Below are 72089 nucleotides of genomic sequence, written 5' to 3' on the forward strand. Positions count from 1 at the left end.
AACTGCTCTTCTTCTGTCAATCTATCTATCCAGACACCTTTTGTTTAACCATTGTTGGACGGGAAGAAAATAATGAGGTGGAGCAGCGTCCTGCTGGTAATGTAACAGATACTTCTGCACAAGTTCATTACCTTCTGCATCCATTTGAGTTTGTAGCTCGAGAGTTATAAAATGATCGATAGTCTCTTCAAGAATTTCAAGGTACAGACTGCCAGTCATGTTTTCTTCCGGAAATAATAGACCAATAATTGCATTTCTAAGATTACCAGCCCAAACATTAACTTTTTGTGAGTGTTGTGTATGCCCTTCCCGAAAAATATGTGGGTTTTCATCACTTCAATAGCGACATATTTGTCTATTAACATTGCTGTTGAAGAATCTGTGTTTTATAAGAATGAAATTAATGCATTTTTAATGCTTCATTTAGTACTCTCCCAACTAGCAATTTTTAATTTCATAATGGTTGTGAAAACGTTTTGGAGAAACATATTATAAAACTGTATTTCTCCCAAAAATGTTTTCGAAGTGTTTATAAAACAGCTATAAATAGGAAATTGGCACCGTTTTATAAAACATTATAGTCTTAAATAATATTTTTTAACGCCTTCTGCAAACGATACAAAACATTTCTGCAGTTACTATAAAAATTTTTTAACTCTCTTAAAAAGTAGTTTCGTAAAAAAACCTATAAAATAATTGAAATACAAGTTTATACATTTTTTTCAGTCATTTCAAGTAAGCATTATGAAATATAATGCAGCCTAAAGCGATAACGATAAAATAAAAAAGTGTTCAAAATGTTTTTTGAAGGCGCAAGAAGTAATTTTGTATTGGACACTAGGAAAATATAATAGATATGTCACCAACCAAAAACTAAGAAATAGAAAGGTTGGGGCCATTTTAAAAATTTCACTTTTATACGTATAAAATTGATAAGGACATTGTTTGTGCTTCAAATATTGATATTTCAACTGCAAATGAAATTTTGTTGATAAATATATAGCCTATTATCAGTAAAATTTAAGCACGTCACTCTTTTATTAAAATTTTTCGAAAAAATTATTAAATATACGAAAATTCACTCTGTCGACGTAATAATTTTCCAGTTGCAAATCAACTCAGTTTGTTCTAAGTAATATAATCTTATAATATCTATGTACCTTTCATCTGCAAATATTACTATATGTGCAGTATTTCATATTTTCAACTCATCTAATGTCAGTATTCTGAACTGCTATCATTTTAAAATAGTGTCATTCTATATCAATAGAGTTATAATGTATTTTAGCTTCTATGTTACCCCTATAAAACTGTTGAGAAACACTTAGTTCTAGGAGTGATGGTATTGCGGCATAGTCAAACTACTTTTAAAGCTTAAGATTTCTATAAAAATGAAGACACGATTTCTTACATATTGTTTAGATAAATATTATCTGCCGGGATGTTTTGGCTAAGGAGATTCTTCCATCGATTATAAAGGATGAATTTTGAAGTAGTTTCGAGCTAGTGATTTAAGTGTATATAAACATGGTGCTCCACTTAAATCGACGGATTTTATTCATTAATTATCCTTTTTTTAGCAAGAACAAAATTGAAGCACTAGGTTACGTGGGTCTTCGTCTAAAACGAACCACTTTTCTTAATGTTTTTCTAATGATCAATTTTACACGACTTTATTAGTCATATAGATATTGCGACGCTAGTCAAACAAAACTTGACAAATCATACTTCGTTACACGACTTCTAAAATCAATGTCAATTGGTTCTTCTTAAGTGATGCATTTTATTTTTGGCGTCAGCAAATATATATTAGCGGAAGCAATTTGATTTTATTACAGTTACTTTGTTATTTTGGAATTGTAGTAAATATAGTTGGGAAATAGTTGGGAAATTATCATTAAAGTGACAATATGGTAATGAAAACAAAATTGTGTTTGAAAGCATGCCAATAAAATAATTTCATTAGAGCTACAAAAAGCAGTTATAAAATAATGTTGAATTAGTTTTATAAAGGGCATACAAACCTCACAGAAAAGTGCTGTGAAACTTCTACAAAACAATTTACTTTTTTATAGGAAAATATATTTTATAAGTTAGTTGTAAAAAAGTTTGTGTGATAATTTCGTGACTATTTTATAACATATTCATAATTTTATTTTATAAACGTTCCTATGACAAATTTATAAAACACTTTTATTTTCTACAACTGTATTATGATCACGGCACCTCTAATATAAACAATTAGTATTTTGGAAGTAATCATAAAATACCAACAAAATAAAACTGTTGCAGGACCATGCAATTATAAACCAATTTTGCTGGTTGGGCTGGAGTTATTTCTTTTTTATTCGTCACTAAACCAGTTTTGTGAAACTCATTTACCAAATCAAGCACATACTGGTGACTTACATTACACTTTTGATGTCACTCATGAAAAAGACGTGCACACTTTCGAGCTCTCCATAAATTACAATCATTTCAATTCTGTCTTAAAGAATGTAAACTATTGTCACATTTTTATACACTTATTAAAGTAATCACTAGGCCCAACAGGTACAACTAACTGTATGCACATTACTACCCCATCGTTAAAATGTGCGAACCAATTTTTTGCCTGAAAACAGAAACTTTTTATAGCAGAAATAGCTAAAAAAGAATGCTATTCTGTACACTTTTTGTGATGAGAATTGAAAATTCAATATTTACGTAACAGAACTTTACTACCATCTATGTTTTACTATTAGCCTACTTGTCGATGTAAATTAATTGAAGCTAATGGCTAATGTTACCCCTAATAAAGGGTTGGAACTGTACCACCTAATATTTTTACCAGTTCTGGTGAAACCATGCATCTCAGTGTAAGCGTATTAATAATTACTTGTGTTATTTTAGAACGCTAATGTTCGGAAAATGCTCATATAAAGAAATGAGTCAGAATGAAAGCAGAATTGAACGTCAATCAAAATGATGTGCCACTTGACACCCCTTCCCATTTGAAATTCTAAGGTTAAAATCTACCCCTCTTTGGGAGTTGAACCACGAGGGCTACAAATACTCTTTGAAAGTGTCCCCCTTGACAATGAAATTGACCTGTTTTTTCGATTTCTCATATTATGTACTGGAAGGAAGATATTAAGGGTGGGAAGTTTTCAAATTGACACCCTGTATATTGATGGATGTAGCTGTTACTATGTGGTAGGAGATCATCATGAACAATTAGAGTTCCTATGTTTTTTTACCACTTGTATGGTGAAAGTTTCAAAGTAAATTGTTTTTTCAAGGAAAATCTCCTAGAAATATGTGTAGACGTTTCTAGCCGACGGAATTGTAGTCACGTGATACCATTATGTTACTTGAAAATTAATATGTGATCGAATCTTTCACGGGGTACCTGTAATTTCTCTGCTGATGCTAGAGATTGTTCGTAAGAAAGATATCGATTTCTTCAGACAATTAGAGAATGGAAATCCAGTATTTCTGAAGTTTCATTTATTATCGGTTTCAAACCACATGAAATGACTGATCTTTCTTTTTGATATCTCGCATACAATTGTCTTCTTTAAAAATTAAAAACAAGTTGAGTGGTGCATAATGAAACCTTATGACGAATTGATGTTGTTTTTTCTCCAGAAATTATATTCTATCAAATTTATTACACCAAAAGTTTTTTTTCGGTCACATAACTATATAAAACACATAACTATAAAAAACTATGCAATGAACTGAAATCGAATGAACGACAGAGCAATAATAATATCATACATTTTTTGAATTTGCATGGAAATTTGTCAACATTCTATTCACTAATAAAGGCCATAAAAACAAATTGCTCGCCGAAATTCGACCTATTCACGCAGAGCTGTATCGTCATCGAAGAATTTATTCTCTTTACGACCTTTTATGTCATCTATTTTACATTCTCAAATCTGCTAACAAGACCTTGTGAAGGTTTTACGACCGAAGTTTCCGATAGTATTTGATTCGATTAATAAACGATGTAATTTATTCAACGTATCGACGTAAACATATCTCATCCGGGCGTGTATGAGCACCACACATGTTTGAAGACAAACTGATCGTGTCCCTTTATAATTATTGACATTTTTTTTTATTTTTCTTTTCGAAAAATATGAAGACATCATTTAATTTGACACTTCAACTAACGATTTAAATCAACCTAATGAATTTGTATGGTCTTGTATGGTATTACTTGAATATTAAACATGCACTCGGTCAAAATAGTCGGCTTACCTACGTTTCACAGCATTTCGTGACAACTCTTTTCAGGGTTTCAAGTTTTAGTCTGGTTCACAAGATCCTTTTTTTTGGAACTTCTGTCAAAGGACACCGAAAATCATGATCCAGAGCTCATTCGATTTGGAGTGACCTCCAACAACTTTTTGAAAAATGTCAATAGGGGCTCGAAAAAATTGCAGAAGTTATAAACAATTTAGTAAAAAAAAAGAGGGGAGATATCCGAAATTTGAAAACAGATTCTTAAAGAGGTGGAAATTCACTAAAAAAGAAGTCCCTTCCCCGCTGGGACCCCAATATTTATAATTTTAATTTAGAGGCGAAAATAGCGCTGAACGCGGGAGATGCGCGTCCCGCACGCGCTGACCAATACGGAACTTTGTACAATAACAATTATTTCAACACATTAAATATCATTATGAAGGAAAAAAAATCACATACCTTCTAGACACTTGAACAAACCAGAATTTATGGTTTTTTTTCCCGTGATTATTTTATTAGATATACTTTAGTTAATCAACTAAATTTTACAAGTTTTAAATTTTCATAAAAACCGTGATAATTTTTAAACTGAAAACCTTAAATTATTTTCACTTCTTGGAGCTCTTCTTGAAAGACTTCAAAAAGTATGCCCGTTAGAAAAATTGAAAAATTTTGATTTTTCACTTTGTACCAAAGACGTTTAAAAGTGAAAAAGTCAATTGAAGCAATGAATTTTTGTTAATATTCAAATTCATTCGTATTCTTACTGCTTAAAGTTACATAAAAATTATTTTTCATAATTTGTAGCTCTATTTGTTTGAAAAGTTGTTATGAACAAATATATTGTTTATAAGATATTTGAAATTTTTTGTGTGGATTTTTATCAGTGATGAGTATTATGATTTAAAAAAACATTTTTGGTGTAAAAAAACTCCTCTATTTTTTATTTATTTTTTTCAATATTTTTCTATTTTTTCGTTTGGTGACACATGCATGTTTTTGTTAATTTTTTCAAAACAAATTGTCCATTAAATGAATAAATGGAAAAAAAGTATTTTTCAGAATATCAAAGAGAAATGAAAATTGTGATTAAAGAAAGTGTCCCTTAGTATCCATATTTAGTGACAAAAAAAATTATTAATCAACAAATGCGTTTTTGAGCAATAACATTTTTTTAGAAACGATTTTGTTTTTGAAAATCATAATAATAATCACTTATAAAAATCCCCTGAAATAAATTTCAAATTCCGTATAAACAATACATTTGTTTATAGCAATTTTTCAAACAAATAATTATGAAAAATCATTTTTATGTGATTTCAAATAATAAGAATACGAAGCAATTTGAATATTAAAGCAATGAAAAAAAATTTTTTTCATTGCTTCAATTGAATTTTTTCCTTTTATTATCAATAACAAAGTGGAAAACCAAAATTTTTTAAATTTTACCAACGGGAGTCTTATTCGAAAGCTTTCAAGAAAAGCTCCAAGGATTAAAAAAAATGAGGTTTTCTGTTCAAAAATTATCAGGGTTTTTTTGTAAATTTAAAACTTATAAAAATAAGTTAATTAACCGAAGTATGTATTTCTAATAAAATAATCATGGTGAAAATTTTTTTAACATGGATTTTCGTTTATTCGAGTGTTTAGAAGGTATGTGAATTTTTTTCCTGATGATATTTTTTCATGGGTTAAAATAATTTTTATTGTTCAAAGGTCCGTATCGGTCAGCGCGTGCGGGACGCGCATCGCCTGCTTTTAGCGCTATTTTCGCCTCCAAATTGAAATTATAAATATTGGTGATACAGTTCCCGGAGGTGGAATTCAATTTTTAGGAAATTTCCTCCTCTTTCATGATTTTTTTTCAAATTTCGGATATGTAATATTTTCAGAGATATTTGCAGAAACCAAACCTCCCTTTTTTTTAATAAATTGTTCATAACTTTTGTAATCGATTCGAGTTCCTCTTGAAATTTTTCAAAAAGTTGCTAGAGGTCATTCTGAATCGAATGAGCTCTGGATCATGATTTTTGGTGCCCTTGGACAGAAATTCCAAAAAAGAATCTTGTTACCTAGACTATTTTATTTGATGATTGATCTAACAAATCGGATAACTAAGAAATCATTGAACAAGATTCCATTCAATTGTTCATGAGGTGAGAAATTTGAAATTCGAAATTAGGATGAAGACCATCAAAGCTGATATTTTTAATGATGAAACACTTGAAAATCTATACAGGGTTTACTGGAAATGAACCCAAGTCAAAAATTTCAAATAGAACCCTCTATTTCCGACTATTACATTTATTTTTTAACGGAATAATATGTGGCTAGTTCCATTCAAAATGGCGATCATTATTCAATATGGCGGCACTATGACCACAGCTGGTTCAGGGACATATGGTATACTTGGAGTTGAGTATACGTGTTTAGCACACTTGTCGGCTTTTCCGTTACCATGTTATTAGGCTAGTTTCTATGTCACTTTTGGGTTCGTCAGTATCCCTAGTGCAGCCTTGCAGTTTGTGAACACATTTATTCTCGGTCTCGAATTAATATTTCTTGTGCATTGCATGACTGCATACATTTTAGCCTGGAAGATTGACCAAGCAGGTAACCGAAATGCAACATTTCTCTCCTCACAGTATATTTCAGCTACCGACCCATACTCGGTTTTCGACTCGTCTGTATACTGAGTGTTTCCGCCGAGCATGTTCCGGGATGACTGTTCATTCTCCATTCTTCGTGTTCTGAAACTTCAAGTATGCGTAGTTTATGTCGAACATATATTTCAACGACATGTGGTCCAAGAACATGTTAGATGAACGTTCTTCCACAGAATCGGGAATTTCTGTTTGTCCGATCCCATGTAGGCCGGTGAGTATTACAGTCTGAATTGGCCCACTCCAGCTTTTCAAATTATGAGAAGATGCAAAGAAAAAAGATTCAAGAGTGTCTCCAATGCAGCGGTTGGGGTGGTTTTCATTGCTCTCGTTATTCTCGAACATGTAAGTTTTTGCACGCTGCTAAGTTTGTTAATAGTGGTAGTTTCTTTGGCCACCAGACCAAGGGTGCATGAGCTATCATGGGTTTAACCACCGTAGTATAGAGACAATATATCATCTCTGGTTTCAGCCCCCAAGTCTTTCCATAGGTGCGTCTGGCCAGCTTCACTGCTACCTACACCTTTTTTGACTCTTTCTTATTAGTCAGTGGGCTATGCTGGAAGACAGGCAGTAAACAAATCTGAAGAAATGAACTTCAAATGTTCAGGCCAGTCTCGAATATATCTACACAGTAGGTTGAATTGCCTGACGCCTATCAGAAAACAACTACTCCACTGGCTAATACCACGAGCGGCATTGGATTATATCTGCCAGGCGTCAATGCAGGAATCTTCACAGAAAATTTCCTGCATATGCAATTGACAATACAACTGAAAGAGTCGACATTAAATTTTGGAACGGGCACACTTGCAGACCGGTTTCGGGCTCCTCAGCCACTCGGCAGTGCAAGATAGTGACCATCATCGATTTTCAAGTGTGTCTGTTCAAAAATTGAAGGTCGGCTCTTTCAGTTGTATTGCCAATTGCATATGCAGGAAAGTTTCTGTGAAGATTCCTGCACTGACGCCTGTCGGATATAATCCAACGCCGTTCGTGGTATCAGCCAGTGGAATAGTAGTTTTCTGATAGGCGTCAGTCATTTAACCTACTGTGTAAGTATATCCGAGACTGGCTTGAACATTTAAAGTTCATTTCTTTAGATTTGTTTTTTCACCCTTCCAGATGTTGGTTCCAGGTCAGTCTGGGATCTAGTATAATTCCCAATGAGAATAATGCATGAAACTATTCATAGTAAATTGAATAAAAGTATGCAGTTGTATCGATAACATTGTACATTTTTTGGTAATACAATACCTAAATCATTTGTTAATATTAAAGACGCAAAGGAGAGTCAAGAGAGACTTTATTTCCGCTTCGTGTTCAGTTTAAATGTTTTGTTTTTGGAGAATTCAGCAATAGACAAAAAATTTAGGTAAACAATTCATTTCTGATTGTTCAGTTTGATGTTGATAATAAAATTACTAATCTGTGGTATTAAAGTGGTTTTAAAACATAATATGTCTTATTTCTCATTTTTCATGATGACTTCCTTACCACGTAGTGACGACTTCATCCATCAATTTATTGAAATTACAGATCAAACACTCCAAATCTCATCATAATCAACCGAAATAATTCTGCTCCCTCTGAAGAAGGACATGTAGTAATGTTTAGATTGTTACTTCATATCTCAATAACCTCTTTTCACTCTTGCCCTCTGTTTTCCTAAGTATCTTGCATTACGCGATAACTTGACGAAATCAGAACCCAAAAACAAAGCATCAGTAATCGAACAGCTGAGAAAAAACTGAAACCATGAATATCCGTGATAAACAAGGATCTCAACGGCAATCTGCAAAGCCAAACTAATAGCGATTGTCGAATGACAAATCGCTTTTTGTCCCTCCCTGCAGCATTCATTGCAAAGCGCATCAACTAAACAGTATTTTTATAGTATAATTTTTCAACAAATATTTGACATGACTCTTTGAGTAGAGATAACTCTCCATTTGTGAACCGATTGAAATCAATCAAAGACTAGATGTTATCAAAATAAATTACTGAAAACCGCACCCAAATTGGTTGTGCGGTTTTTGAAATTAGCGAGTACGAACACACAATTGAACACACAAAAATTGTAAAAATCATTGTTGCGTTAATAAAGACCTTCCATAATGATTTTTCTCAACTGCGCCAACAGAGCGTTGAAAATATTCATTCGAACACGTTTTTGGTCTAACGTAAGCAAACGCGGCACCCAATGCGCGGACAGCTCTCTCATGTCTTGATTCAATATATGACCAACACGTTCTTTTGAAATATTCATAACGTCTGCTATCTCTCGCACGACGATCTTCTAGCACCATTTGGTGAAATTTGGCGATGTTTTCGTCGGTGGTTACAGTTTTTGGACGCCCCGAACGGTCATCGTCTCCCAAGTACTTAGGGCCACATTAAAATTCAGATGCCCAAAATTTCACGGTGGTAAATGATGGTGCAGAGTCCCCATACACAGAATTCAACTCATCTTCGATTTGCGCAGGCGTATTGCCTTTCAAAAACGAATATTTAATGACAGTTGGATACTTGATTTTGTCCATTTTCATGAAAACACTCACATCAACTCACTCAAACAACTGTTACGTAACAACTGCGCGTCCAAAATTGTTTAAACTTTGGTGAGAAAATGTCAACAGATGAACAACGAAATTCACTAGCTTCTATTTACGAGTGCTGCTATCTTCATCTTGAGGTCGAAACTTTTCAGAAAATCCTCGTATAGATTGAAAAATATATATGACCGAATAATTTTCCATATATTATAAAAACAATGAAACTCATGTTAAAAACAAGTTTCATTGTTTTTTATTGACAACTCATATGAATTTCTGTTCCATTTGTACGAACCTTTGATTTCCATATATCTTTTCATATATCATTAGAGTCGTATTCTTTTTCGCTCGACTGGAGTCCCAATATTCATTTCAATCATAAATTCCCATTCAATTTCGAGCATGAATGACGAATTTCGCATTGAAATGAATTTTGCCTCTAGCCTATTGATTTTGTGTGAACTTTATTTCTCTTTATTGTGGAGTCATTTATATTACCAGTTCCAATCCACAGTCGTTCTACAATAATATGCCCTTGATTTACTAAGGAAACGATTCTAGTACATGAATGTTGAGATGGCATTTCAAAAGTAGCGACAATTATCGACAGATATGAAACCCTACGGTTATTGGGTTCAGTTTACATTTATGTCTCTCCTTTTGAAAGGGTTGGTACATATTCGATAATTTGATAATAGTGACAGGGTTTGAATTTCATTATTGGCACCACTGAATTTGTACCAATTTTTTCAACTCAACTGTTAGATGGCACCAAATGGAATTCTTGCGGTTCAGTTGAAAAATTATTTTGATTAATATTCGTTAGTGATTAGGTAGTAGCCGAGTTTTATGTTTCAATTAAAAGCTATAACCAATGGAAATGATTTCAAATATCTTGGTCATTTTGTCTAATGACATTGACAGACGGCAATCGTGATTGCTAATAATGAAATATAAAAATTAACCACCACTTATTCCTCATTGAAAATGGATATTTTGAAGAGACTGAAAAACATTCAATGAACTTATCCAGCCATAACAAATACCACTGAGATATTGGATGTTTCTAATTGATTATTATTCAACGGTTCTATCGTCATACCACGATTTTGGTAGATTTTCTTTAAACTTTCAAAGGAAGAATTTTAAAATTTTATTATTGACAGTTTTTTTTTGTTTTTCATTGGTTAGTATTAGTTTCAATTAGTTCTGTTCAAATTTTACGTTATATCAAATTCTGATTACTTGACGTCACAATTCCCCTCATGATGCACACGTATCGGTATGATCTTGAGATTCAAGAATAGAGAGAGCATCAGTAGTAGATTACAGCCAGTTCTGGGCCTCCCACAACTACTATGACGTATTAATTGAATTTTTTGTTGTTGTTTAGTAACATCAAGGCGATGTGACCTTGAAGTGTCTTGTGCATGGATCGTTCAGAATTTTTTTTTTGTGTGTGTGTGACATAGTGACGTAATTACATTTGATTGGTGTGTGTGTGTGTGTGTGTGTGTGAGAATGCACGATACAGGGTTTCATCATATGCTTGTCTATGTACAAACATACGTCTGCATACTTCGAAGATCCTTCAAGTGATGAATGTTCCATCGGTGTGAGCTCACCAAGTTTGAAGTGGTGTGACGTCACCGCAGCAACCATTCAACGGTAAGAGAGCAAGATGTTCACTCCACGACGTTTGGCTGAGTAATACGTATTCATCGGTGTGATGATGTGACGTAACGCATCGCTCTAGCCTCGCTATCGATGGTGACACGCAGGCGGTCGAGGACTGTGCTAACGTCTGCCCTCTCCGAGAGCGCAACGACCACTGCCTGTTCGTATCGACATCTTGTTATCGCATCCAGTTGGGAGATGGGCTTGGCTGTGACGTCAGGCATCTCTAGTGGGTAGCAAAGTAGGGTGAACTGAAGAGAGTTAAATAACGTGCATTTGTATAGATAATATTGTAGAATCTCGTGAAGTATTAATCTGAAAATTATCAATTTGAGCTGTGCCAAGGTATGGTTTGGACGAATTGGATAAATATAACAATTAACAGAAATTCTCCCTATTACAGCAAAATTTGACCTCACATTTTCGCTTTGAAACCTCATTGAATTATCGAGGCCCGCGTCGGACTGCAAAGTTGAAGGTTATAAAATAATTGGAGATAAGTAATGAGATAAGTTCATTGCATGTATTCAAATGATTCAACATGAAACAAACCAATAAAGCACAAGGTGAGAAGAAATGAGAGTTCAGAGAATGAATTCTTGTTGCTTGTAACTATCCAACGGAATTTAAGATCTAAATCTTGTGCAATGTTATATTCATGATGACGAATAAAACAGTTATTATTTAGGTCTGGAGAGAGTGAAATTGAATAACAGAATACATATTCGGAAGAGAAATAAATATATTAGGATTTGGAAAAATCTTGAGGTTTGGTTAGAATTTAGAAATTGTCGAAAGTGACAACTGCTTTGATGAGCAGATTTTTTATAGATTGTGTCTGTATTTCTTGGTCCCGTATGACAAAAACTTGTCGATTTTAATATTGCACGTAGCTTTTGCATTCCGTTTCGATCTTCATAGCATATGACATCAGCATAACTATAACTGAAAAGTAGGATGTGCTATCACTTTGATCGAAAATAAATTCATTCACCTGTCATTGCCAGATTCACCCGTCGAATTTATTTAATATATTTTCCCAATGTGTTTATATTAAAAGTAGCTCATATCAGTTTGGCACGTAAGTAGGATCTCTTAGGACACGGTTTTTCCTCCAATTTGTTGTAAAAGGTTTCGATAGGAGGTAAACAATCTTCACTGAATTTTTTGAAAGAATCGATATAGTCATACGGCATTACACCCTTTTTTGTCAAAGTCTACTCTTCATCTTTCGAGAGGTTGGAGAACTGTCATATGAGATTTGGAAAATCTGATAGATATGATACTAACGTATCCAGCGAAAAACTAATGAATCTGAATGAGTTAAAAAATCTGAAGTGGATCTTGCTACCAGAAATATTTTTAGTGAAGGAGATATACTTTTCCTTCGTTGTCGGCCAAACGGCGACACTTCCATTGAGATTCAATGCAATATTTTCTATAACAAAATGTGCATCATACCCTGATAAGTTATGAAACACGATGAGAATTGTTCGATCATCTTGATAGTTTATCTGATATATCTACATCAAATGGACACTGGAACACAATTGCAACATCTTCAGCAAACTGACCTATTTCGTCGGCAAACCATTTCATACAATTTTAACCACGAAATGATCGATAAAATGATAGTGTATCATCATAAGAGCGTTTCACATAATATCCAATAGATGCCGGAATGTGTCGTTGATATTTATTGCCATCTTACATGAATACCTTACAACTTCAGAACTTTTGAATAGTCAGGATAAGATAGGATGTGATCTGAATGTTGTCCATGGGGAAGTGGATACAACGCCGAAACAATGGCCCAAGCGAAGCAGGCATTATCATGCTTTTTCGTTTGTTTGAGAAGGCAGTTCAATGCATGATGAACCTCTCTGCGGCACAAATTTGTTTACATTAACCCCCAAATTCACTACTGCTTTCAACGTCTAACCTCTGTCACGTTCCTGAAACTCTTTCAACTTTATCATGATTGGCTCCATAACATGTTCCTCAAACCACCTATTCATATTAGTGTTACTATGGATGGATGCGTTAGATATTGTGAAATTCTTATATTCGTTCGATCGCCTTTGACAACCTCAAATTCTCCACCGAATGTCATATTACCCTTTGAAAATGCATCCTTTTTCAATGCATTTTGAATTCGTCTCACAAAAGGGGTCTTACAGTCGATAAAAAATGAGGTAGGGTCCTTATGCTTGAGATTACTAATCACTTCAGTCCGGATACGCGAATTGAAAGCCGATTCTGAATCATCCCAATGTACTCGATTAAGGCTGTCTCTTTCCGGCTAATCAGGCCTGCTCCTTTCTTCATCTCAAATTTCATCTGATTACGGAGTGTTGTAATATTGACCAAGAATGCTAGTAGATGTTGTTTCCCACCCATAGTAGTAGTATTTTTCAGATCTTTTTTTTATTCGTTTAAAAGCCTTATAACATTCTTCAAGTCCATCCTTCACTGTTTTCTCCTTGTATTCATCTTTTATGAGGCTCAAGAAAGATGCGATATATTTATTCACATCAGCAAACATTTTTCAAAATTGCAGAAGCAGGTTCAACAATAACTGATTGACCGAAATGGAGCGCCAGAAAATATTCCTCGACCAGTAAATTAGAAACAGCACTACCTAGCGGGAAAAACTTTGCGTTATTAGTAATGTGACCAAATATGAATATGAATAAAATCTGCTATTGAGACACATGTCTTATGGAATCATAATATATCAGAAAAATGAATTTTCATGATGATATATTAGTCTGAAAAACTATATTTACAGGAACAACAGTAAAAATGTTGACAAAAATGTTTATCGCGCTATTACAGTACCCAAATTCGATAGCGACAAGTTGCATTACTGTATCTTCATCATGCAGCAAGTAAATGTTATACTGATTGAAAAATAGGGACACTAATATGCGAAAACTTCATATTGAATGAATTGAACTGAAATTTTTTTTGAGATACTTGTTTTCGCCTTCTTTAGCCTACACTGATCGTAAGTATCGATATTGGGTCGAATCCAACTCATGTATTGGAATAGAACGCTAGTTTGTATCTAACTCCTAGTATTGCACTTCTGATGGATACATCATACTGTTCTCTTTCTAATGTAGGGTGTTGAGATTGGCCTGAACGAATTGTTCTCTTAGATGATTTGATTTATAGCCAGTCTTCAAGTATGCCCACTGACTATACGTGAAAGATTTCTTTCCTTATACGAGGAATTGGGCAAATTTCGGATATGCAGTTGGTTACCTCGTTCACAGGCAGATGGGGCGACGACAAACCTGTTGTTTGTTGTACTCTTCAGCTTAGTTCGAGGAATGATATTCTGACGGAATTCGATTTTCAATTATCGGAAATCATCGACTTTATGTTGATGATATACACTACCTTGCACTGAAGAGTAGCCAAACAGCCCGAAACCGGTCTGCAAGTGTGTTCCAATAATTGAAAATATATTGCGGCAGTTGTATCGCCAACAGCATATGCAGGAATAACTTCTGTGAAGAATCCTGCACTGACACCTGTCGGATATAATCCAACGCCCTTCGTGGTATTAGCCAGGGGAGTAGTTGTTTTCTGATAGGTGTCAGTCCATTAACCTACTGTGTAGGGTGTTGAGATTGGCCTGAACGAATTGTTCTCTTAGATGATTTGATTTATAGCCAGTCTTCAAGTATGCCCACTGACTATACGTGAAATGTTCTGTTTCTGTTTAAAATCTGTTTTTCCGTTAATCAGCTGTCGCCCCCATACGAACGACAACTCTGTGCGAGCTAAATACTAACGAGGTCTTACCTTTTAACGTGTGCTTCCTGACACGTTTGCAGAATAAACCAGTATAGCAGGACAACGACAGAAAATGACTACGTAGTCAAGTTGAAGATCAAACTCAACTTCAAAGTAAGATCATGAAATGGTGGAGGGAAGGAATCAGTTTTCAGGTTGAAGTGTGAAAATACCTCCTTTTCAGTTGAATACACGCTTACGTCATATGGTATTTCGACTTGAATCTTGGATAATATTGAGTTTTAAGAACAAGATAGTAATACATTTCACATTGAAACATGTGTATTGCGACATGTAAAATTTCATGTCGAGAATACATTTAGGTGTGAAAAATATATCGCTGTAAAATGGTGTGTTGTAACTGTATGCATTGTTTTGGAGAACTTCCAAACCCCGTTTAGCATGATGTTCGCGAAGAATGAACTTTATATTCATTTTCACAGTCAAATCACACTCCACCGTCAGATATTGCAATATAGTGTTGCATTTAAAATGATTAGATTGTATTGCAATACGTGAAAGTTCTTGTTAGGCGAGCATATGCATGTGTGAGAAATATCAATCTACTCTACTGCAAAATGGCATGACCCTACACATCTCTTTTGGAAACTCCGCAAATCTCCGTCTAGCATAACCTGGGCAGTGGATAAACTCACGTTCAGTTTCAAGCTCATCCAAACTGCTCTGTCAGATCTTGACATGGTGGGGGAGAAACATATCAAAGTGAGAATAAACCTGCTTTTCAGTTGAAATCATATCAATATCATCTACTATTTGGCTTCAGATTTGTAATAAATTATGTTTCGAAAAGAAAAACGTAGTGTGACATTTTAAATTATTACATCATTTTTAAGCATGCGGAAGTTCATGTAGGGCTGCATATGTGTGAGAAATATCAGTCTGTTCTCCTGTAAAATGTCAAGTGTTGACACTACATGTCTACAAATCTCCGGCTAGCATGACATTGGCGGAGAAGTCAAAGTCAAATTTTAGTCATCATTTTTGATACATGGATGTAAATATGACACGTCACATTTTACGAAAGATATTTTATCTTATTGCACTTATATCAATAACAGCACATGTTACACAAAAATAATATTTTCATACTCTATCAGGAAGTAAAAACAACTTGTTACCAACAAGTCTTTCACTTTTTTCTTGAATTTGAGAAAATTTTTTTCACTTCTGATGCTGTGTAATAATAAGTTGATACATTTTGCCCCGACATAAAGTGGCGAACCTTTGTACTCATTATGGTTTATTTTTTCCTGATGGAAGTCGTTTCTCCGTTTCGTTTAATGACAGTGAATTTCCTCATCTCTTGTTAGCAAATGGGAATGTTCATGAATGTAGCCTAATATTTTGTAAAGATAAATGCATGGTTATGTGAAAAATTTTTTGTCTTGGAATGTTTTCTTACAAGATTCTCTGTATTTGAGATCAAAAATTAGTCTAATGAAGCGTTTTTGCCTCATAAAGATTCTATTCATTTCTTATGAGTGTCTCCAAATGGTTATATTTATATTAGACTTAGAATACACTAGACTATAGTATATATTCAAGAGACTATGTCTCAAAAAATTAAATTTCATTGTTAGGAGGGCGAAATACGTTTTTCAGAGAAGTTCACAAGTATTTGATGTGATTATTGAAAAACAATTCATTGTCAAGTTGTGTTCCAAGGAATTTTGTATATTCTGTTGTTTCGAAACTTAGATTTATTTGGAGAGGGCGCTGATACTCACTTGAAAACTGGATAAATGTTGTTTTATTTTCATTATTCAATGAATGATTGTTTCTACACCAACATTCGAATTTATTGATTACTAGTTCCGTTTTATTTTCAATTTCATTTAGATCTGGGGACGTCACAATGTTGTGTCATTGGCAAACATGAAAACTCGACCCTCGAGAAAATCCTAGTATTTAGTTTCGAAGTTAAACCAAACTTCACCATCAGATTTTGCCAATTTGTGGAAAAAAAAACCAAAGTGAGGCGATACCCACGTTTCAGTTGAAGTTACGTCAATATCATCTACTATGTTGCTTCAAATTGTAATGTAATTATATTTCAAGAAAAAATATAGTGTGACATTTTGAATCATCATTAAATATGTGGTACCTAGTTCATGTTAGACATGCATATGCGTGAGAAATGTCAGTCTGTTCTCCTATAAAATGTTATGTGTTGAATCTACTCATCTGTTTTGGGGCAGATAATAACCATGCATTTATTTCAAAGTCAAACCAAATTTGACGGGTAAATCTGGCAATGACAGGTGAATGAATTTATTTTCTATCAAAGTGATGGCACATCCTACTTTTCAGTTATAGTTACGCTGATGTCATATGCTATGAAGGTCGAAACGGAATGCAAAAGCTACGTGCAATATCAAAATCGACAAGTTTTTGTCATATGGGAAGAAACACAGGCATAAATTATAGAAAATCGGCTCATCAAAGCAGTTGTCTCTTTCGACAATTTCTAAATTCTAACCAAACCCCAAGATTTTTCCAAATCCTAATATATTTATTTCTCTTTCGAATATGTATTCTGTAATTCAATTTCACTCTCTTCAGTGTTTTCCGTACATAAAATAGACCTCAATAATAGCTGTTCTTTTATTCGTCATCATGAATATAGCATTGCACAAGATTCAGATTTTAAATTCCATTGGATAGTTGCAAGCAACAAGAATTCACTCCCTGAACTCTCATTTCTTATCACTTGTACTTTATTGGTTTGTTTCATATTGCATCATTTGAATACATGCAATTAACTTTTCTCATTACTTATCTCTAATTATTTTATAACCTTCAACTTTGCAGTCCGACGCGGGCCTCTACTTTGCAGTCCGACGCGGGCCTCAATAGTTCAATGAGGTTTCAAAGCGAAAATGTGAGGTCAAATTTTGCTATTATAGGGAGAATTTCTGTCAATTGTTATATTTATCCAATTCGCCTTAACCATACCTTGGCACAGCTCAAGTTGATAATTTTCAGATTAATACTTCACGAGATTCTACAATATTATCTATACAAATGCACGTTATTCAACTCTCTTCAGTTCACCCTACTTTGCTACCCACTAGAGATGCCTGACGTCACAGCCAAGCCCACCTCCCAACTGGATGCGATAACAGATGTCGATACGAACAGGCAGTGATCGTTGCGCTTTCGGAGAGGGCAGACGTTAGCACAGTCCTCGGCCGCCTGCGTGTCATCATCGATAGCGAGGCTAGAGCGATGCGTTACGTCACAGACTTCGCTGCATCGAGAGAGGTGAGGGCACACCGATGAATACGTATTACTTAGCCACACGTCGTGGAGTGAACATCTTGCTCTCTTACCGTTGAACGGTTGCTGCTGTGACGTCACACCACTACTAACTTGGTGGGCTCATACCGATGGAACATTCATTACTTGAAGGATCTTCGAAGTATGCAGACGTATGTTTGTACATAGACAAGCCTGTACCGTGCATTCTCACACACACACACACCAATCAAATGTAATTACGTCACTATGTCACACACACACAAAATCTCATATGAAAAAAATTCTGAACGATCCATGCACCAGACACTTCAAGGTCACATCGCCTTGATGTTACTAAACAACAACAAAAAAAAGCAATTAATACGTCATAGTGTTCCAGGACGTCGGCTGCGGGTGCACATTTTCACCGGCAGTAGGAGGTTGCATATCTTGATGAGGATCTAGAAGTGATTTCGAATTCAGGAGAAAGTAACGACGTTCGATTCAATGCCACAAAAACCCAGGCATCGGTTTTCTCCAAAAAAGATAAATATCTCCGAACCGGATATAATAATATCAGGACAGACAATTCCGCTTTCTGTTTCGATAAGTTTGTTGGGGGTTAAAATAGACACCACAATCAATGTCATGATTGTGCTAAATCGTGAAGGCTATTCTCAAAAGTTTGGAATTGTGAAGGCTGCCAATAACCAGTTACCAATAATTTTGAGGTTCGAGATTAAGGAGGGCATGGATGGCTATGATCAAAACAACTATCATTGTAATAAATTGTCGACTGTAGTGATTACAGATATCAAAGTAACTACTGATTTTTCGTTTGTTTTTCTACTCTCCACTTCCTGATTGATATTCTCATGCAAAACCGAAAAATTCATGAAAGAAGCCTCGATACATGCGATTGGTGTGGTTGTATCATTGAAAAAATGATCACGTACTTAGTGATCACGGTTCTGGGATCGTCTATCCTGAGGAGATGCTCTTAATCAAGAGTGATAGAATTCTGATGTATTTCGGCAAAAAAATTACCATTGCATAAGAAAAGCAACATCCCACCAAAGGCTAAAATAGAAAGTCATTTTTACATAATGGTTAGGGAATGGCCTACGGAGTTCTGAGAGTACATCTTGATATTTTTTTTGTGGCACTTTATCTGTTTCTTGTCTTTTCAGACGATATTCATCTCATCGACAAGATAGGCCCCTACTTGCTTTGGAAAAAATTTTCTTCATCTATGCATCATCTATGCAAAATTCATACCATGTAGTTATTCTTTCCTTTGTGGATTTCAGTCTAGGTTTTTCTAGAGAAAGTGTCATTTCCTTTTGATTGTCATTTAATTTGAAAATTATATCACTGCGTTATTTGCTGCATTCATGAAGGTTTCTTCACATTTAGCTACCACAACTCGCTCATCGTTTACGAATCAATTAGAGTAACCACAAGAAGAAATTTAATCCTTAGAATTTTTTATAGATTAACTATCAACTGTTGAGTGGATGACTGATCATTCGGCACTCCATCAGCTGCCACTAATCTATCGCAAGATGCACCGATGAAAATTTCAACAAGCAGAGACCAACAACTACAGGGTTAGGGACTCTGACAGTTTTAACTCCCTTTCAGTATCTGAAAGAAAACTTTTTCGAAACAACACCAACTCTTCTAAATATGAATATTTTTTTATTCTATTATTTTGAATTTCAAATTCCCTGTAATAGAACTTTTTTACGAGTTGTCTATTGGAATTTTATTCCATTGAGTTGACGAAAATTTCTATTCCATGTATTAACATTTTTGACATCTTAATTACATAATCATATTTACTGAATTGTTTGAATTTTTGTCATTTTCCGGTGATAGATTTTCAGGCATTTTTTTCCGATTTGAAATTTTCACATTTTGAAATGTGTTCGACCATATCACTCGCGTTGATGAATTTCAGTTTATATTCAGTTCTACGTCACTGAGTTTGTTTACTTTATCCAAATCAATCGTAAAACGAATAAGGAGCCCTTAAAATACCTTTCAAATTTACGATAATTGGCTGATAATAAAATACCCGATTATGTCGCGGGCTTTTTAAGTAATTTGTTTATTTACATTCCTATTTTATGACACCATAAAGACTCATCGATTTTTTTCTTTTCCATAAACTGAAAATGAAGTACGTCTCGAAATACTTTTATACAAATGTAATAATGATAATGACTTTTTCAGGACGAAAATAATATATACTTACCTACGATTAAACCATGATACATTTCTATCTTGGTTTGCAAGTTAGTGTTGAAATAGTACAATTTAAACATCGAAGCAGTGATAAACTTGACAAATATTGATCCATTGAGACTATTTTCCACCATCATTTGTATCTATTCCCATTTTTATAATTTTCGTTATTTGCACATGTTTCGTTAACCAGCTATCGCACCCCTACAAACGACAACTCTCAGAAGTCGAAACTTGTGCGAGCTAAGGATTAACGAGGTCTTACCTTTCAACGTGTGATTCCCAACACGGGTTGAACGATAGCAAGTGAAAATCGAGCGTTCAGCCTGGGGCTTGACCTATCGACTTACATATCGGCCGATTGACTGAGTGAACAAAGCACCCACGTTGAAGTGCCCGGCTACCGACATTATTCACATTTTACTTATTGTCAATAAAATGTTTTCTAACCCATTTTATTGAATCATTTGTCTTTCAATTTTTTTTTTGCAAATTAGTGTTTACAATTTTACATTTTATAGTCATTATTAATACTCTCTGGTGGATATAATGTTTTATCTTTAATTCAGTCACCCGACTGTTTTGATCTTTGTATTTTCAATATTCTATTCATTTACTTTTTACTATATTTCAAATCTGTTAATACTTTTTCGCACAATAGAAATCTTAACCTAACATATATTTCAGAGTAATATATTTTTTCAACGTCATCTGATATAACTTTCAAAAAAAGATTAGTTCATTTCGCTCTATATGTCCAATAGACCTAATATATAAAAATTACACCACAAATTGAGTGGCAGAGCTTTCGATAGTCTTAGAAAGTTTATTGGTTGGATAGAGATTATTTTCTTCAATATTGATTTCTGTTACCTGCACATTGTCAATTGAAATAGTAACGAAATTTGACCTTCGTAGTGATATCAGATGACATATTCACCAATTCCTTGAAAATAATTAATTAGAATATTGATAATTTGGAAATATTAATAATTAGTTTATTATTAGCAGAAAAAAATTATCCATACATAAATTTTTAACAGCCAATTATTTCAACTGCCTTCATGGTAGTTGGGAAGGTATCTAATAGTCTGAATGTCTGAATGAATCTGAATGAATCCTTGGTATGCAAATATCTCTATAATTGCTTTTAGTGGACTCGGGGTCTTCTAAATTGCGTACTTCTGGAATGTATACACAAAAGGGATCATCAATCAGGTAGATGAATTCTTTATGCCAAAATATGGTGTATAGAATACACTATGCGAATTATCCTTCTGAACCCCTATTCAACTTTGTAGTCTAGGTTAGGTTATAGGTTAGACCACAACATCGAGTCATGTGTTAATAATCTCATCATGACACTGCTTAAGAGGACCTCTATTCAACCCAACAACAACTGACTTGATCTTGTACTCCACGTTGGTATCTGCAAATATTATTATTGATACCCTGAGGTGACGGTTTTCAGAAGAAAGGTGTTTAATTTTTTAATGTTTTTGTAAATTGATTGAAAAATGACGATGTTATCCATGAGACGTCGGGACTGTAATAGTCGAAAACGCTGCCAAACACGTTTGAAATATAACAAAAAAGTTAGTAAAGAAAGATCTGAAGAAACTATTATTTAGCGAAGGACTTATTGCGTTTTTGTAAAAATGTTCGCAATAGTGTTTCCTGAAGTTATAAGAAAACAATTCACTATATATTGTTTTTTATGGGTTTACATGAAAGTCCGCGATGCCATATGTTCATCTTCATTTATGTTCAAATAATGGTCGATAGATTTTGCTTTGTATCCCCTACTGATGAGTTGCCCCCACTTCGCAAAGTTTCAGAATATTCTGCAGTACTCGGAATTGGTCTGCAATATTTCACAATGATATGGGAAGTTCCGGGAGGTACTAAAATGTTCCAGGCTATTTCCGAACTTTCTAAAACATGTCAGAATATTCCGGTCTGATCTGGAATGTTATGTAAGGCTCGCGAATAAGTCATGGGCTGTAACATCTTCGAAAGGTACAGGTAAAATTTGAAACCTCAATTTTGGGTGGATCATCTTCACGAATTGCTCTTCGAGCATACTGCATAAGCCTGATATACAGTTCAAATTTTGAATCTGTAAAACCGTCATTAACTGATCGTCGAAAATAATTAACATTGTCATATCTCAGCAAAATATCAGGCTATTCAAATAATCTAGTATATCAATATGTATGGGTGGTAGCCGGGCGGTTCGACGTGAGTGCTTTGTTCCCTCAGTCAATCGGCCGATTGACAACTTTTCCGTCGATTGTATTTTCTTTATATCTAGCTTCGTTTTCGAGAAAAAAAAAAGACTTTGCATATATTGAACATCTGCTTTAAAGACCAGCTGACAGTGATAGTCATATCAGTGAAAGGCAGAGTTGTCAATTAGCAGTTCTTGTTAACAACTCCTGTACTAAACGTGAATGACTAGAGGAATGATTGACAATTGCGATGTCATGAGAAATACTTCAGGTATTTTTCAACGTGTCAGACAATCAATGACAAATCGATTGCAGTCGTATAGTCTAATCAACAAGTTCAAAAACATGAAAACTAGAGATAAAGGGCCTAAAAATATGAGCGATAGGTCATTCGATTCGGAATCACCTCAAGAAAAATGTTTTTTAAGGATTTTGGTACAGGTAAAAATATGCAATTGTTATTAACAAAATAAGATTGAAAAAATGGTATTTAGTTTTTCGTTAATAACTCAAAAAATATTAATATTTAAGCAATTTTTAAAAAAGCTCTTCAAGGAGGAGGATATTTCCAATAAAAAGTTTCAACTCCCGAAACTCTGTCTCCAGTATTTATATTTTTAATTTGACTAGTATCTTCTAGTATCTTCTTAAGACTTGAATGAATCGAGTCCCGTAGAAAAAAAGTTTTATCACCATTTTTCAAAATGGTTATGTTAACTAACAAATTTTTTCCCAATCTCCGTTGGCATTAATAATGGGATGAAAGGTATAAATAATTGGCCTATAAATTTTAAACTTCGATAGATATACTCCATACGATCCTGCGATAAAAGTTCATGAAAGTTCATTAATTTGTTAATTATGATTTTTTATCACTATTGCAAAATGAAATATCTGAAAACTGTTGATAAAAATGTTTTTTCAATTGATATTCAGCTATGTCTGTTTTCACATTAAACAATGGCAGTTATTAACATAGGATATGAATTTTTTACGTATTTTGTTTATTAAATTGTTTCAAACAGATAGTGAAATTCAATATTTTTGATAAATTTTTTTTGCAATTTTGTTTTCTAGAGAAAATGTTTTCTCAATTTTAATTTTCAATTGTTTAAAATCGATTTTTTCATATTTCGATTGTTTGAATGATTAGTTTTTCTGAAGCAGAAAAAAATTATAAAAACAGTTATTTACAAAAAAGTGCCATAAAAATTTTTCTTTATCTATTTTAATTTTGTAATTCAATTAATCATATAATTTTTTATGGCACTTCTTCATATAATAAACAATTGATTAATAAATAAAAAAAATTTTTTTTGATAAACTATTTGAAAGTGTGAATTATTATTTTAGAAAGCAAAATTATTTCTCAACTAATTATTATTTAAACAATCGAAATATAAAAAAAAACCATTTTGAACAATTAAAAATGAAAAATGAGATTTTTTTTAAATCATAATTATCTCTAGACAACAGAATAGCAAAAACAATTTTTTTAATAATATTAAATTTCTCTATTTGTTCAAAACAATTCAATGAACAAATCACGTAAAAAATTCATATCCTATGTTAATAACTGCCATTGTTCAATGTGAAAACAGACATAGCTGAATATCAATTAAAAAAACATTTTTATAAACAATTTTTAGATATTTCCTTTTGCAATAGTTATAAAAAATCATAATTAACAAATTAATAAATTTTTATGAACTTTTATCGCAGGATCGTATGGAGTATATATATTAAAAGGGCTCCACGAAGTTTAAAATTTATAGGCCAATTATTTATACCTTTCATTCCATTATTTATGCCAACGAATATTGGGAAAAAATTTGTTAGCTAACAATTGAATAACCGTTTGAAAAATGGTGATAACACTTTTTTCTACGGGACTCGATTCATTCAAGTATTAAGAAGATACTAGATTTTTTTTTAATTTTCAAAATGACATTTTATGTAATAAAAAAATCATTTCTTTTGATAAACTCTCTTTAGCGGCAGCGCGCACATGCCGTAACAGCCGCGCGGAACCCTATTTTCAACGTCAAATCAAAATTATAAATAATGGAGATAGATTTTCGGGAGTGGGGACTTTTTTATCGAAAATTTCCTCCTATTTGACGAGCTTATTTTAAAACTGCTTAAATATTATTATTTTTTGAGTTATTAACGAAAAACTAAATACCATTTTTTTATCTTATTTTGTTAATAACAATTGCAATTTTTAACCTGCACCAAAATCCTTCAGAAACATTTTTCTAGAGGTGATTCCGAATCGAATAAGCTATCGCTCGTATTTTTAGGACCTTCATCTCTATTTTTCATGTTTTTGAATTTGTTGATCAGATTAGTATATTTTATCAGAGGGTGGAAATTTTGTTCATTTACTTTTCGGTCGGAATTGTTCATTATTTACTTCTGATTTTTATTTTATGTTGTTCATGGATTATTTTCAGAAGTAATTTTTTTCTCGAAAACGAATCTTGATATGAAAAAAACACAAGCTATGAAAAAGTTGTACTTTTAGTTGCTCAATCTAACAAAAATAAAAAGCTGCAAAAAGAATCAGTTGCGTTCTTTTTTTCTCAGTATTGTAGGTTATCGTGCCCACTCAGACGCCACTGAATCTAATGGCGTCGCTTGTAATTTCTTCATATTTAGCTTCGTTTTCGAGAAAAAAAATTGAAGCCACTTTGTATATCACGAACACCTTCTTTGGAGACCAGTTGACAGTGATAATGTCACCATATCAGTGAAAGTCAGAGTTATTAGCAGTGATTCCATCATGAATAATTTTACTAATGCTGAAATGGCTGACATGCACTTTATTAATGGATTAGTTAATGGAAATGCGGAAGAAGCACGGATATTTCCAGGACAGATATTTCAACAGAGTAATTCCATGTGCTATATCATTTAGATTATGCAAGAGTATGTAAAACTGGAAGTTCTAATAAAAATGCAGGTGGAAGAAGACCAGAAACTGTGATAATGTCTGAATTAGAAAAAGCTAAACGTGATGCGATAGAAGAAGATCCTTCGAATAGTACCAGTAAGATTGCACTGCAGCTGGAAGTCAGCCCGAAAACCGTATGGGCCGTTCCAAAAAGAAACTTTCTGTACCCATATCACATACATCAGGTCCAAGCTCTACTGCCTCGGTATTTTCATTTCCACAGAAGATTGCAGGTTGTTTCATATGGTGGAAAACAGTAATAATGTTTTACCAAATATTTTATTAACGAACGAAGTAAATTTTTCACCAGATGTTATTAACTTTCACAATGACCATTTTTGGGCCGACGAAAATCCCTACGTAATCAGAGAAAGTCGTTTTCAGCAACAATTTTCGCTGAATATTTGAGTAGGAATGATTGGGGACTACCTAAATGGCCTACCTGCACGATTAACAGGTGAATCCTACACAAACTTTTTGCAAGATCTTAATAATGATAATAATAATAATTTCATAAAGAAAACGAAAACTCAGCATTCCACTAGCACTAGGGGTGAAGTTCATCGTCCGTAATACAATACATCACTTAAAATGTTCTTCCACTTCATTCACCTATTTTGTAAGAAGTGCCGGTACTTGTATGAGGTAACATGTGGTTTATGCACGGAGGGAATCCAGCTGGATTGGACGTGCAGGACCTCAAAAATGGTCAGCTCGCAGTCCTGATATGAATCCTCTAGATTTTTTTTATGGGATAACCTGAAAGTTATTGTTTATAAAAATTTTGTACTAGATGTGTATGACTTGAGGAATCGAATAATGGACAATTGCAATGTCGTAAGGTATTTTTGAACACATAATCAATGACAAATTGAAAACGAAGCTTAATATGGAAGAAGCAAGCGACGGAAAAGTTGGATTTCAAGTTGCCTAATCTAAAAAAAAAAATCAAAAAAAGTCAGTTGCCTTTTTTTGTGGTGCCCACTAAGACGCCACTGGACCTAATAATTCCAATCTAGCTCGGACTGAATAAACGCCTTATCACTTCAAATATCTGTAGCAAATCCAAACCCAATCGTTGTATGGACCTTTATGATATTTCATAAATACTTTTTTCTTAAACGCCCTGTATCTCCGAAACGAAGCAACTCCGAACTTATATTCATAGGAACTTTTTTCTTAAAACGACCTAACGAATCACCCTCTGGAGTTTCATATCCTAGTTAGGAAACACTCTGTATAATAGACAGTTAATCATATTCTGATTAGTGTCCCCTGAACACAAATGGGAAATTTCATCATAATCTAGGACAGCGGTTTAGTCCAGTCATTATAGTAAGTTCACCTCGGAATTCGAGATACCCAGCTGTAAGTCTGTAAATACTTGTATATTGACACCCTAAAAGTTGTCTCAAAATCTACATATGGTAGGGTGTAAGCAACTATTAAATTTCAAGGTCAAATGTCACAAAAATCGGTTTTTTGCGCTTTTTTTGGAAATATCTCATTTCCTATAGGTTTTTTGCTATTTGTATTTATTATCAATATTGTAGAATACAAAATTGTCTACAAATTTTCTTTAAAAAAAAATTTATACGGTGAACCGTTTTCGAGATAGAGGGCGGAGAGCACGCGGTCACAGCATCACTTCAGGTCAACCGGTGCCTCCGGTCGAAAACGCGCCATATATAGTTGATGAACTATCGATAAATCAATGATTATAAATATTTGTCAATTTTTATCAACTATTATATTATATTTTATCATTTTTTTCCTAACTTATCCACTTTTTATTCAGTATCAATTTATTTAACAACACTTACCTGTCCATGTAATTGCAGAATTGTTAATGAAAATATAGGAATTATATTTGAATTTTAACCTAATTAATATTTATAACTTCTTACATGATGAAAAAAAAACAAATAAATTATGAATTAATCTTTTTATTAAAAAATATCATTGAATACATTTATTTTTATTGAAAGTAAAGAAATGGAATAAAGGTTACAAAAACTACAATTTATAATTTTAATCATCTTCTTCCTCTTCATCGTCGTCTTCTGGCTGCTGGTAAATTTCAAACTGGTCTTCATTACCGTCTTCAACGACATTTGTCTCAAGTTCATCCATGATTTCGGGGTCAAAGGTTCCATTTTCGTTAATGTCGCTCTGATATGGTAGAGCATTGAGACAAGCTTGCCCATTACATTGGCCACAAGCTAAAGAGCATTGCAAGCCCGCTTTCCTGCATCCGCATCGCGAACCACAACCACTCTTGCAGTTGCAGAAAATTGTATTTAGCAAATCTTCTGGAGCAGGTGGTAAAATGGTCATGTAAGGCTCCAGAAAATCATTTCGCATTGCCCAACCCCATACCTGGGGTTCCAAATCATGTCCTAACCAAGTTTGAACTTGATAATATACACGGTTGAAATGTTGATGAGCAGCTGCACTTGTTGGTGGAATATTTGAAAGCTGCCCAGGTTTATTAAGTTTTGTAGACTTGACGAAATGCATATAACGAAGATGATCGAGACTTTTCACAGATTTTGGAGCATTATAGACTGTCAATAAGGTTTGAGTTTCACTCTGTAATAATCTCTGGGCCGAACAATTTTCTTCCTCAAATGCTGCAGCTAGTTCATCCAAATTTGTCAGTTTCTCAAAAACTTTTAAAAATTATTTTTTCCCTTTTTAAAAAGCGCAGAAGTTGTGTCACAGTCACTTAATGCGTGCAGAAATAAAATATGTTTTTTAGAATGAGGATAATTATCAAAACTTTTAGTCGAGTATATCTCCGTTTTAACATTACCTTTCCCAACTTTTTTAAAGAAAATTTCTTGTTTGTAAGACAGTGTACGCCCAATTAAAATGACAAGTAAATCAATATCTTGTCCTATTATAACTGCAGTTTTTTTAAACTTTGATTCTTCAATTGCAGTTTCAACAATAAGAACATCCGCATCATCTCTGGCTTGTTTAGTAGTAATATTTGTAGCTTGTAATTTTTCAATTAACATATTAATGAACTTATCTTTGTTATTTCGATTTGATAAGAATTTTTCTTGAGTAACTGGTACAACCATTGTTTCATCGAAACAAACTTCATACGTTTTTGAAAGTGCAGCAGGTCTTCTCTGCTGCTCCATAGCTTTTACGTTCTTACTGTAGTCTGAATATCCGTCAAATACAACAATTATTTTGGAACTGTAATGCCTTTGTGAATAATTCATGTATTTATCAAAAATAATAGAAAAAGTATTTTCTCTGCTCCATACAACATGATGAAGAAGAAATCCGCCATCAATAATGAACGTCACATTATTTTCATTGAGAACAAAATCAATTGGGCTCATGTTGTTATACAATGACGATTTTGTTGTTTTTCTCATGCCATCATTATCAAATAGAGCTGTTGGATACGGACTCAATTCATATTGAAGATATTCTTCAAGATTAGTTTCAAATTGTTTGCTGACAGTAATTCTTTGGAAGAGTAATAATGGATCCACTGCAACTTTACAATCATTTATTTTTACAGATTTGTTAACACTGGAAAGCGGCATTACTTTTTCGGAGCGTTTAAACTTTATTTCATTAAATGATAAGTCGGTGATCTTCTTCATAGACCCTAATCCGATTTCGTAAGCTCTGTGGCAGTTAATTTGCTCATTTCCATCAATCTATCGATATTAACTGTGTAGTATTTGGAAAAGGATCATGGTTATCGTAAACGGTTATCAGTATTATTGAATAGATATAGATTTAATGCATGAAGAAAATGATAAAATATAATATAATAGTTAATAAAAATTGACAAATATTTATAATCATTGATTTATCGATAGTTCATCAACTATATATGGGCACCGGTTGACCTGAAGTGATGTGACCGCGCGCTCTCCGCCCTCTATCTCGAAAACGGTTCACCGTATAAAAATTTTTTTCAAACAAAATTTGTAGAGAATTTTGTATTCTACAATATTGATAATGAATACAAATAGCAAAAAACCCATAGGAAATGAGATATTTCTAAAAAAAGCGCAAAAAACCGATTTTTGTGATCTTTGACCTTGAAATTTAATAGTTGCTTACACCCTACCATATGTAGGTTTCGAGACAACTTTTAGGGTGTCAATATACAAGTATTTATAGACTTACAGCTGGGTATCTCGAATTTCGAGATTCTTACCTAATTTAAGCTTAAATGAGTGGATTAGTTCCCAGTCTTTCTCGGTTTACGGCTCCTTAAATAATCGGATTTTTTTTCTTAATGTTTCACTTTCTTGAAAAATTGGAAAACTTTCGAATGCGGATTGGAACAACAACTTTACACAATCGTTGGCATAATCATTCAATATTTGTAAATTCTAATAAAATTAACGAATTATTTCATTGAATATTGCGCGGTGCCCTTATGATGTCATCTAGGACCGCGGTACACATATTGTGAATCACTGATTTAGGAAACGAAAAATGAGAAATGAAACTTTTGGTTTTTTAACCATTTGTATATACCTATAAGTCGTAAAAAACATAGAAAGTTCTATTTCTCAGTTTTCATGATGATCTACCACGTAGTAACGGCTACATCCATCAATAATTTTAATATCTAGGTGAATAATTTGAAAACTATTATTCAGTGATGAATCAGACCATACTTTCGCACTGACATAAATATACTCAACAAAATTCATATGATATTGTGATGTTCAAACAGCCATAACAATCTATGAACGAAACATTTGCTAAGTAAACGGAAAACAAAGTTAAAGTATCTACTTACTGCTGTTACTGTATACAAAACCAAATCATGAATGAAAGAGTCACCACCTCGAGAAATGTTTGACAGAGACTTGTCAGGTGTTATTCGATACTGATTGATACAGATAATAAATATAGTTTAAAAAACTGAAAAACATGCTTCAAAAGAACAACGAACTAAAAAGTTAAAAATATTTTTTTTCACGAACGAAAAATACTAGTATTATTGTGGAAAAAGCGACGGGCGCTTGATATACAAAAAAATATGACACAATGCGCCCACGCTTTTTTACAATAACACTAGTATTTTTTGTTCGTTTTTGTTTTAGGCTTATTTAAAAAAATAACTTTTCAGTGTTCGATGTTCTTTAAAATCGTGTTTAGCTCGTGTTAGCTTTTTAAACTATATTTATTTTTCATTTTTTAGTTTCGTATGCTATAAAAGTGTGTTTTTTAGTCTTCTTAAACTATTTTTATTTTATCTAAACTTTGGGATCAATCAGCCGTATGTTGTTTAGATAAATGACCATTGATTTTTTCCGATTCCGGAGAGGAAGCCTGAAAATCAGCTACCAAGCCCAAGGCAGCAGGCGCGTAAAGGAGGGTTACAAATAAGCAGCAGGCGCGCGTGTTAATAAAGAAAATACTTTTTTCAAATGAAGAAATACATGTAAAGTGAGTTCAATTTATATCATGGTGCAGCACCATCTGCCGCGAATATATCAAGCAATAATGTCGATATATCCAGGAAGTTACGTACAGCGCCATCTATCCGCGAATAAATCAAGCAATAATGTCGATAATTCTGACAAATACAGATCCCGATATGAAATGAAGAGGTGAGTTACAAACAAACATACATACAGGTGAGGCTAATATAAAGCGTGTAATGTAAAAAAAAATGAAAAATATTTTAGATTTACGGGAGATACATGAGACAAATCCTTCGAAATGAATATTCGTTACGCGAAACAATTTTTATTAAAACGTATCGAATAATTTCGGAAATTGAAAATTTCATTTTATTTCAGGTCGGATATCAAACTGGAGGAGGCTTTTTAATCAGTAAGTACGAGCATTCAATGTTTACACCGCTTTGATATCGTTTCAACTAAAATATATTGCCAATGAGAATGTATTTAATGAAATTCTCCAAGACAATAATAGTTTAACGCTAAACTGGGATATTACAGAATTACCTTCAAAGTTGTAGGAGTTTGAATCGAAGTATAAACAGTTGCAAAACAATAATATTGTTTTTTTTGTGATATTGATGACTTATTTATTTTGTGGAAATTCATCGTCAATTAAATAATATAGATATAGAAATAAAATACTTTGTTTAATTTCCACTTAATTAATACGACCAAGGTTTCGGTTTTCGATTAAGTGATTTTTCTTCCCTGTCAAATTTGACATTTTTTCCAAAAAATGTTCAGAAAAGCAGTTATTGCTCGAAATTTCGAAAAACGGTAACGAGAAAAGATGATTGTTTTTTCATTTTCCACCCATATACCAATTTTTAGCTCTCTAGTACGAATTTAGTTTTTTACAGTTTTTCGAAAAAAATTTGACATTTGCCGATTTCTCAAATTTAGCCAAACCTCAACAAAATTAGTGCTTTATGCCTAATTTATATTTCCGACGCATTTTTATTACCAATTGCAATTCTAAATACAACTTATTTCGCAAAAATTTAAAACACCAGAAACAATTATGCCAAAAATGATGCAAAGTTGATACAGTTTTTAAAAACAGATAAATATTTCACTTTATTTCTACCTTTTGCGAAATAGCTTGATACATAAGCATAAATAAAAAACAATATCAACGAAAAGTCAATAATTTATTCTTTACTGCACTTTTCAAACAGTTAAACTTTGATTTACAAATTACAAAAAATTACAACGCAATTAAACTAAGGAAAGGAATTATACGAAAGTAATTTCACATTTACTAAATATCTTTTATGAGGTAGAATGAACAAAATTACTTCAGAAATCAATTTAGATTTTGTTGCCTAGAAAACTAAACCGTAAAAAATTCTAACAAGCATCTGTTTAAATATAGTTATAATTTAAATTAAGAACACTAAATCAAATCGAAACATATGCCTAAACCATGTAAATACCAATAGAAATACAAAATAAAAAGTCACATTTCGGTGTGCCTTCCACCACGTTCAATGCAATCAATTGTCCTTTTTAAAACATCTTCAACTGCATTCTTTATACTACGGGGTTTCGTGCTTTCAACACATTTTCGAATAACTGCCTCCAAATGGTTTATATCTCGAAAAGGTCTTTGCTTATACACCTTTTGTTTTAAGTAACCCCACAAAAAGAAATCTAGTGGGGTTATATCAGGAGATCTAGGCGGCCAAAAGTGTTCCATATTGCGACTGATTACTTTGCCCTTAAATATTTCCAAAAGACGCTCTTTAACCACCCTTGTAATATGAATAGGTGCACGAGCACACTGATAACACACAACATTTCTTACTTGAAGGGGCATATTATCCAAAACTTCAGATAGTTCGGTATTCACAAAGTGTAGGTAGTCCGCAGAATTTAAATTATGTCTGAAAAAGTATAGTCCTATAATTTGATCGTTTGATATGCCACACCATACATTCGTCTTAAACGAATATTGATCTCGACATTCGATTACGAAATGTGGGTTTTCTTTTTCCCACCACCTGCAGTTTTGCGAGCTCACAACGCCATTTGAAGAGAAGGTCGCTTCATCTGTCCATAAAATTTGATAAGGAAAATGATAATTTTCTTCTTTTTCACCTTGAAACCAAAATGAAAAAAACAAGTGCATATCGAAGTCCCTTTCTTTTAATGTATTAATAAATTTCGGTTTATAAGGCGTAAATTTATTTTTGTGTAAAATACGTCGTACACTCTCTCGGTTAACATCTGTTCTATCTGCAATATCTTGAATACTTGTTTTTTTATGTTCTACGATATACAAACATATTTCAAATTCCACTTCTTCAGTATATCTAGAAGGCTGCTTTTCTAAAATTACTCTCAACCGAGCCAGTAGATTTAAACTTAGCTATCATCCTACTAACTGTTGACTGATGAATATTTCTTGCAGGATATCTGGCATTGAAAATATCAGCTACTTGTCGGTGACCGGTATTCTCGCCGCATATCAAAACGATTTCAATTTTCTCTTGAAGATTCAGCATTTTTAACAACACACTAGACAACGAATAAACTATTTTGAATCTGAAACTGATAAACACTATTTTGAGTTATTCAACAAATGTCACATGAAAATAAAATATTTTGCTTATTCGTTCAATTGTTTCCACAGTACCCTTAGTTTAATTTCGTTGTAATTTTTCGTAATTAGTAAATCAAAGTTTAACTGTTTGAAAAGTGCAGTAAAGAATAAATTATTGACTTTTCATTGATATTGTTTTGTAATTATGCTTGTGTATCAAGCTATTTCGCAAAAAGTAGAAATAAAGTGAAATATTTATCTGTTTTTAAAAACTGTATCAACTTTGCATCATTTTTGGCATAATTTTTTCTGGTGTTTTAAATTTTTGCGAAATAAGTTGTATTTAGAATTGCAATTGGTAATAAAAATGCGTTGGAAAGATAAGTTAGGCATAAAGTACTAACTTTGTTGAGGTTTGGAGAAATCGGCAAATGTCAAATTTTCGAAAAACTGCAAAAAAACTAAATTTGTACTAGAGAGCTAAAAATTGGTATATGGGTGGAAAATGAAAAAACAATCATCTTTTCTCTTTATCGATTTTCGAAATTTCGAGCAATAACTACTTTTCTGAACATTTTTTGGAAAAAATGTCAAATTGGACAGGAAAGAAAAATCACTTGATTGGTCATATGCATGTCATTTGGCATCATTTTTAAAGCACAACCTAATGGAGATATCAGAAGTTGCTTGAAGAGATGAACAAAAAAAATATACCGGGGTATATATATATATATATATATATATATATATATATATATATATATACATACAGTGTGTCCAAGATAAGGATCCTAAGCATGAAAATCTCAGTACCTGTTGGAGATACAGCTTAGGTTAAATTAGGAAAAAGTTGTGTTCTTTAAAGCTTATTTACATGCCGTTTAGAAACATGAAGAATTTTCATGGCCTGCTGAGATATTTGGGAAAAACGAGAATTTGACAATATCAATTTTATTTTTTTCTGACTTCATTTGAAAAGATATCAAAAAACGAATAACACCTTTCCATTGGCACTTTCAAGGTACTACACGATGGTATTTTTAGTTTTTATATCCGACGTTTCGTTTTCAAAAAACCATCATCAACTTTATTTTTTTAAATAGCCCGAAAAAAAAGTACACCCTGTATCTAATTCCATTTTTTATTACGAATCTGTTTTTTTAAAAAAGTCGATGGGCTTTCTGTTCGTAGAAATCTTTACTTCCTGGTACTGTAAAAAAATATAGGTAAGTATCGTTGATTTATTAGTAGACGCTAAAAATTTGTCAAGTTTGACCAATATCATTATATATATATATATATATATATATATATATATATATATATATATATTACAGACAGAAACCTACTCTCGGATATATATACCTCGATACTTCTCTTAGGTCAGTAGTGTTAGGATACTTGAGAATGGTGTAAAAACCGAAACCTTGGTCGTATCAATATCAATACATTAAGTAAGGCGAAATTAGACAAAGTATTTTATTTTTATGTCTATATCATTTAATTGAACATTGTTTTTCATATATAAAACACACTCACTTGAGAAAATTGTAAGAGCGGTTGTAATTAATCGAAATTGAAAAAATGATTTCTTCCTTACCAGCTTGAGATATATATCGTTACATATATTGTGGGTTATTCTGGGCATATTTTGGTTTCATACTCTAAGTAATGACAATTTGAGTACTAAATATAATGAGAATATATTTCATGAAGATGATATCAGCTAGTAGTAAAATTCATAGTTGATTAAATAAATCGGAACCATCGATTGGCGTACTCATAGATTTAACATACGCCTTCGACACGTGGGAGTAAGAGTCATAACACAATATCTTTTTAGAAGCTATTTTACAAAGATAGTCAAAAAGGATATCACATGATTGCAAAAATTAATTATATCATTTAGTGTACCTCAAGGAATAGCACTGGGGCCAGTACTACTCAGAATTTATATGAATTTTTCAATAAATATTACTGAAGTTTAATCCCAATACCAAATCTTTGTTTTTAACACCTCGACACGATTTTCAATCACCAAGTGATCATCTTCAAGAGGAAGATTAAACTGTTCAATCTCGTTAAAAACACATTCTGAAATAATTACAAGCTTTGCTGACGATACTATTGCGAAGTCAATAATTGGTTCAGTCTAACCGAAATCGAAAAACGATTCAAATCATTCAGAAGCCTAGTTTCACTACAGACTCCTATCCATATCTATTAGTGAAATTTTGTCTTTATTATTCAGTAGCTTTGACAACTCATTACCAAATTTGTAAAGATAGCAGACAAGTTATTCTTAAGCGATTGTATCTACAATAAAAGTCTTATTATCCTCTAGGATATTCTGGACTCGAATGTAATTTTGTTATGTCTACATAGTATGAGCCAATAAAATTATTATAATTGGATGCGGTGGAGTTTCGAAAGGTCATCTAGCACATCTACACTCTCTTCAAGGTCAACAGTAAGGATTCTCTTAGTGCATTCTATCGAAATAATATGATCACGTTAGTGATCTTTTTTATTTAGAATCCAAGATATTTGATCCGAGAGAGCTGTATTTTATGAATTTCGTTACAACCCAATATAAACATAACACACGTGATAAGAAAATAAAGATACAATTGATGAACAAATCCTTTAGACGAGGAAATTACACCAATATTCAGATCCAAAGTTATATAGTTCTTCAGCTGAAGATGTTAGAAATGAAGTACTTCGAAGCTATACATCTAATAGAAATAAGCATACAAATTTTGATTACCACAACTATGCATTTATTTATCCATCATGGTCATTATTTTTTTTGAGGTTTGTATAAGGTTTTCCAACAGGGACTTCCGAACCTTGAAAATTGATAACGGTCATCTTGTTGAAGCTACAACTGTCAAATTAGTTGTCATTTATTCAGTCTGTTTCACCAAATCACCATGGATGGATATAGCATTCAACAACTCGTGGAAGTAATAACATTGTTTTATCAAAATGGTTGTTCTGTTCGGGCAAAGTACCGCGAGCTTCGCCCATTTTACGGTCGCCATAATAGTCCTACCGAGAAAACTATTCACATTGTAGTAGATGAATTTAAGTCCACTGGTTCAGTAAATGATCTGCCAACACCAGTACGTGGATGAAACGGAAGATCTACCGAAAACATCCGCTCTCTCTATGATAATGTGCAGGAGAATCCGGGGCAGTCGATTTCGCGTCGCTCACACTTGACCTTTCGCAGACCACAACTTAGCGAAATTTGCGTCGTGACTTGAACCTACTCCCGTACAAAATTCAACTGACCCAGAAGCTGAAGGTAAACAATCATATTCAACGACGTCTTTTTGGACGTATGAATGGGCTCAATTTTCATTGAAAAATCATCTTCAGTGGATTTTGTGATGGCGGCGTCATCTGTCCATATTCCTTTGAGAACGACGTTGACCACGGCATCACTCTCAACGACGAGCATTATAGGTCGATGATTACCAACTTCTTTTGACCTCCATTGGATGATATGGACACCAACAATATGTGCTTCGTGTCACACAGCTCATGTCATATTGGATATTCTTCACGAGCGATTTGAGGGCATGATCATCTCACGTGAAGGTGATGTGAACTGGCCATCGAGATCGTGCGATTCGACTCCGTTTTACCCAGGTTTTTTTTTAAGTCGCAGGTGTTTGCGAATAAACCATAAACCACAGTGGTTGTTGAACCCATTCTATTGGTCAAATTCAGCCTGATTCATGTGCTAGAGTCAAGGAAAATTGGACTTTACGAATGCGCCCCACCCAGAACTCGTGGCGGACATTTGAACGATGTTATGTTCCACATATAATGGCATCAATAGGTCTTTCAAAAGAATAAAAAATGATAAAAAGCGCTTAATGAAAAACCCTATAGTTACATCCTCATTTAATACCACCTATTTCCTTTTTTTATTTCAGTACCATAATTAATTTCATTCAAACTGTTTATCAGTGTCTCTTTCAATTCATTCACAATGTTTTCCTCAAATATGTGAGGTTTACAATATAATATATGTGTACTTTACAAACCACGAGACGAGTTTCTCTATACAGTAGCTTCCTTCAGCAGCGACAATGAACTATTCCTAATTAAAAACCATCTCATACTCTAGAAACAATAGCTACTGCCAACGGGTAAATGATTAATTCTAGGCTAGATTCGAAAAGAACGGATTTAATCCTTAATTCACTAGTAAACACAGGTAAAAACCAGCACCCAGGGATATTATTATAATATCATATGATGATTATTCCACGAATCCATACCAACATAAAGTAGCATTTCATAGTACGATTTTCAGATCAGTGAACGTTTATTTTTGCACCACAACTCCAATACTAGCTCTAAAACATCAATGATTTCGGTTAGAAATTCACAGAAAATTTTCTCATGAATTCCAAAAAAGTAATTTATATAAAAATAAACACGGGGGGAGGTGTTTGGAAGGGGCCTTTATCAGTTTTCAAAGTTTTCATGCCACGTTTTGCTTTTTCTAGACTTTCTAAAACATCCAAAAGTGTAGTGTCATGAACCGAACTCAGCAATTTCATTCTATGGCCGTTTTTCATGGCATGTTGAACGACAAAAAATTTTTCTTGTCTCTGAAAAAGGATATGTGCTACAAGTTCCTTGAAACGAGTTTCAGTAGTTCGCTCAGTCTAACCGATTTACTATTTGTCGCTAATCTACCAGCTTATTTCATATATCCCCGTTTTCATATATAGGCCAACGTAGAATAATTATTTATAATTTCCTGAAAAATAAAAGCAAAAACATGGCATATGAATTATTCAAGCAACACTTCATCGTGAGATTTCCACTAGACAGTTTACAAATCCGCAACACGTGTCTCGCTATACAACGGTTATAGTTTGAAAACGTTTGACAAAGTTATTGTGGAGCGAAACACGAGTTAGAGTTTGAATAAGTTAATAATGACTTGAACATATATATATAAAAACAAGAAAGAGAGGAGTTTGGTATAAGATAGATCAGAAGTTTATGAAAATAGTCATGTGTATTATGTAGGTTATTTAACATAGACCAAAATGAAATAATATGTGAGGCACACATGAAAGAAGATAGAAGTAGATACAGAATAGAAAAATGAATTCAATTTATGCTACTTACTTCTTCACAGAGGGACATGTGTTCAGCAATGAATTCAAAACTTTATGTCTAGAAGAAAGGTTCAGAATTCAACCTTTTGAAAAGGATGGAAATTGATAAATTCAAAAATCCCTAAAAGACTTTCAATATTGCTTGTAAGGGAGCCGCCGAGTGCTGGGTTAGTCTTGTTTTTCGAAATCTAACGATCTCTTGTAATGTCCGTTCCGCAATACACCCATGACGAAAGCATAAGAATTTGAAATTTCTGATAAAATAAACAATTTCAATGAAACATTTCCGCTTGGAAATTCTTCAGAAGTGATCATAATTTCTGATGAAAACTTGCTTGTGTTTCCACATACAGGTCAACGGATATATCATTTCTCGTCCATCAAATATCACTGACCAAACATGAACGGGGATATAAATTTCCCAAAATCCCAGAAGACCCTTTGAACAAACGAAGGAAATAAATCGTCAGAGGGAGAAACATTTTCTTTTTTGTCAATGAAATAATAGCAATTATTCTGAGGTCCATTTATTGTTTAGGAACACAAAGTTGAGCTATTAAAGTTAGTCTCGTTGAAAAAAGTCTCTGCGAATAAGAAAGAGAAGTTTTGATATTTTCTCAGGACTCCCGAGGGGTTAGAGGGTGGCGAAAGCGACCCCAACTTTTCCCTTTGAAACTCTTTAATTGAATTGCAACCACTGTAGGACATTTCTTTGAAGGACCGGATAAAGTTTTTAATTATTTCCTAACCGGAAAATGAAATTACAGCAAATGGATTTCATTAATTCGAACACTAATATTGAATGTTTGGAAAATCTTTTCTGGAAAAGTTACTACTGTTTTGGATACTAGTCGGAAAGCATCGTGTACTTTGTTGCATTGTGAATCTCTTTTATTGTTGACTCAGAATTTTCCGAATCTAATAACGGTAATGGAGATATTTTTCAGATAAATATAATTTTTGTTTTCTCATTTCGGATATCAAAAAAAGTCATTATTGTTAGTCATAAGAGATGTAATGATTTTCAAATAGGGAATGCTGTGATGCTTTTTTTCAGAATAGGAAGATGAACCAAAACAACCGAGATGAGATATCAGGATAACCGGAGGATAGCTTTCAAATGACTTTTTCCAATGTACAAATTATTGCTGTAGAGTTTTCAGAGTAACTAGAGTAGACTTTACCTTATCTTCACCCCATACTAATAAACAAAGAAGTAAGATATATAAGTCACCCTTCATTGTGAGATTTTCACATTCACAATAATGTTCTTTAGCAGACTGTGTGAAAGCTAGTTTGCAGCATTTTGGCCATGGATTACAGGTTTCTATGACTGACGTTGCGGCGGACATTTTCAAAGGCGGTGTGGTAACGGTCGCAGTGTCCGAGTTGGTGTTCGAGTTGTTGTTCCGAACGCATTAACTACGATGCTCCCCCCATGCCCCCCTGGGTTGAGTGCCCTGAGAATCTTCCCCACACGGTTACTGTCTGCAGAAGCTAGAATCGCGTCCATCTACTCCCACTAATTGCAGAGTGGACCTCAACCTGCTGATGGGCACTTCAGCAAGATTGACATCTGACCTACTGCAGTCGAAAGTCAGCCTTTGAGTACTTGTACTTCCTTCATCTGTTATTTTTATTTAGCGTGATTCCACTGAATGTAAATTTTGAACTAACCGGAGACAAGTGTATTTTGGTCGCGAACTACTGTTTGTTTGTGTATCTGAAAAAGAAATGAATATTAGGTCTGTTCATACAATTTTTATACTTACCGGAGCCGCCTGACATCGACTCTCGTGGGTGGTCTCTTGTTCTGCTTCATTGGCCTCTTGTGTTTGCCTCTTTCTCGGAATCTTGGGCATTCCCTGTTGAGCGCTTCATGTAGATCACGCAGCGCTGGACAGAAAAATGCCTTCAAAGGGAATAGGTACAGAGAAGGAGAATACCAGCAGACCATACGACCCAAAAGGGTCGTATGGTCCGCTCGTATGTTATAAATGTTGCAGACCGTATTGAAATATTCTTAGAGAAACACGACGTGAAACCTATATTTAGGCCAACAAAAACTCTGAGATAGAGTATGAGGTCATCTAAGAACCCTGGAAACTCTTCAGCAACACCCGGGCTTTACTGAATTATTTGTAGTTGGGTCGGTCTTCATTTTTTTGAAAACAAAATACAATCACTACAGAAAAATCCTCAAGGCGCTCTCAGAGCGGTGCCTGTGCTAAAGTAGTGATTCACTAGCGATTCACTTGAATCGCTGAATCCGAAAAAGTATCTATAGAAGAGAGACAAATCTCCAACATTTCTTCGATGTTCCAGGCTATCAAGGTTGCATGTGATGTTCTCATCTCCAATCAGGCGGATGGCTCTTTTCTGGACAGAATCCAGCAACTTCAGGGTATATTTGAGGGCAGATCTCTATACATGAGAACAATACTCCAGAGAAGAAGCATCAAATATTGCTGAGTAGTGTATAGTTTTCTGGTTCGGAACAGTGTTCCAAGCTTTTGAAAGGCAGCCTTTGCAATTCCAGCGACATACTTGTGCCAAGACATATTGGTGTCCATTTTTACCCCCAACAAACTTATCGAAGCAGAAACAGAATTGTCGGACCTAACTTCATTATATCCGGTTCGGAGATATTTATATTCTTGGAGAAAACCGATGCCTGGGTTTTTGTGGCATTGAAATGAACCTGGTTACTTTTACCGCAATTCGAAATCACTTCTAGATCCTCATCAAGATATGCAACCTCCTGCAGCCAGTGAAGATGTTCCTCCGTAGCCGATGTCCTGGAATCCAATTGGAATGGTGAGATAAGTGTGCTGTCGTCAGTAAAGCAATATATTGGATTCTAAGTTTTTCCAATAAGTCGTTGATATATAATAAAGAAAAGTTGGAGGCAATATGGGTCGCCGGGGAACACCAGCGTTGATGGTGAAAGTATTCGAAAGATATCCATTGACGGCTACTAACAGGGAACGTTCTTTTAGGAAGCTGAAGAGCCATATACAGAAATAATCCAACAAATCATAGTTGGGCCAGCAAACCCTCATGACACACATGTTCAAAGTCCTTGGAAATATCAAGAGCAACAGCACTTGATTCTCCATGATTCTCGATTGGGTTATTCCAAATATGTGTAACGTACAATAGAAGGTCGCCTGTCGATATTTGTTACTGAAAGCCATATTGATGATCACTAAAGATGTTGAAGCCACCCAAATATTTGAAGATAAGTTGGTATACGACTTTCTCCATGATTTTTTATATCATTGATAGCAAAGCGATTGATCTATAGTTATTTGGAAGATTTTTTTTCCTTTTTGGGAATAAGCTGAACGCGAGCAATCTTTCAACAAGAAGGAATAACCTCCTTCTTGTAAGACAGGTTGAAAAGTCTGCAAAATATAGGTGCGAGTTCACTTGCGCACTTTTCAAGTATGATGATGGGCACTTCATCTGGGCCAGACGCCTTGTTGATTTTGAGCTGTTTCAAAATACGCCTAACTAGAGGCTGTCGAAAAGTAATTTCCTACATTGTGGATTCTAGTGTGGGAATATTGAATCGTGCCTTTCCCAGTGAATCGACTGTGGAGTGGGACGCAGTTTGTTCAGCTAGTGAATTTGCTTTTCCTATGGCTGCTGTTGCAATTAAACCATCCGCTTGTGTAGTGAAATTGTGAATTTTGTCTACATTTGAACCACGAAAAGAAGTTTACGTACCCCGATAAATCAGTTGTAGCCGAACTTGCTCTCAACAAAGAAGGCACTCACGTTATCTCCTTCGAAGAAATAGTAATACTCGACAAGACTCAAAATCACAATCTAAGAGTATATACAGGCTGATTCACGGTGGATGGCACATTAGACGTTTCTGGTGAATCAGACAACGGATCACTTTGAAAATTTAATGGAGGGCATATTCGGACATTCTCTAGCCAACTAAAATATTTTCGACAGTGCGGTGTTGCCGCTTCTATTAGAAAGCAGTAGCAACTTTGATTTTTCAAATGGAACACTCTGTACCTATATAATATTATTTTTGGAATCTCCAACAATTGCCCGACAACTTTTCTTGATATTTTCCTATACCTATCTGTTACCGTTTTCGAAATGAAAAATAATTTTAATTTTTTTCTTCGAAAATCATGACTTCTAAAAATGCCGATATCTTTTAGTTAAGAAGTACTATGATATCAAAATTTGATTTGTAGTCAGGTGATACTTGGACACTTCCCACACGTCAGCCTAATCTCCGTTACTTCAATACAGGGTGGTAAAAAATACAGTTTTTTCGTTTGCTTGAAAAAGCTGCTGAAATTTGATTATTTTAAATGGAACACCCTGTATATTATTGAAAATTCGGAAAGCTGCTGAAATTTGCTTTCTTTCTATGTATATCATACCTATACCTAAATGTCCCTTCAGAATGGTATTTCAATTCGGTATTTGGTAAGCAGGCCATGATTACTATTTGACAGTAGCGTTGTGACATTCTCCTAATAATATCGACATTTTCGTCACTTCAGAAGTTGCAAATACCTTCAAAACGATGGAACAAAACTATTCAAACGAAGTTCTTATGAATTTGTTTATTATTTTTGGACAGTGTGACAAAATTATCAGCAGAACATGTAGAAAGTTCAATGAAATGTATCCGAATCTACCGCCAATGAACGTCAAGAAATTTATACGAATTCAATTTCAATATGTTTGGATAAACTTTAAAAAAGCACCAAGAAACTTGAAATTGGAAATATTGATATGAATAATTATAAAAAAGTAAAACAATCATGTGGAATATTTCAAAATATGCTCGAATCGCTGGCCGTTCACTTCCAAGCACTTTAAAATGCGGGTGTTGACTGCTTTCGTGGTAGCAGATCTGATTTCATTGGGATCCAAATCTTCAAATGTTTGGGCAATCCTTTCTAACAATTCATCTCTCGAACGCACGGGTATTTTGTAAACTTTTTCTTTAAACATTCCCCACAAATAAAAATCTAATGGATTAAGATCGGGTGATCTCGCTGGCCAATTCCATGGTCCCAAGCGCCTCATCCACCGATCGTCAAATAGTCTATCCAGTTCTGCGCTCACTTCTCTTGTGCAATGTGCAGGAGCTCCGTCTAGTTGGTACCAATAGTTTCGATAATCTTCGAGTGGCAGATTATCCACGAAACTGTCTACAGTATTCTCCAAAATATTCAGGTAGCTTCTGGATGTTAATGACTCCTCGTATATCACGTACCTCAATTTGTTGTCCATCAACATGCAGAAGACATTAAAACTGAATTTTTCTTGAAATCCGGCTTCTTTTGTGACGTGAGGATTTTCACTGGACCAATAATGACGATTTTTTCTATTGAAAATCCCTTCTCTCGAAAATTTCGATTCATCAGTCCAAATAATTTTATTTAAAAAAGTGGATCTTCTTGAATGCGTGTCAACAACATTTCACAAAATTCTACTCTCTGTTGAGGATCTTGAGGCTTCATTGCTCGAATTTTGGTGAATTTATAATCATGCATTTTATGTCTTCGCAAGATTCTTTGAACCGATGAATATTTTATACCCAAATCTTCTTCAGCACTTCTTATCGATGACTCGGGAAATGCGTGAAAATATGCTAAGACATTAATCTGGTTGTCTTCGAAAGTTACGGGTCGAGGCAAGTTTCTTGGTGCTTTTAAAGTTGATCCAAATGCATTGAAATTGTTCTGAATTCGTATAAATTTCTTGAGGTTCATTGGCGGTAGATTCGGATACATTTCATTGAACTTTCTACATGTTCTGCTGATAATTTTGTCACACTGTCCAAAAATAATAAACAAATTCATAAGAACTTCGTTTGAATAGTTTTGTTCCATCGTTTTGAAGGTATTTGCAACTTCTGAAGTGACGAAAATTTCGATATTATTAGGAGAATGTCACAACGCTACTGTCAAATAGTAATCATGGCCTGCTTACCAAATACCGAATTGAAATACCATTCTGAAGGGACATTTTCACAAATAAATGTTCATAAGTCCGAAACTTGACTAGTTAGGTATAGGTATAATATACATAGAAAGAAAGCAAATTTCAACAGCTTTCCGAATTTTCAATAATATACAGGGTGTTTTATTTAAAATAATCAAATTTCAGCAACTTTTTCAAGCAAACGAAAAAACTGTATTTTTTTACCAACAACTGTTCGGAATCAAGCTGTGGAGGGTGAATGAACGCCTTGGAGTGAGCCAATCCTGGAAGATTCTGCCAGAAGTCCATAACTCTTCTTGCCATCCAGGTGTTTGTTTGGCAAAGCCCAAAGCGATGCCAATGACAGGTTCTGGTCCAATGAAGCCGCTTGCAGCACCCTCCTTTGCAAGAGTGTCAGCAGCTTCATTGCCTTCCAAGCCAGTATGGCCAGGAATCCAGACCAGAGACAATCTGCTTAGTCTTCCTATGGAGAAAAGTCTTTTTTGGCAGTTTGCTACCAATTTAGACTTTGCTCGGTGGGAGACAAGGGCTTCCAACGCCGCTTGACTGTCCAAGAATATTTTTATTGACTTGTGAGTGAGGTTAGATTTATCCAATCTCCCCACACACAATTCAATAGCGTAAGTGTCCGCTTGAAATACAGTCGCATAAGTTCCTAGGCAGGTAGATAACTCTGTCCTGGGTCTGCGACTGAAAACACCTGCACCAGAACCGGAAGGTGTTTTTGATTCCATCTGTGAACCAACAACTATCTGCTCTTAATATTTCCTTCCCCCGCAGGATTCAGTTCTCTCTACTCGGGAATAGTACTTTATAAGGCAGTTCGTAGTTGACAGTTGAAGGCATAAAGTCAGAGGTCAATTCCCGAATGCTGTGACTTCCAATGTCAACCAACTGTCTATTGCACTCTGCATTGAATTGATTTGTGCAATTGGCAATGTGCACAAGTCTGAATGCAGTCCATCTAGCCTCTCTTTCCAGAAAAATGTGGAGAGGAGGTAGATCTAGAAAGATCTCCATGGCCGCTGACAGTGTGGTACTGATGGCACCACTGGTAGCCAGACAAGCCTGTCTCTGTAAGCCAGAGAGCTTCGCTTGGGCCGTTTTCTGTAAAACCTTCGGCCATCAAGCAATTGCACCATACGTGATCATTGGTCTGACAATCAAATCCAATGGATTTGTTTGGGACCTAAGCCCCAAGTTTTACCACAAATCCTTCGACATGTCCATAGAGACAGTCTGGCTTTGTGTAAAAATTTTTCCAAATGAGCGTTCCAGGTGAGTCTTTTATCAAGGACAATGCCAAGATATTTCACTTCCTTTCCAAATGGAATGACCTCGCCATTGAGAGAAAGTGGCCTTAGAACGTCCAATTTCCTTCTCTTGGTGAGGGGGATCAACACAGTTTTCCTGGGGTTGACAGGCATCTGCTCCCTCAGGCACCAACTGTGAACAACGTCCAATGCGCTTTGGAGTATATTACAAGCTACCCTTCCCGACGTGGACCTTGCCAGGATGACAAGGTCATCTGCATAAGCATGCAGATCAACTTTTTTCCTCTCGAGGGCATCGAGCAGACTATCTACCAGAAGCGATCACAGAAGTGGAAATAGTACCCCACCTTGAGGGCAGCCCCTGGACAAAGTGGTTTTCTATTTAAAGCTCTAACGTTTTTTTACTAGAGGTCGTAAATGTTTCATCGGGTCGTTTAAGCGACCCACTTTCAGCAGTCGGCTCTTTAGAGGGAATCTTGTGAATTCTTGCGCTGCGAGGTAAATCAGAGATACTCTCACAAAACTACCTCCTTGCGCTGCGAGGTAAATAAGAGATACTCTCACAAAACTTCCTCCATGACTCCCGTTTTGCCTTTCTAATTTCCTTGTTGTATGACGATAGAGTGGTTTTATAAAGATTCCAGTTACCTGACTCTTTGTTCGATTGAATAGTCGTCGAACTTCTTTTCTTTTATTTTCAAAGCGGTTTTCAAGGCGGTTGCGGTTATCTCTTTTGATCCTCAGTGGACGGTTCTCATGAAAGGATGAGATCACTGCTTAATACCTTTCCTGATGGCCAGACATGCTCTGGGTTTCACCCCAGGGTACGCTATTACCCCACCAGGAATATGGCTCAGTCCGGTTACTTGGCCTGTATTTCCTGTCCATGATTCCCGTAGGAAGGCAAGGTCGATTAATTCATCCTTGAAGTTTTTTCCAAGGACGTATGAAGCGGCCTTGGATGTTGTGAGTTTGCCTGCAAATACTTGAAAATAACAAGTGTTGCCGCAAACTTAGAACTGCTCGACCTTAGGAGGGAGAAGATGGGGGGCCCTAAAGGACACCTTCACCCTCCTTTCCCGGGATCGAGGGATGTGTAGGCTCAGATGATGATGTGAGGACACCTGCTGTCTCTGGTTGCCTGCTGATTTATTGGATCTCTTTGACGAGACGATTTCCGTCTTCACTTTCAGAGAGCCACGTCCAGCCTTTTTTCCCAGTTCACTCGACGAGACATTGGCCGTCTTTGTCTCCTGAGAAACACTTGTTTTTCTGGTCTTGGGCTGGGTGTGAGCCGGTGGTTTACCCCTATATTCGGTTGGAAGTTTGGTTAAACTCCTCCCCATAGGTGGATCTCCACTCGGCCCCGCTTTATTTACTCTAACGGGTGCACTAGTGTGACTCGTTTGAGTAGTTTCCTGCTGGGAGGGTGCCCGGGTACTCCAGTCTTGTGTTATACATATTTCGCCATAATTGTTTATGAAAATTAGTGCAACATGAAAGTATTTTAGTCTCAAATTATTATAATTTTCTTATTAGCTGTTAAACTTTCGAAAAATATCACTTTCTTCGCAACATTATAAATTTCTGCTGGTATACAGCCGTTTCCACAATAAGAATCCGTATGCTTTTTTTCTTGTTTTTTTTTAAACAATGTATTTCGTAATCAATGTATTTCATAATAAATTTTCAAGGCTAACTTGCGATGAAAAATAACAGAAACACGTCTGTAAATTTATGAATGTGCCCATCTGTGATTGGCCTCGAAGATAGTGAATTATGAATCTGGTCCACTGTGGTTGGTTCGAAGGATATATAATTGATGAATTTTTGAATGGTCATAGAAAAATATAAAAATATTTTCATTTCACATATCATGAGGACTTTATGTCCTAAATTCAACTTCGAAAAATTGATTTCTGGAAACGAAATTGAAAAACGTTGAATACATTTAAACATTGATTTCTCAGACTCTGCAAGTAGATCTTGTATTCAACTGAGTGAGAATATTAAATCTTCCGGTTTGAAACAGATAGTAGATCAGCCCACACGCTTTTCTACAACTAGCATCAAAATCATAGATTTTATAATATGCTCTGAATTATTGACAATAAGCGACTGTACTACGGTCGATTGTAGCTCGTTTTCGGATCACTTTCTTGTATCATGCAGATCAGATATCACGAATACCAAAGAAAATAGTTTTATTTACACTTTTAGAGACTTCAGAAAATTCAATCCAGAATCATTTCATTCTGACTTGAATAATACTAATTTCCAACCTATTTATAGTTCCGATAACATCGACAAAAAGTTGACAATGTGTTAGTTCTTGAACTTTTCGACAAATATTCACCGGTTAAAACCATATCTAGGAAAAAAGCACCTTGGATTACAGATAACCTTAAACTCATGTTCAAACTTAGAGATGATGGTCTTTCTAGATTTAAAAAAACTAAGTCATCTCATCACTGGGTATATTAGAAAGAGTTGAGGAATTTCACAAATCAAACGGTAAATATCGAGAAGGCATATCTTAACTATTGCTTATCGAAAAGTAAACAATTGTGGAAGGAATTAGCTAAGCTCAATGTTTATAAGAAAAAAGGTCCTGAACAGCTCTCGTATGTTGAAAAAAATCAACAAATTTTTCGGCGATATCGTTAATAGTTACTCCACGTCTGATGCTGACACAATGAATCATTTTCTGAGCTCAAAGCTAAATAACCAAAAATTCAAATTTCATGAAACTAACGAGAATTAAATTTACACCATTCTGTTAGGTATAAAATCTAATGCTGTTGGACCTGATAATATCAGCATACAAACGTTGTTATATTGTTGTCCAATTATTTACCTCACATATGCCACTTTTTCAATGATTGTATTATTGTATTCAAAAAAATATTTATCCAATCTGGAAACATTCGCATATTATTCCGTTAGCTAAAATAAGCAATGCAGAGAGTCTGACTGACCTTCGCCCAATTAGTATTTTGTGTGCCATATCTAAAGCATTTGAAAAATTTGTAAACTTGCAGATACGTAACTACTTGAATGATTTCAATATATTACCCACATGCCAATCAGGGTTCCGGCCAAACCACAGCTGCACAACATCTCTTTTTGAAGTTGTTGATGATATTCATTGTTCTGTCGAAAATAATAAACTTTGTCTTCTAGTATTGCTGGACTACTCTAAAGCATTTGATCGTATTAACCACTCTCTACTTCTAGCAATAGTGAAGTACCTGGGTTTTGCCTCTAGCGTGGTCACTCTGCTTGGAAATTATCTGCTGAACCCTTCTCAGTGTGTCATACTCAATAACAAAAAATCGAATATCCTTGAAATAAATAATGTGGTCCCTCAAAGATCGATTTTAGATCCACTCCTCTTTGTTTTATATACTTCTCAGTTCTCACACTGCCTTCTTCACACTTCCATGCATTGTTACCCCTAGTTTATAAAAACGCAAGGTAACGAAGTAAGGTAAGGTAAGAAAGTTGAAGCATTGAGAAAACACACTTGCGTTCTAGATAAAAAGTAAGGTAAGGTAACATCGGTAAGGCAAGGTAACAAGTTGGCTACTTTCAACTTTCTGCGTTGCTTTCTTACCTCTGACCAATCAAAAAGCGCCATACTACGAACTTTAACGGATATATCCGAATGGTGTAAAGGTAATGTCACCAGATAAACTTGAACGTCACATTGTGAAATTTGGGTATTGTTCTATTAATGATATAAAATATGCGTCTTCCATAATATTATAGAAATTAAAATTATTATTTTTTTCATATGAATGATTGCTGCTATCAAGATTATGAAAAGTCAATATTTGTTTATGTATTCCTGCCAACTCAAAAATTACCAAAACCTATAATCACTACGGCAATACTTCATACTTTACTTTTTCGTGAACGTTACAAAATGGATACCTTACCTTACCTCTCTGCATTACCTCACCTTACCTTGCATTATTATAAACTAGGGGTTACGCCGACGATACACAGTTATATTTACAATTCGATGGAGATTCACTCAATATTGCGCTCGAACAAATGAGTCATGATCTGCACTCTCTGAACTGAATCAAGTAAATATTTTCTCTCTGTAAACCCATCTAAATCTTGTGTCATGCTCTTCGGTAGGCCAAATGCAAAGAATCGTTGCAGCGAATTGATTAACATTTACATCGATGGGGTTCTATTACCAAAAAGTGACGTCACGAAAAATTTAGGCCTTCATTTCTATAATTCTCTGCGTTTCACTACACATGTTTCTCAGATTCTTAGAAAGGGTTATATGAATCTAAAATTAGTATACTCGAGTAAAAATCTTTTGAACAAAAAAAAAATAAAAAAATTACTCTGCGACGTACTGGTATTATCTCATGTCAACTATGCTGATACTGTTTATGGTCCAGGACTCTTGAAATCTGACAGGCAGAGATTTCCAAAAACTGCAGAATTCGTACATAAGACTCGTCACAGGCGTGAGCATGTGTCTCAATACTTGGAACAACTCGGGTGGCTGAACATGTATGCTAGGCGTACACTGCATTCTGCTAGTTTATTCCATAAGGTCATATCCACTGGGAAACCTGCCTACCTATTCGCGAAACAGTCCTTTAGAACCAATATACATAACCTTAATTTGAGATTTAAACATTTTTTGACTGCACCTAAACATAAAACTTCTTTCTTATAACATTGCACGCTTATATAATCAGCTACCCATTGAATTGAAATCCCTACCACCACTTAGTTTCAAAAAAAATCTGAAGAGATTTATGCTACATTCCAGTTCTCTTCTTTTATAACATTGATCAGTTGACACCTATACATAATATGGTTATACCATAAATATGTAGAAATCATCAAATTTATCATTATGTTTGTGACATGGTTTTTTCACATATAAAAGATCAAATTCTAATTTATTAGTTTTTGCCTCTCTTTTCTGCTTTTTCTTTTGCCTCTCCCCCTCCTTTTTTTTTTTGTATTTTTCATCAAGTTCGATTGCAAATAATATGTATTAATATAAGTTATCTTTTACTAGTTGGATGGAAGAGCAATTCCTGTCTTGATTTATCATGCGCAGACGTTGAATTCTGCCATTTGTTAGGTTAGATTAGTATCTCCTGTACTGAGTAACCTTTCAATACAAGCATTTATTATTATTATTATTTTTCAAGAAATATCATAAAAAGTATTTTTTGTGTGTCACGTGTATGTTATTATTTCAACGGCTACGCTCTTAAAGTGATTACTCATTACGTGAAACTTGCCACCTACTGGTATATGGAAATTACGGATAGTGTTTATGCCAGTACGCAGTAGTCATAGTACCAATGGAAGTTGATAATGAAACTATACGTGGACTGTTCAAAAAATAAGATGAATGTTCAAATTTCGCGGCCTACGTTGGTATACTCGTCCCAAACATGTTTTCATAGAAGGTAGAGAAGATGTAAATGATGACGCTCGCCCTGGACACGACAACCGATGAAAATGTAGAGATGCAATTTTGTCGGAAATTTTGGGCATGAAGCAACGAAGATTGTTCCAAAATTGCTGAATTTTTACCGAACAAACCGTCGCATGAGCATAGGTCAGGAATTGTTTAATGACGTCAACGATAATCCTGATTTGCTTCAAAGCAAATAACTTATGACGAATCATGGGTAAATGGTTATGACGTTGAATAATCATGGGTATATGGTTATGACGACAAAAACAAAGACAATTGTCGTAATGTCAGGGTTTTGCACACTGTTTCCTTCAATTACCGTGGCGGTCAATAAAAGTATTATCTTGAAGATATGCACTGATTGCGAGAAGCAATACAAAGAAAACGTCCCGTATTGTTGAGAAGCAATTCATGGCTCTTGCATCACGATAATGCATCTGCTCTCTCGTCATTGCTTGTTCGTAATTTTTTTAAAAGAAACAAGACCATAATTATGCCTCAGTCACCGTATTCACCAGATTTGCCCTCCTGTCTTATGTGGATGTATAATAATAAACATCTTTGCGCTAGCGAAAAGATAAGAAATACTAAATCTATCGAAAATGTAAATGTAATAATTTTCATTTTGAAAAAAACTCATACACAACGAACAATTCTCTATTTCGGGCATGAATTTTGCAATACTTCTTCGATTGACGACTTGTTTATTTTGTGGAAATTCATGTTCACTGAGGATACACTACAAAAAAAAAACACTTCTGTCTATTTTCCACTATATTTCTTCCATTGTTGACCGGTTTCGGCTGTTACACCATTTTCAAAACTAACTGATTACATTTAAATCTGAGTAATTTATACCTATGTTGCTTATTCTATCATAAATGATTTGATACACCTGATATACCTGATACCCGGTACCTGCGGTACCCGGTATATGGTACCCGGTACCCGGTATACTGTACCCGGTATATGAAACGCAGGTACCGGGTATCAGGTATATCAGGTATATCAAATCATTTATGATAGAATAAGCAACATAGGTATAAATTACTCAGATTTGAATGTAATCAGCTAGTTTTGAAAATGGTGTAATAGCCGAAACCGGTCAACAATAAAAGAAATATAGTGGAAAATAGACAAAAGTGTGTTTTTGTAGTGTATCCTCAGTGAATTTTGCAATATACTAGATCGCAGAAAAAACCTCTCATTTAACAAATATAAAACTGTACTTGTGATGCACTGTTTAGAACCTTTGGTTCAATGAAAAGATTATTTTTCTTCTTGAAGATGATTACTTGGTGATCGAAACATGTATCGAGGTGTTGAAATAACGCTTTGGTATTGGGAAAAACTCCAGTAATATTCAATATAAAACTGGTATAAAACAATATCACTCTTACCTACCTAACACTAGTGAAGTTACTATGAAAATTATACAATATGGTCAATTGAAAGTCATCTCTGGATGAAGATAGACATATATGTTTGTACGTGTGTATTTGTGTATGTATATGAGTTTATATCGTTGTAATGTGAATAAAGACATAGCTCCTTGCCACCAACCGTTCCGTACACTAAAATGTAAGATGATAATATAAAACAAATAATTGAACAAAAATTAGAGAAGATGAAACAAAAAAAATTATAAACAATTCCAAAGAAAAAAATTACTTTTTGATTGAATTTTGTAAAATTACCATAAAACAGAACAGAGTCAGATGCTATAAATGCAATACGCATATATACAGACGGCTCAAATACCAAAGAAGGCTCAGGATGTGGAGTGTACTCCAGATCACTAAGCCTGAGGATTAAGTGGGGGATGGGAAAAAATACCAGCGTGGTTCAAACAGAACTGACTGGTATCTCAATTGCCATTAAATAAATTATCAGGAAAGGAATTTCTGGCAAAAACACAACAATATGAACTGATAGTAGACAAGCCGTATTAGCCTTGAACAGACAACGTTTTACCTCAGGGCTAGTACTAGAGTGCCACCAAGATTTAGCCAAAGCCTCGGTTTATAATAACATTATCCGGAGGTGAGTTAAATGGCACGATAGGAGTAAAGGTAATCTCATTGCCGACTCTTTAGCCGAGGAAGCGGCAGGACTAAGAATTTTATGACCCAGTAACACCTAAGGCCTGATGACAATTGCGGATGCAATCTTGTTAGGATCACCCTGGGCGACCCTGGAAAGTTGGCGCCGAAGAAATATCTGGCGATGAACAGGAAAAGTCCACGCTTAACAGTAGGATTTCTGACTGGCCACTGTCAACTTAGAAAACACCTCCATAATATGAGGCTAGTGGACACACCTCTATGCAGGATGTGTGAACAGGAAGATGAAACTGTCAGGCATGTCCTATGCGAGTGTCCGGAGTTACTGTCCACCTTCCTGGAAAGGACAGGATGTACGATGATCTAGGAGGACAATTACTTGGGAGAATGTTCAATGGGTTACATGTGGCCTAAGTGCTGTGGGCCTACGCTCACCCTCCCTACTCTACATATACAAGTACAGATGAATACCATTCATTTTAATTACCTGATGAAAATCCTGAATCATTTCAAGGAGATGCACAAAACAAGCGCCTTGAGTGCTTAGGAGAACCTTTATCCACTATATCCGTTTGTAGGAATTTCTGGAAAAAAATAATTCATCAGAAATGATTTCAAACATTTTCTCATTTTCCTTTAGAGTGACATTTATCGTCTAATTTCAATTTTTTCTGGAAAAAATCTTTCGAATATTTCTGAATATTTCATGTTTCTACCCATACCACGTTCTCGTGACTGTATTACTGAACACACTCCATTATCAATTTCAATTATCGGGTTCATTAATCATTCGTCGTCATGAATTCGAACTGAATAAAGGATTTCGCTCATGAGCCGATAATACAATTTATTTTTTGGGCATTATAAATTGTCATTCAAAATTGAATAGCGGATTTGAAGTAAAAGCACCATATTTTACATAAAATGTAATAGTTTCAAACATAACACATTTGACCGTTTATACAGCTATTAATACATTAAATGTAAATCCTCGCCGAAATAACCGAGCCGATATATCAGCTTCGGTGATGTTATTTGAATTAACCCTTTGTAATATTTTCCATATCACTTCCATGGAATTGTGTGTGAATTAAATTAATAAATTATACTAGTTCATCGTAGAAATTCAACTAATAACTGATCATAAGATTATTGTATCTTTTGAGATATTGAAGTGATATGTGGAGTACAAAAATATTTTGTTTTCGTTACTTTGCCAAACATAAATCATTCAATGATATTTTCTAGTGTAATTGTTTGAAAAATACCATTTTTGAGGGATTTTAATCACTGTATTACTGTTTATCATTATTTACTGAATGAAACAAAACTGCAACGAAAATACAGAACGTATGTATGCGATTTGCTCACACAATCAAAAATAGAGACCATCATTTTCATAAATTGAAAAGAGCCAACTAATTGAATATATATAATAGGCGTTTACTTCTGGTTTTAGTGTCATTCCATGAAATAATTCTACATCAAACCCTCTACATCTTTTCGATAACATCACATATAGTAGTGAACAATGTTGATATAAAAAAATAAAAAAACTATATATATATATATATATATATATATATATATATATATATATTTATATTAATATTGTTATATATTTGAGTGATGTTGATGATTAGTTATTTGTTTTTTTTGGATTGTTTTTAATTTGAATTTTATAAATGGGTTCAGAATTTTATTATAAGAGTTTTGATTTTTATTGTTTGTTTAATAAATTTTGACAAATATACTTCAGGTAGATACCTTATCTCACAGACATTTCTCACCTTGATTAGCTCAGCTCATTCGGATTTATATAAGCATGCAGCGCCTTCTCTCTCCACAGGTAGAGTTCTTGGAAAAGTCTTGGATGTTTTCAAAAATATTGTGCCAAATAAAATTTCAAAAGGATAATAAATATAATATAGAATTCAAAAATATGGCAGTAATACAATTAATCTCAACCTACCTACACCTGCAAAAAATATCTTAAAATTTAAACACTGAATGGAATTTCACAAAATAGTACCACTCTATAATAATTGCTGTTCCGTGGTATAACCTTGTTGAAAATAAACTGATACAACGTTCTCTGCCTTATGGCAGATCACTAAAATGGCTGCTCAGTGAATGTTTATAAATTAATCATTAATATCAAGTTTACAAATGCTTATTGTTCTCAATGTATTTTTAAAATGGTGAATAAATGTTCAGTGAGTTTTCAATCACTGAGAAATTGAAATGTCTCTCCTGGATTCCTTCTATCAGCAAACTGGTTCAGTGAATGGTGATTTGAGTTTTATAAAGGATTTCTAAATACCTTGAACTTTTCCTTGTTGGTGCGGTGAATTGATCTGGAAGTTTTTTTTTATCTCCAATTTTCCCAATTGGTACTATGGGTAAGTTCAATTATCTGCTTTCCACTATATATTTATTTATAATTGAATCTATATGTATTTTAATAGTTTTGATTCATTAATTCTCAATTTTTACTCAATTTTCAAAACTTTCAAAAATTTTACATGCTCCTCGTTCCAGTGTTGATCATCGACTTCCGTTAGTGTCCCCTTCCAACCAACTCAAAATCTCCTTGGCAACCAATTTTGGAAAATTCTAGATGCTGTCAAAACCTTCTAATTTGTAAATTCTGGTACCTCACTCAAACTACACTTAGTTTATTAACCATTTGTACTCATATAAAAACTCTAATATCTAATATTTACAATATTGGTTGTTTTATAACAATTCATGTACTCTATTTTACAAAATTAATTTTTGAAATCTGCATTTGGCAAAATTCATGAGCTCCTCTTCAATTCTCTCACCTAGTAGGCTAGACAATATTTTTGCTACATGGTTTTCTCACATACTGAGTGTTTTTCCTTTCACAACTTGAAACTACTTTCAATATATATTGATTTGGATAATTTTGAATGAGATTGTATTGTTATTTTGTTTTCTAATACTGATCTAAATGGTTTTATTAATTCGTTTTTGTGTTTCAGGAAAATATATAGCTGGTGATTGATCTTTTCAATACTGGATTGTGACATTTAAAATTCAATGGAAACCAACTAACTAAGGAATGATTTAGTTGTCACATTGTGTGCGTAACCATTTTACTGAGAACAAAAGATAAGAAATTACTGACTAAGGTAAAGTATCTAACCTATATTCGTTCGTTCAGTATCTAATATATATTTCAAATATCTCTGTTTGAAAAAAAATCTGTTTAAAATCTGTTTTTCCGTTAACCAGCTGTCGCACCCCTACTAACGACAACCCTCAGAAGTCGACACTTGTGCGAGCTAAGGATTAACGAGGTCTTACCCTAATATATATATATATATATATATATATATATATATATATATATTGATTGATGCAACTAATTTTCCTTTATTTTGAGTATTTCAATATTAAATTCTACAAAAAGGATTTGAAGCTTTATATATTCTATTAATTATCTGCGTGCGCTTTCGACAGTTGGTAGTACTGTCATCTTCTGGCACTCCTCAAACTGAACTAGTCATCCTGTTGTCTGTCTCTTTATACGGTCAGAGCGTCTTAACTCAGGTATTTCAGGTACTTCCTATAGAAGATCTAACACGAAGAAGAGTACCTGATGCAGAACAAATACAGGCAAATTTACCTAAAGTACCTGAAATACCTGAGCTAAGACGCTCTGACCGTAAAAGAGACAGACAACAGGATGACCAGTTCAGTTTGAGGAGTGCCAGAAGATGACAGTACTACCAACTGTTGAAAGCGCTCGCAGATAATTAATAGAATATATAAATCTTCAAATCCTTTTTGTAGAATTTAATATTGAAATATATATATATATATATATATATATATATATATATATATATATATATATATATGTGGGAAGTCGGTCTAAAGTTCTCAAGGATAGGACTATATTGAACTGGTGAGATTTTGATCCAATAACTTGAACATAGTTTGATGTAGTTGTCGTCTTTCGAGATACAAGTTTAAACACATTTCCGATGTCCCAACACTGTTTCTATCGTGTTTGTAATAAATTTTTATTATATATCTTTTTCCTTCATTCGTGCAAGTCATTTCTCGCCAAAAATTCAATGACTTGTGATTCCTCTAACACGGGTTGGACGATAGCAAGTGAAAATCGATCGTTCAGACTAGGGCTTTTTAACCACCGACCAACACGGCAGCCAATTCGAGTGAGTGAACAAAGCACCCACGTCGAACCTCCTGGCTACCGACCGAACAAACATATACATTGATGAAAAGTAGTGAAAATTTCGATTTCAACAAATGTATATGTATACATAGGTATGATTTTTAGTTAACCCTAACTTTCAAATGACACGTGTACAAATTTCACAGCTGTCGGACTAATTATTTGTGGGACTGAACATTTTGAGAGTAGCAACTTCTGTCAGTTTGAAGAAAATGGATGAAAATTAATTTCGTGTGTTGATAAAGCTTTGCCTTTTGGCAAAAAAAAAACTTTTAAAGCCAATGTTTGTATTCGTAAACATTATTCGAACTTTGCAACAGGAAAATCAACCGTTGAGAAGTAGTTTGTTCTAAAGATATCAAAGAAACGTGTTGGACATATCGTGCATGAATATTTGGGCACGCGAAAGCTCTGTTCAAAGTGGATGCCACGAATTTGATTATTATGAGCAGTGTTTGAAGCTGTTTCACCATAAAATACCCGAATTTATGCATCGGTATGTGATAATGGATGAAACATGGCCTCATCATCGCACACTAGAATCAAAACGATCGCCATCTGAGTGGACTGCACGTGGTGAAACGACTCCAACGCGTGCAAAGACGCAACAGTCAGCCGGCAAGGTTATGGTATTATGGTGCTGTTTTTTCATGACAATGCATCGTGACACAAATCGATGAAAATGATGGCAAAATTTGTTGAATTTGGCTTCTAATTGCTTCCGCATCCACCGTATTCTCCAGATGTGACCCCCAGTGACTTTTTCCTGTTTTCTGACCTCAAGAGAATACTCGCTGGAAAGGAATTCAGCACCGATGAAGATGTAATCGTTGAAACTGAGGTCTATTTCAAGGCTAAAGACAAAATTGTAGTATAAAAACAGTAGCGAAAAATTTTATGTGTGCTATAATCGTTGTATCGCCGTAGAAGGCAACTATTGAATGATACAACCAAATTTTATCAAAACAGATATTTCATGTTTTTAATGATATTCAGAATAATATTATAAACCATAGTGTGGTGTTCTTCAAGTAAGGGAAGGATGGATACAGTGGCCCAGGCTGGTAAAGTGATCACCTTCTGTTTCCGGACGAACCAATAAGAGCTATCTGTCAAAGACAATGGAAATAATTCATTGGTTGACGCTATATTGCCTCCGTAAACACCGGCCGGGTCAGTGCTCGTCTTCAGATTTTATGGTGAAATAATTGTGTTTGTGGTATCTGATCTAAGGTGAGTGATGTTCAAATCACTCACCTTAGATCAGAACATAGTTGAAAAGTAATGTCATCAGTTTCATAGAAAGACTATACACGATTTTATCGATTTGGTGGTTTATTTGAGCTATTGATTTCGCTGTAAAGTAGATCAATATAACCTCTTCTTTAATTTTTTGTATATATTTTTTTCACCGCCTGCTGAATCGGGTAAAACAGCCCACCAATAGGTAATATAAAGTGTCCTGGTGGGCCACTTCACCTCCTTAGTGCTTATTTTTTCTGCAAACAAAAAATGTTTTGTGTTATTTCAGGTATACCAAATAGATACACACGAACATCATAGCAGCAGAAATACAGTTCAGAGGCAATGGATAAGCTATACAAGCTGTACGAAAAGGTGAAATGGGCTTCTTGAAAGCAAGCAAAACTTTCGGTATTTCTCGAACTACGCTCAAAGAGAGTGTACACGGAAAAAACAAAGAAGCCGTTGAAAATATAAAAATACTGGAGCCTAGTCGTTCAATTTTCAGTCCAAAACAAGAGGAAGAATTGGTGCAACATTTTAGAACGTTAATATAAGTACCCAACTCACAATCTAGAACATCCTTCACCATTTCGCGTTGCAACATATTTCCAATTACCTATGACTAGGAATGTGAATAGAAAGAGAGGACGTACGGTAATTTTAACCAGATGCCCAAGAGTTGCAAGAACAAAAGAAAGCTACAAAGAGACTAAAAAAAGACACTTTTGAACCAACCCCAACTGAAACTGCCAAAAAACTCAAAACCAAAATATAAAAACGTGGCGCGAACGTTGTTAAAAAGGAAAGTGACAAATATACTGACGACGATGATGACACAGATGAAGACCCTAAATGTTTTCACTGTGGCGAAGTTTGGTCTCAATCAAAACACGAAGATGGTTGGATACAGTGTTCTAGTTGTAAGCGATGTACCCATGAAGCGTGCTCGGGTTGTGATGACAACGATGATAAGTTTCATTGTGAATTCTGCTCCTCAGAATATTTTCTATTAGGTACAATTATGAATGAACATGAAGAGGTTTTTACTTATATTCTATAGATTAGTAACTAAAAGTTGATTCAATTTTTTATTAATGAATAATTGAGAAGAAGCCAACAAGTTAAGACTTGATTTTTGCAATTAATATAAAAGGGTGTTGAAATAAGAAAAATAAAAAACTGTTGATTGTTGTGAATCAATATCTAGAATTATAATACTTCTTGATTTGTAAACTGTTGTTTAAGTAAAATAGTTTTTCCATGCAAAATTTCAATAAATCTTTATTAAAAAACATAATTCTGATATTTTATTTGAAGTAGGCCACTTTACCCGTTTATGAATTTATATATGTCATTTTACCCGACCAGGATAGGTAAAGTGGTCAATTTCTCATTTAGACTTCAATCTTAATTTATCAGAATATTGGTCTAAAAACGATATAATATCGAAACTTTATAAGTACACTGATAATTATGAACAAACAAACTGTAAAAAGGTTGACATTTATTCGGTTGGCGTGGGTTCAAAGCTTCCCTATTATTTGAAAAAATGCTACTCGTTTCTCCACAATGAAGCAACATTTATAAGCTGTGACGTTTAAACTTTCACTTTCATTCATTATATCATTTTTTCCATCTTCCTTTCCTTTACTCTATTATTGAATTGTTCATACATGACAATCTGATAGAGTAAAAATTAGGTGGTGTTATATTGAAAGATGTAAGTATATTTTGACTATTTGGCTTTTAAATCTCCAACTTAAAAAATTGTGGAGAACTTTCAGAGGAAGGAAGAAAGTCATCAAGTTCAGAATAAACTCTTCACAAAGATGTGTAGATCATGCATATAAATTACTTTCAGATAGAAACTGAAACAACAACTCTCACATAAACACTGAATTATACGAAAGAAAAAATAATCTTGAAAACAACTATTTTCATATGAATATTGTTATACGATAAACACTTTTTCCTATTCAATTTGTACTCCAAATATTTCTTTTTGAATTGGATTAGATGCCATTTATAGGGAAGCTACATAATATAATATATGAAAGAGTTACAACATAAAATTTTACTTACATGAAACATTACCATTCTCAATGACGGACTTCGAAATTTCGGAATGAGATGATAGTCGTGTGCTAAAGCACACATTTCAGTCAATATATTAGGAATATATGCCTCCTAAAAGACAAATCTACTTACTCAAGTCACCATGGCAGACATTCATATTTATTCCTAGGAAGTCATAGGAATCGTGTTTAAATTGAAAGGGGTATATTTTTAGGAGAGATAACTTTTTGGGGAAAAACATTTTGGCTTTCACTCATCCCACATTCTACAGAGTGGACCAAATCAGACACTTTCACAGGGTGTCTGAGAGTCACATTTTATGACAAACTCAATAGTGAAAACCGCATATAAATATCCATCATCGTTTCTGAGTTACAGCATGTTTTTCGAAAATGTGCATTTTCGAAAAGTTGCTGTAACTTTGTTCCTGTCAAAAATTTCTTGTTTCCTTGAAAACATATTCAAAGCACTTCTATACGTAGAATTGAACGGTGTAGAAATTTAATTTTTCAAATAAGATATCAATAGTTATTGATGGAAACCTTTTTTTTTAATGAGACACCCTGTATATCCCTGCATATTTCGAAAAAACTCGAAATTACCTTTCGAAAAATGTAGCACACTTGGTGTTTTACTGGAGACATCTTTGAAATACAGAGCTTTTAGGTTTTTCGTGTTGACTTTGAAACGCACACTTTGATCAAGTAGGCAATGATGCGGTGCTATAACAGAATGCAAATCTTCACTGGTAGCTGTAAAAAATTTGATTTAAGCAGTTTAGACGATTTTCAATTGGTGGTTTTTGTTCAATTCTCAAACACATTCCCAATGAAGTATGAGAATTATGAAATATGGTGAGATGGTGGTCAATTTATAAATTATATGAATCAAATAGGGATAAGAAGAAATATTCGGTTTAGGAGCTGTTGAAAATGATCCCAAGAACTAACGTTAGGTGTATTTTGAAACAACACGAATTCCAGCCATACAAGACCAGAAGAATGCATCTTTTCAGACCAGGAGATTTTTAACGCCGCATGGATTTTTGCCAGTGGTTCCTGGAAAGATGTAACCAGGGACGTGATTTTTCGTTTAATTGTATTTGGACAGACGAAGCTTATTTGAGCAGTGCTGGCTACAATTCTTATATTTGTGCACAACAAAATCGTCATTCTATTATGGAGCAGATAAGTCAAGGAAGATTTGTATTTAGTGTGTGAGCAGGTGTTTTCAGGGGTAGAATTATCGACCCATTCATTCATAATGGCACTCTCACATCTCAGAGGTATTTAGAAATTTCAAGGCAAAATAGTAAACCCCATGTGGATGAATTGCCACTGATGGAGCTCAGAAAAATATATTTTCAAAAAGACGGGAATTCGCCTCACAACAATGGAATTTTTTGTCTCCAAATTTTGGTAACATGTAATTGGATAGCCAATCAAGGACTCAACCGTTGGGCGGTCAGGTACCGGACCTAACGCCTATGGACTTTTACCTCTGGGAAAGGTTGAAGGATCTCATTTTTAAGCTGCCGACTGATTTTAGATACGGATTAAAACTGGCAATGATGCAAAATTTTGCTTCTCTCACTCGTATTGAACTAATTAATTCGACATAAAAACGTCCAGAAAAGGTGTCGTCTGTCGTTCATATTAGTCGTTCAAAACCTACTTAATCAAAGTTTGCGTTTCAAAGTCTACATGGAAAAACATAAAAGCTCTGTATTTCAAATATGACTCTAGCAAAACATCAAGTATGCTACATTTTTGGAGGGGTAATTTTAGGCTCTATTGAAATAAGTAGGAATACACAGGGTGTATCATTTTAATGATTGTTTTACATCAATAACTATTGATATCTCATTTGAAAAAATAAGTTTTTCACACAATTGGAATCTACGTAAAAAAGTGCTTCAGAGATGTTTTCATAGAAACATGAAATTTTCTTCAGGAAAAAAGTTTTCGAAAATGTGCATTTTTCAAAATTTTCTGTAACTGAGAAACGATGATATGCGGTTTCCATCATTGAGTTTGTCATTGGATTTCAGGGGGTTTCCTTTAAAACTGTCCACTCTGTACCAAAAATTGTGATAAACTTGCAAAAGGAGGAAGAAAGCAGTTGAGTCAAGACTAAACCTTTCACAAAAAAAGGTTGAAGAGACATAGAAGTTACTTTCAGATACAAACTGGAAGAAAAAGCCCCCATTTGTTTCCTTCCTTTCTTCAGAAGTTTCCCACAATTTTTTGTATAACGATGGAAAAATGAAAGCTAAAAAGCTTTTATTCCAAATTTTCCGGTTCATTCTACTGATACAAGAGGGAGAATAAACAAATTTATTTAATTTTGACGTCTTTTGACAGAAAAATGTAAAATTCTAGTTGATGTTTATCATTTATCAATTGAGCCATTCATTATTAGTATAAACAATATTGAACTCATTATCATAACACATTTTTCATTCTATTTTTTGACATGTTTCGATTTTGAAGACGGCATTATTTTTCAAGAAGAGATATATACCTACAACCTTCTATTTTGTAGAACTTCATAATATTTTTCTATTTGAAGTTTCAAAGCTGCAGGGGTAAACTATAGAATTATGTTGGTGCAGACTAAAATTACATTTCTGTCAACTATTACTGATTGGATACAGTTCAATATTCTTTTCTTTTCCTTTGTTCTTCATGCATTGAGTCCTCGATATTAATATTGTCATTCATAAACTTTATTTCATGAAGCTTTATCATAATCGCTCTCCTTCGTTAGAATACATATTTTGCAAGAGCAGTTGATCCCCTTTAATGGAATATTAAAATAAATATGACCTTCGAAGGCTAATTTAAATTGTTTAAAATTCAATATCATGTTCTTTTGACTTGATGGCAACAATAAATATGTAGATTGATTCGATAAGATTTTCCTACTATTGTGTAACTGAACAATGGATTACAACGAAAACAAACAAGCGATGACTCACGAGATAGCAAAAATATTGATAATGTTGTATACGTTTGCCGTTTGGTATGAGTCGAATTTTAATTCGTTGAAATACGTAGAGATCGAGTTCGACAACAAGGAGGTTTCCATCCAGAGAAAGGAAAGGGAAAGGGTATTCTGATCATTAATTTTTCTTGTCACAAATGAGTCAAGGACTAAAAGAAAGCACTATTGGAAATCCTTAATGCGCTCTAAGAGCAGTGACTGTGCGAAAGTAGTGATTCACATTGGATTTGAATCGCTGAAGATCAAATACACTTGGAACAACGTTCTCAGGAAGTTTATTCCACATAAACGCAGTTCTCCAAATGGAAGAGTTCTTGAACAGTGCAGTTTGAGGTGTACTGAGTTGAAACTCAAAAGCAGCTACAGGCCATCGCATATTTCTGATATGCACCGCTATTGGTGGAATCAAATATGCCAAGTCACTTCCCGTGAAAGTATCTATAGAAGAGAGATACTTCAACCGTTCTTCGGTGTTCCAGACTATCAAGGTTGCAAGTGATGTTTGCGGATAGCTCTTTTCTGGATGGAATCCAGCAACTGGAGTATGCTTAGGGGTGGAGCTCCTTACATGGTAATAATACTACAAAGAAGGTTTGATCTGAGCTTTATAAAGCATCAACAGTTGCTGAGGTGTATACAGTATTCTGGCTCGGAACAGTATTCCAAGTTTTTGGGAAGCGGCTTTTGCAATTCCAGCGACATGATTGTGTCAAGATATATTGGTATCCATTGTAACCCCCAGCAAACTTATCGAAGCAGAAAGTGGAATTGTCTGACCTAACATTATTATATCCGGTTAGGAGGAATTTATCTTTCTGGAGAAAACCGATGCCTGGGTTTTTGTGACATTGAATGGAAGCTGGTTATTTTCACCCCAATTCAAAATCACTTCTATATCACCAGTAAGATATGACGAAACAAGTGTGCTGTCGTCAGCAAAGCAATTTTTTAGATTCTTGTTTTTTTTCGAATAAGTTGTTGATATAAACTAGAAAGGGCGTTGGGGACAATATAGATCCCTAGGAAACACTAGCGTTGATGGTAAAATTATTTGAGAGATATCCGTCGCCGGCCGCTTGCAGGGAACGTTCTTTTAGAAAGCTGAAGAGCCATACACAAAAATGATCCGACAAGCCATCGCTTCGAAGTTTGGCCAGCAAACCCTCATGCTAAACACAGTCAAAGGCCTTAGAAATAGCAAGCGCTACAGCTCTTGACTCTCCTTGTTTCTCGATTGCGTTATTCCAAATATGGGTGACATACGATAGAAGATCGCCTATTGATCTTTGTTTCCGAAAGCTATATTGATAATCGCTCAAGATGTTGAAGCCTTCCAAACATTTAAGGATATGGTGGTTTAAGACTTTCTCCATAATTTTTGATATCACTGATCGCAAAGCGACTGGTATATAGTTATTGAGAAGAATTTTCTTGCCCTTTTTGAGAATAGGTTGAACGCCAGCAATCTTCCAACAAGAAGGAAAAACCCCTTTTGTGTTACAGGTTGAAGAGTCTGCAAAATACTAGTAGGCCGTGATCGATTGGAACCGGAAGTACAAAACGTTTCGTCTGCTACTGTGGCGGTCATCATCAGTAGTACGTGCGTTGACTTTCAGATATAACCTTCATCCTCAACAGTCAACGCAGTCAACAACAGTCAACGCAGGTTGATACTTCACGTTCCATTCGACAACGGTCCAGCAGTTCCGATTTGGTTCTTCATTGGATTTTCTTAGGATACCTCCTCAATTGTTCTCGTCGAATTAGAAGTCGATCTGAGACAACACGGGGTCTAATTTTTCGACAATGAACCACCCGGCACCGGTCTGTAGCCGGGTGGTTCGACGTGGGTGCTTTGTTCACTCAGTCGATTGACCGATGTGTGAGTTGGTGGTTCAAGCCGCAGGCTGAACCATCGGTTTTCACTTGCTATCGTCCAACCCGTATTAGGAATCACACGTTAAAAGGTGAGACTTCGTTAGTCCTTAGCTCGCAAAAGTTTGAATTTTGAGGGTTGTTTTTTTAGGAATGCGATAGCTGGTTAATGAAAAAAACATATTTTGTACAACATTTTCAATGAAAGTTGTAGTTTCCTAAAATGGATGTCAATTAGTTTTTTTATCGCTAACTACCATGTGAAGGAATGAACTATAAAAGTAATTATTCAGCACGACAATGAAATAGAGATGGGACAAAAATATAATTTCGGAGTTTAAGAGTGGAGTGGTGAGCACTCCTGACTTTCTATGTTTTTTTCGAGAGAAAGGTCGTAGTCATAGGATGGAAGAAATCTAATCTATGAAGAGCACCTCTAGCTGGGAGTTATTTATGCTACAATTTTGAAAGACAGGATTTGAATCGCAGTTCATATACAGAACTGTATATTGGTTCCGGACTATATTTGAAATATCCTCAATGTGAAACAGAAACAAAGTCGATGCAAGAAATAAATCCTATGATACGCTAGCGTTAGTAGCAACTTCGTCAACCACTAGGCAGAAAATTTAATTCTAACTGACACAACGTTGGTGTTCAACAATTGACAGGTGAATCAATCACTTGCGAATTAACTTTGATAAGAGACTGATGAATAAACACATATCTTGGCTTGTTTCGAAAGATTTTAGTTCCATACTGAAATGAGGGAAATGCATGATCTCATCAAAATTATGTGAAGGAGGAATAGTTCCAAGGACAGAAGCAGCATTACCTCGTTGAATAGCAATACTAATTATTTCTATCAAAAAAGAATTGTGAAGCTAATCTTTTGTTGCTTGGCCTATTCTCCTTCCGAGTTCATATTTCTTTTAATATTTTGGCATCCAAACTCCTTGTGAAGCATATTTTATGTATATTTTTTAACGGAAGCTAGTTTTGATATAAGTTAAATTGCACAGGATGTGTTACAAACATTGTTCCTACAACACCATGGAAATTTACGTATGAATCACCCATTTCCAATGAAAACTCTATGTATATTTTTGCAAGTTTGGATTTGCTATTTCATTTTGGTTGAACTTTGTTAACATAGCTGTGCCTACGAACGGCAAGTTGTGAAATATTAATAGTTCGATGTTTTTCTTCATTTCTTTTCCGATGAATCTTTGCCTTTGAAATATTTCAGTTTATTTAGTGTGTTGTAGTAATTAAAAAACACACAAGTGAAAAACTCTACAAAACATATCTTTCAAAGAATAACAACAATTTGTTTCGTGAAACTCAATGGTGGCTACATGGTCTTTAATTTTTTTCCCTTTTTTATCGAACAAATACATAATAATAAATTATTTCAAATTATTTGATACTGCCAATTCTACATGGAAAAGTTGACAAAACTATGAATAATTGTTTCAACGAGGACATTCTCAGTTTATCCAATTTATCTGAAGAAAAAAATAACAAAAACATCAGCAGAACTTTGCAGATAATTCAATATACTTCTTCCAAATTTGAAGCCGATTAATAATAGAAAATTTAGACGAATCAAATAATTTTGAAACATATAGAACATTGAATGGCATTGAAACATGTTCAAATAAATTCCAGAGGGGTGCAGAATGAGGTTGATGTCATAAATAATTCAGCATAAATAATTCATCTTAATCAGTGCGGCAATAGATTAAAGCATTTCCAGAAGTTCCATCAAGAGAGTCCTCAAAAAGTATAAAAAGCACGCCTACCTAATGATGTACCATCATGTGTAGCTTTTGTATGATACTTCCCGTGAAGGGTCAAGAGAAAACCAATTAAAAAAACATTTGTACACATGAGTCGAAATTTTCCCGTGAAGGATTTTGTGAAAGAAAAAATAATCACCACTGGGCAAGTGAGAATTTACATTTTGTTCAAGATGGTTTCAAAATTAGTTCAGTTTCAAGGATTTCATCAATGTTCGTATCAGTTAAATGATGGATGATTGGATGAAGTAATTGGAAACCTGGAACTAGTCTTCGAGGTCACATTTAACCTGTATTTTAATGTATGACAAACTCTGAAACAACGGGTATACATAACTCTAGTTGAATTCACGCAGATTGATGACATTTTTTTGATTAACCAAAACACATTTTGAACAACAGCTCAAGTAACTCCGTGATATAATGAGAGGACTAAATTCGAAGTTTGTGGTGATGGTTTGAAAAAAATTTAGTTTTTGAAAAATGAAAACTTTTCACTTGTGTTTATTTATTTATTGAATGAACCGAAACATTTGAGAAACAAAAACTTATGAGAATGAAATGGAAAAAAGGAAATACTGAAATATTCCAGGTCTTCCATTCAAGAATACATAGTAGATATAAAAAATGGTACAACTGGAAACACTTCATCTTTTAAATTATATTGCAATCAAGTTTTCAGATCTATATATCATTTCATCTTCCAGATACAACTGATAAAAAAGACTTCCTACCAACGATGACGTTACCCAAATGACAACCAGCTGATTGGAATAATGTGGAATGTGAAACATGTGTTATGTTCATTGTTTTGGGGTCGCTGTGTTTTGAGTTATTTGATTGAGAATTTGTGGGGATAATATTTTTCGTACGTATATTATAGACATCAGAATCTGATGAAGAGGAAGTATAAAAACTACAATGATTTATGTGAACAACTGACGGTACTTTATGTTACCATCTAACTTAGTTTAAATTTTTCCGATAGATGTAATATCTGGAAGATATTACATGCACAGATTATTTAATCTAATTTCGCCAATTGTTTTCTTTCCATTAACGGTCTGTATATTCACCATTTTTGCCATCGGAATGGGGGAGATTTCAGCCACATTATTAACGTCTTCAAATGAAAATAATCTGTTTCAGATTTTTTCAATTGAACTTTCATTGACTCTTCATTCCCGATGAATACTTTTTGTAATCTTCAACTTTGAAAAACAACCTGACCTCAAACAATTCGTATACTGATTGTACATCGAACCTCACTAGAAAAAAGTAATAGTGCATGGAAAACAAGATATATAAAAAGTAATACATTGAATATGTGATGTCGTTCTCGTTGGTGAGAAAGACACAAACTTGAAGTGAAACCGTGTGTGAGCGAGATGTCGTCGATCGATACATCATTTAGGCTGTTTCCATGGCAGCACGTGCCTCTTTCCTCCTACCAGGCACCCTTCGACTCCCTCATTCCTCTTTATATTAGTTCTATAGCAAGGAAAATGAATATTTTCTATTTGAATTCGTTTCAGGGATATGAAAGGAATGGAATGATTTTCTATCATATCCGTAGTTTCTCTTATAATCACTGAACTAATGACGAATTTCAAATCACTGTTCATTACTAATATTTTTTCACGAGTTGTTTTTTTTGAAATCATTATTGAAATATTTCAACATAATATGCGTCCCTCTTAGATCATAAAACAAAGTGTGTTTCACATCTAATGTGTAAATAGTAAACTACGATTTATTTGAATGCATACAACAAATAATAATGCAGTCATAAAGAAAACTAGTTATGGTATTTTCATCTCAGTTTTTGAAGTAAAACTTCTTTACGCACCCTTGACTTGGGGGTAAGCTGGCGAATGCGTGACGAGAGCGTTACGAAAAGTAACGCTAGGTGAACGGAAGTTAAGAGGGAGGTATAAGTAAGTTAAGATAGAAATAGAGAGAGTGAGAGAGAATTACGTTTCGTATATTACTATAGGAGCCAGAGAGAGAGGTGCAGTTTTCTCTAGATATATTTCAAATTTTCAGTCGAAAACAGATATATCTTATTCGTCATATTTGTCACATAAGCCTATTGTCTCCGTCTTACAATCAACCACAGTAATTACCGATAATGAAGGTAATGAAAATAATAGATAAAAATACTGATATTTATCAATGAAAACCCATAATAAAATCAAATATTTATAGAAGATTGGTATATTTATAATTGTTTATGTAAATACATGTGTTTATTATACATATAGAAGCACACATATATACCGGTTTCGAGCAGGTCACTTCTGACGGAGTGAACCGTCTGAGTATCCGGACTAAACCCCCCCCCATGCCCCTTTTCGGGTTGAGTGCCCTGAGTTGAAATCTTCTCCATACGGTTAATGTGTGCAGTACATCCCATCTCGTCCATCCACCCAACTAACCCAGCTAATGCTGCACAGAAAGCTGAAGTAAAACTACCAAGCACCTGTACAGGAAGTAACTTGTAAAGAATCTTCCAAATGGAAAACGTTGCACAGATTACTGATGGTTTCACTTCAGCTTTCTGCGTGGCATTGGCTGGGTTAGAGTTGTTCTCTTTCCTTCGGGTATCTGCCATCCATACCTACTTAAGAGCTGAAGAACTCTAAAACACATTCACTTTTTTCCAAATATTTAAGTAATACATAATTTCTGATGACAGTATCTACTTTTTTCATATTCCATTTGTTTATTCATTGTAAATCATTTTAGCATCTTGATAAAGAAAATAAACGTTGTCGAAAACTTGGTAGAGTAAATATTCTTTCTCCGAGCCTCCGAGCGTCTGAGAACCCGTTAGCTTCATCCATTCATAGATACGTACAGTCGAGTTTTTTATGTGGAAATCCCTATTCAATTGCTTGTAGGTTTGAAAGATCATTTGAGTGCAATAATTTTTTTTTTAATTTGTTGAATATAATTCATGAATTATTCATAGATATGAATAATTGGTTTACACTGTTAGGAACAATGACTTGCTATGAATCAAAATGGGTGATGAAATGTTTATATTCACTTCACTTAAACAGATAAAATATACATAAACATATTGTGACAGCAAAAGAACAATCTGGATCTTTTTTTCGAGTATCAACTCTCTAACATTTTTCAGTTCAGATTATGCCGAGTTGATGAAATTGAAATTACTAATTTGGCAACATATCTGGAAACGGAATCATTATATTAGGCCCAAGAGCTATTTCTGTCCCAGTTATCGAGATCCAGCAATGTATAAAATAGTAGTCATATATTGTATTGTACATTGTATCACTATGCTTCGCAGCAAATTTTCTTGAGAGGTCTTCTTCAACATTCTACACAAAAATTTAATTATGGTAAGAAAACTGTTTTTTGACAGTGGAAGTGTTGCGTGTTTGGCAACTGCCAAAAAATTGTGAAGATTTTTTCTGTAGTATTGAAAAAGAGAAAATTCGTCTATCGGTACAACTCAAATTCTTTCAGTATTCCCATAATCATTTTAATGCATATATATGCTTTGGAATGTAATCAAATAAACAGAAGGTACAAATATTGGTTTTTTGGTTGGAAACTAGAGCCCATCAAACTCAACGCATTTATGATTTAACACCAGACAGCACCATAGGGATCATCAGTGGTGCTAGGATGAACCACAAATACAGTGCTGGACTGTCTCTAAAGGAAAAGACTGAGTGAGCCAGGTCGACGACATCTTCCCACACAAAGAAACCATCTATTGAATCGACTAGAACTCAAACACAACGCATTTACGATTAGAGAAGATATCACCCTTTCTTACTCAGGCTTGTTCTTTGAGGACAATTGAGTCCAGCATCGCATTTGTGTTCAGCCTAGCCGGCCTGATGAGACTTATGGGTGGTCGAAACAGTGCTGTCTGGTGTTCAATCATGAATGCGTTGTGTTTGGGTTCCAGTTTCCAACTAGTTGGCTTGCAGTGAAAGCTGAAGTGAAAGACAGAGAACGAATCTCGGCAGTCGTTAATGTCGAAGCTTGGTATTGCAGCTGATCGCCTTGGGGAGCCTCATTTATCTATGGTATTCAAAGATTGAGCCCTCTGTCTTCATAAGGAAAAACCTCACCCGAGGTTTTTGGTGTTTACCAATTTTCAGTGTATTGTGTAACGATAATAGATGCAACGATCACATTTTAGTATTATTATAAAAAATCAATTAGATCGAATTCCTCAAGGTTAAACATAATACAGTTGGAAAATACTTTTCCGAC

The sequence above is a fragment of the Leptinotarsa decemlineata genome, unplaced genomic scaffold, assembly GCF_025532065.1.
Source record: "Leptinotarsa decemlineata unplaced genomic scaffold, Ldec_3_MD MMD2_tig00001019_RagTag_RagTag, whole genome shotgun sequence".
Classification (NCBI taxonomy): Eukaryota; Metazoa; Arthropoda; class Insecta; order Coleoptera; family Chrysomelidae; genus Leptinotarsa; species Leptinotarsa decemlineata.